Below are 60948 nucleotides of genomic sequence, written 5' to 3' on the forward strand. Positions count from 1 at the left end.
ATCATATGGTATTCGTCTTTCTCTATCTAACTTACTTCACATAACATAATAACCTCAAGGTCTATCTATGTAGTCATAATGCAGGATTTCATTCTTTTTTTATGGCTGAATAGAATTCTATTGTGTATATATATAATATGTATATATTTTGTATATATATAGATTGATAGATAGATAGATAGATATAGATAGACCACATCTTCTTTATCCATTCATCTGTTGATGGGTATTTAGGTTGTTTCCATATATTAGTTATTGTAAATAATGTTGCAATGAACATAGGGGTGCAGATATCTTTTTGAATTAGTGTTTTTGTATTCTTCAGATAAATACCCAAAAGTGGAATACCTGGGTCATATGGTAATACAATTCTTAATTTTGGGGGGAATCTTCATACTGTTTTCCAATGTGGTTGCACTAATTTACAGTCCCATCAATAGTGTACAAGGGTTCCCTTTTCTCCACATCCTTGCCAACATTTGTTATTTGTGGACTTTTTGATGATAGCCATTCTGATAGGTGTGAGGTAATACCTCATTGGGTTTTTATTTGCATTTCTCTAATAATTAGTGATGTTGAAAATATTTTCATTAGCCTGTTGGCCATTTGTATGGGGTTTTTTTGAAAAATGTCTACTGAGATCCTCTGCCCATTTTTTAAATTGGGTTGTTTGTTTTGTTCCTGAGTTGTATGAGTTCTTTAAATATTTTAGATATTAATGCCTTACCAGATATATGATTTGCAAATATCTTCTCACATTCAAACCTTTTCAATTTGAAGATGGTTTCCTTTGCTGTGCAGAAACATTTTAGTCTGATGTAGTCCCGTTTGTTTATTTTTGGTTTGGTTTTCCTTGTCTTTGGAGTCAGATCCACAAAAAACATCACTAAGACTAATGTCAATGATGTTACCACCTATGTTTTCTTCTAGGAATTTTATAGTTTTGGGTATTACATTCAAGTCTTTAATTCAATTGGAATTAACTTTTTATGTATGTGTAAGATAGTTGTCTAGTGTCATTCTTTTGCATGTGACAATCCAGTTTTCCCAACACCGTTTATCAAAGAGACTGTCCTTTCTCCATTGTATGTTCTTTGCTCCTTTGTCATAGATTAATTGTCCTATGTGTCAGCTACCATAGAGTCTTGATACTATAGCTTATAGTTTGAAGTTTGGGAGTGTGTTACCTCCAGCTTTGTTCTTCTTTCTCAAGATTGTTGTGGCTATTTGGGGTCTTCTTTTGTTCCATACAAATTTTAGAATTATTTGTTTAAGTAGTGTGAAATATGCCATTGGCATTTTGTTAGGGATTGCATTAAGTTTGTAGATTGCTTTGGACAGTATGAAATTTTAACAATATTAATTCTTCCAATCCATGAGCATGGTATATCTTTCCATTTGTTTATATCTTCCTCAATTTCTTTTATCAGTATTTTACAGTTTTCAGTATACAGGTCTTTCACCTCCTTGGTTAAGTTTATTCCTAGGTATTTTTTTATCCAATAGTAAATGGTATTTTTACTTTCTCTTTCTGATAGTTCTTTATTAGTGTAAGAAATGCCACTGATTTCTGTATATTAATTTTGTATCCTGCAACTTTACTGAATTCATTTATTAGTTCTAAAAGTTTTTCATGGAGAGGCCTTCTACATGAAATATCATGTTATCTGCAAATAGTGGCAGCTTTACTTTTTCCTTTCCTATTTGGATGACTTTATTTTTCTTGCATAACTGCTGTGGCTTGGACTTCTAATACTATGTGTTGAATTAAAATGGTGAGAGTGGGCATCCTTGTCTTGTTCCTGAAAACCTGTAAGCTTTCGCCATTGAATATGATGTTAGCTGTGGGGTCATCATATGTGGCTTTTATTATGTTGAGGTACAATCCCTCTATACCCACTTCACTGAGAGTTTTTTATAATAAATAGGTGTTGGATTTTGTCAATTTTTTCTATATCTATTGAAAAGATATACAACTTTTATCTATCATTTTGTTAATGTGGTGTATCATGTTTGTAGAGTTGTGGATGTTGAACCATTCTTGCATCCCTGGAATAAGTCCCACTTGATTGTGGTGTATGACTCTGTTAATGGATTGTTGGATTCAGTTTGCTAATTTTTTTTGAGGATTTTTACATGTTCATCAAGGATATTGGCCTGTAGTTTTCTTTTTGTCATGTCCTTGTCTGGTTTTTATCAGAGTAATGCTGACTTAAAACGAGTTTGGAAGGTTTCCATCCTCTTCAATTTTTTGGAAGAGTTTGAGAAGATAGATATTAAATCTTTTTTGAATGCCTTGTAGAATTTGCCACTGAAGCTATCTAGGTCTGGGCTTTTGTTTGTTGGCAGCTTTTTGATCTGTTCCAATATCATTATTAGTAATTAGTCTATCCAGATTTTCTATTTCTTCATGATTCAGTCTTGGAAGATTGTATGTTTTCAGAAATTTATCCATTTCTTCTAGGTCGTCCAATTTGTTGGCATATAATTGTTTGTACTAGTCTCTTATGATCCTTTGTATTTCTGTGGATTCAGTTGTAATTTCCCCTCTTTCATTTCTGATGTTATTTATTTGAGCCCTCTCTGTTTTTTCTTGTTAGTCTAGCTAATGGCTTGTCAATTTTGTTTATTTTTTCAAAGAACCAACTCTTAGTTTCATTGATCTTTTCTATTTTTTTAACCTCTTTGTCACTGATTTTTTTTCTCTGATTTTTTTTTTTTTTAAAGAAAGAAGGGAAGGGACAGGAGTCAGCATAGGTGAATTTTTTTTTTAATTTATTTTATTTATGGCTGTGTTGGGTCTTCATTTCTGTGCGAGGGCCCTCTCCAGTTGCGGCAAGTGGGGGCCACTCTTCATCGCGGTGCGTGGGCCTCTCACCATCGCGGCCTCTCTCGTTGCGGAGCACAGGCTCCAGATGTGCAGGCTCAGCAATTGTGGCTCACAGGCCCAGTCGCTCCACGGCATGTGGGATCTGCCCAGACCAGGGCTCGAACCCGTGTCCCCTGCATTGGCAGGCACACTCTCAACCACTACACCACCAGGGAAGCCCTCTCTGATCTTTATCATTTCCTTCCTTCTACTAATTTTGGGCTTTGAGTGTTTTTTCTAGTTCCTCTAGGTGTAAAGTTACATTGTTTATTGGGGATTTTTCTTCTTTCTTGAGGTATGCCTGTTTGCTATGAACTTTCCTCTCAGAACAACTTTTGTCTCATCCCATACATTTTGGTATATCATAATTCTCTTCTCATTTGCCTCTGAGTTCTCCTTTGGTTTCTTTGATGATCCATTGCTTATTCAGTAGCATGTTGTTTAATCTCCATGTTCTTGTGGGTTTCCCCAGTTTTTCCTTGTGATTGATTTCTAGTCATACCACTGTGGTTGGAGAAGATGTTTGATGTGACTTCAATCTTGAATTTATTGAGACTTGTTTTGTGACCTAACATGTGATCTATCCTGGAGAATGTTCCATGTGCACTTGGAAAGAATGTGTATTCTGCCATTTTTTTGGATGGAATATTCTACATATATCTGTTAAGTCCTTTTGGTTAATGTGATTGATCCACCATCTTTATTATACATTTCCCTTATTAAGTGAAATGTCAATTTTTTATGTTTTCTTATTATTAATTAGTGCTACTTCTTTTCAGCTTAAGGAAGTCCCTTTAATATTTCTTGTAGGGTCAGTTTGGTGTTGGTAAACTCCTTTAGCTTTTGCTTAGCTGGGAAACTCTCAGTCTCTCCTTGAATTCTGAATAATAACCTTGCTGGGTAGAAAACTATTGGTTAGAAGTTTTTTTTCCTTCCAGAACTTTGAATATGTCATGTTTCTCCCTTCTGGCCTGTAAGTTTTCTGCTGAAAAATCTGCTGTTGCTGTATGGGGTCTCCCTTGTATGTAATCGCTTGTTTTTCTCTTACTGCTTTTAGGTTTCTCTCTTTATGCTTAACTTTTACCGTTCCAATTATAATGTGTCTTGGTGTGTGTCTCTTTGGTTTCATCTTATTCAGAAGGCCAGAAGCCAGTAGGATGGCATATTCATCATGTAGAAGGAAAAAGATTACCAACTAACAACTCTATGTCAAGCAAACATATCCTTTAAAATTAAGTAGAAATTAAGATATTTCTATATAAATAAAACATGAGAGAATAATTGCTAGCAGGCATGCCTTACAAAAAGTACTAATGGAGGTCCTTCAGGCTAAAATAAAATACTTTTTTTTTCATGTATATTGAAAATATACATCAAAAAAATACAGAGCACTGGTAAAGGCAACTACATAAATAAATATAAAAGAGAGTATAGGTGTAATTTTGGTTTGTAACTTTTTCCTCCTATCTTATTTAAAAGATAACTGCATAAAGCAATAATTAGAAAGCTATGTTGCAGGGCTTACAATGTCTAAGATGTAATTTATATGACAATGATTCCACAAAGGAGAGCTATTTAACATCAAAGTTTTGGTATACTATTGAAAATTAAGTTGGTATTAATCCAAACTAGGTTGCTAGGTTGTTATAAATTAAGATGCTAATTGTAATCCCCAAGGCAACCACTAAGAAAATAACACCTATTAATATATGAAAATAACATATATATGGACAAGAGAGCTAAAATGGTGTACTAGAAAATGTCTAAGAAAAAATAAGGCAGTAATGGAGGAATAGATGAAGAGAAACAACTCGACTCATGTATAAAACAAAAAAAATGGGAGATGTAAATCTTGTCTTGTCATTAATTATATTAAATGGAAATAGATTAAACTCTCTAATAAAAAGGCAGAAATTGGAATAATAGATTTTGTAAAACATGATTTAACTATGCTGTCTACAGAAGACACACTTGAGATCCAAAGGCACAAGCACGTTGAAAGTTAAAAATTTGAAAAAGATATGTATCATGTGAACAGCACCAAAAAATATAGGGAATGCCTATACTAATATCAGACAAAACAGGTGTTAAGGCAAAAATTATTACTAGAGCTAAAGAAAGACATTTTGTAATGATAAAGTGTCAATCTATCAAGAAGATATAATTATAATCACATATGCACTTAACAATAGGGCTCTAAAATACATGCAGCAAAAACTGGCAGAATTGAGGGAAGAAATAAATAATTCAACAGTAATAGATGGAGGCTTCAATACCCCACTTTCAGCGATGGATAAAACAAGACAGAAGATCATTGAGAAAACTGAAGACTTGAGTAACACTATAAATCAACCAGGCCTAATAGCCATCTATAAAACACTCAAGCCAACAAAAGAAGAATATACATTCTTCTTAAGTATACATGGAGCATTCTCCAGGATAGACATGTTAGGCCATAAAACAAGTCTCAATACATTTAAAAGTACATAGGTCATAAAAAGTGTGTTCTCTAACCACATGAAACTAGAAATCAATAACAGAAAGAAATTTGGGAAATTCACTAACATGTGATAATTAAACAACACACTCCTAAATAACCAATAGATTAAAAAAAAGAAATCACAAGGGAAAATAGAGCATATTTTGAGATGAATGAAAATGAAAAAACAACATACCAAAATTTATGAGATATAGCAAAAGTGGTGCTTAGAGGGAAGTGTATAGCTATAATTACCTATTTTTGAAAAAAAGAAAGATGTCAAATCAATAAACTTTCATCATAAGGAAAAAGAAGAGCAACTAAATCCAAAGCTAGCAGAAGGAAGGAAATAATAAAGATGAGAGCAGAAATAAATGAAATAAAGACTAGGAAAATAATAAAGAAAATCAATGAACCAAAAGCTGGCTCTTTGAAAAGATCAATAAAAATTGCCAAACCTTTAGCTAGACTGACCAAGAAAAAAAGAGAAGAGTCTCAAATTACTAAAATCAAGAATAAAAGAGGTGACATTATTACTTACGTTATAGAATTAAAAATTACAAGGGGATATTATACAAGGGGAACAATTATATGCCAACAAATTAGGTACAATAGGTGAAATGGCTAGCGTCATAGAAAGACACAGCTACCAAAACTGATTCAAGAAGAAATAGAAATTTTAATAGATGTATAGTGAGTCAAGAGATTGAATTGGTAATAAGAAAACTTCCTACAAAAAAAGAAAACTTGTCACCAAAAAAACTTGTCACAAAGACTCAAATGGGTTAATTGATTAATTCTATCAAACCTTTAAAGAAGAATTAACACCAGCCCTTCACAAACTCTTCCAAAAAATAAAAAAGGAGGTAACACTTCTCAATTTGTTCTATGAGGTCAATATTACCTTGGTATCAAAATTAGACAAAGAAATCACAAGAAAAGTACACAACAATATCCCTCATGAATATAGATGCAAAAATTCTCAACACGATACCAGCAGACATAATCCAGCAACATATAAATAGAATCATACACTATGGCCAAGTGGAATCCAGGAATGCAAAGTTGGTACAACATATGAAAATCAAACAACATAATATACTCTACTAGTAGAACAAAAGGGAAAAAGCATATGATCATCTCAATAGACAAAACAGTCTTGAAAAAGAAAGATAAAGTTGGAGGGCTCACACTTCAAGATTGACTTTAAATCTTACTATTGATACAAAGCTACAGTAATCAAGACATTGTGGTACTGGCATAAAGACAGACATGTAGACCAATGGAATAGAAATGAGAGTACAGAAATAAACCCTTACACTGGTCAAAAGATTTTGACAACAGTACCAAGTCAATTCAACAGAGAAAGAATAGTCTTCAACAAAGGGTGTGGAACAACTGGATATTTATTTGGAAAGAATGAAGTTGTTGCCCTACATCACACTATATATAAAAATTAACTCAAAATATATCATTGATCTGAATGTAAGAGATAAAACTATAAAATTCTTGGAAGAAGGGCTTCCCTGGTGGCGCAGTGGTTGAGAATCTGTCTGCCAATGCAGGGGACACAGGTTCGAGCCCTGGTCTGGGAAGATCCCACATGCCACGGAGCAACTAGGCCCGTGAGCCACAATTACTGAGCCTGCGCGTCTGGAGCCAGTGCTCCGCAACAAGAGAGGCCGCAATAATGAGAGTCCCGTGCACCGCGATGAAGAGTGGCCCCCACTTGCCACAACTAGAGAAAGCCCTCGTACAGAAACGAAGACCCAACACAGCCATAAATAAATAAATAAATAAATAAATCCAAAGTTAAAAAAAAAAAAAAAACTACAAAATTTCCTCTGAGTATTGGCCATATATCATTTGTTTTGATAATTGACCTTCTTATAATTTATTTATAAATAATTTCGATTTACTTTCAAACCCAAGAACTTAGAAAGACATGTAAGACATTTTTCAAATGGAGAGATTTATATGTGTGTATGTGACAATCATTTCTGATAATATTTATTTTTATTGCATTGCACACAGAGAATGCAACCTGTATGATTTCATTCATTTTAGAATGTGTTGATATTTTCTCTGTGGCTCAACATATGTTCTAATTGTCTTTAATATTTTTTAAAATAATATGTGTTTTATATTTTTAATCTCATTCTTTTGTATAGCTTTATCAGTTTCTTCTTGCATTTTTATTGGTTTTATTTTTTATATTTTGATGTTGTTAGATGTTGAGGTTAGCAACTTCTTGGTGGAATGTACTTTTAATCATTATGAATCTCTTTTTCTTTTTAATACTTTTGGCCCTAAATTACATTTTGTCTCATATTAAGACTCTAATACTAGCTTATTTAAATTTAATTTTAAATTTTTGAATAGTGTTGTATTTACATATTCCAACCTTGAAAAGAAACAAAAGCATATTCAGAGAAGTTGCCTTTTCACTCTGGTTTTTCCAAGCCACAGAATTTTCCTCCCCAGACACAAGTGTTATCAGTATATTAAATATATATCTGGATTGGGAAGGGGCTGGAGAGACAGGCTTACATGCATAAGCTGCCATCTTGATTCGGTCTCTGAATATTATTCCAGTGGGGGGAATGCAGCTAGCATATGTTCTCTTGCATCAGTCTAGAGTTGCAAATTCTCACGTTAGACCCAAAGAGAATTTTTTGTGATCTATCCACTTTGGGCTTTGTGGTCTAGGGCAGCCCTTCCATATTCCTGACCCTAGACTGTTTTCTTCCTTGTGGGGAGGGAAGAAAAGGGTAGTAGGCATGTAAGTGTAATATAGGTTTGAGCCTTGAATTTACTCATCTTGAAGAAGTTTTCCAATTTTTATTCCTTGAAATGCCTATACATGACAGACCTTCTGACATTTCAAGACAATATGATTCAATCAATTAATTGATCAATCAGCCACCAGTTTTGACTGATGCTTATTTGTCTTAATGTGGATAACCATTAGAGACATAGCCAGTTCTTACCGCTGGGGAGCTTAAAATTTAGATGGGGCTAAAAATATTCATGAAACAAGTAACAACATGAAAAACAAAACCAAGTGTATGCCTTAGGATGAACCTGTTGGTCTTAGTGCTATTGGGATAGTTTATAGAATAGCTAGATAGCTAGCTAACTAGACAGACATATATATAAATATATAGTTATAGATATATTCTATATATAACATATAATATATAGTGTTATATAACCTATATATATATGTGTGTGTGTGTGTGTATGTGTGTGTGTGTGTGTGTGTATTTCACAGAACTCCAATATATCTCTTTTTTCCTTATATGAAACTCAAGTTTTCTTTTACCTGTATATATTTCAATATTTATTAATAGCTGGGAAGCATAAAAATATTTTAATGAAGAACATTTAAGTAATGGGATTAGCACTTTATATTCTATGTAGAACTACTATTTTTAAATGGAGCATTTATATCTTTAAATGGAGCAATGTTTCCTGCTGGCCATTCCTTACACGTAGCATTTGAAAAACAGCCCCCTGATGTTACTGGGAATCATACCCAAAGCATGATTTATGTTAACCGACCATGTACAGTCGCTTAATACTTTGCACCACAGATGGAGAATTAACACTTCTCTCTTTCATTTATCACTTTCTTAATCTCCCCCCTTCTTAATCTTGTTCTGTCTTTTCTTTCTCCCACGCCCTTTCCTTTCTTTCCCCACTATGCTTCTCCCGCCAGGTCTGATGAAGTCTTCCTAACAAGCACTCTGAACAGACCCTCCTCTGTGCGCCTCCCTCCTGAGAAGTTAGGTGGCTGTGTCAGTGCCTCTGATGCCTATTTTTACACTCGTGTTTGTCCGGAGTCTGACGTGGTTTATCACAGTCTCTCCAAAGACCCATTGTTCAGCACTTCAAGAAGAATGTTGTTATATTGACTGTTAGTGCGTCAGCCCGGCTCTCTCTGGAGGAGCTCTTGGATGAAATTAGATAATTTCCATTAGAAGACCGTGCATTATTAGTCCCTGGTGCCAAACTGGAGAATGAGCCAAGATGACTATTTCTGGCCAGGCTCACCTCAGGAAGGAACCTTCTCAGCTTTAATGGGATTTTGCTATTGTTGGTTGCCTTCTGTTTGACACCAGGCCAGCCCAGGGTTGGAAATTGTTTAGAAAGCTGCATGAAATATAATAGAACCCCAGCCATTTGTTGAGGCACATTCCTGCACAATGTTTATTTTGAAGAAGGGAAAAAAATATATTGTCCTTGGCAGACAACAATAAAAAAAAAAAAAAAAAAAAAGCAGTAACTTGAATCTCTGACCATATGCCTCTTGTTGCCAGTTGTGTTTAAAAACTCCCTGCTGGTATCAGAGAATTTCACACCGAAGTGATAAATCTCTTGTAATATTTATAAGCATCTTCACTACAGACCCAGGAAGATATTTCAAGTCATCAAGGCCTTCAAGGCTGAGGCTATATGAAATGGGTGGGTGCCGAGGAGGGAATGGGGACTGAAAGAATATTCCAGACTCACACTGGTCCCAGTCTGGGCCCAGATGTGGGCCCTCAAAAATCCCTCTGCCCTGCTGTCTAGTCAAAGCCTTTCACACCCAAGAGCTGTAGGAGCTGAGCCTTTGTAAGCTGATTGTGTTCTGAGCAGACAATCATTGAAGCAGTGGAGGATGGTAGGAATCAATGCCTCTTCAGTCTTGAGGACGTTGTAAAGATCAACCTTTGATCACAATGGTGGGGGAGGTTTGTTTGGTTTTATTTTTGTTTTTGTTCCATAAAACCTGGCTCACCATCAGAGCTGACTTTGGAGAAAAAGTTGTCCCTATTTTGGCAGAACTATGGCATGAACTAAGGATATTAAAATGTTGGACATTTTAAAATGAGATTGAAATCCCTACCTTACTTTCTTACAAATTTGCTCAGTGTCACAGGCTTGGCTTTCATGATTGTCCAATCCTTTTGGAGCTAAGTGTGTATGCGTGAAAATGATAAACAGAACAAAATAAAACCAAGGAAAAAAACCTAAGGTGGGGTCTCAATAGACAATCGTTGAAAAAGCAATCCAATTCCGTTTATAAGAGTTTTTTGGTTGAATTAAAATGCAGTTTCCCAAGACTGCTTAAAGATAAAATCTTCAAGTCTAGAAGCTGATTCCATCAAATGACATTTAGACGTCCTCAGACATGTTGCTTCCTTTCAATTATTTGGCCTTAGCCTTGACCTTTTGCTCTTTAGCTCATTTAATAAATAATATGTACAACTACCTCTTGACTGTCAACAATGGGACAGAGGGGAAGCAGAGCTAATTAGAAAATATTCACCAAAGCTAATCACCAAATCAACTTTTGACATAAATGTCCCCCCTTTCCCATGAAATCTTTCATCAGAAATGCTGACCCATTGCCAAAACTGACTGAAGGGTGGTAGATGGGCCCTGCACAAGGGGAAATGGAGACAAAGAATTTCAAAGTACATGCAACCCATAGACAGACTCTGCTCTGACCCCACCTAGATAATGGGGTCCTGATTTAACCAGAGGGAGGCCAGTGCACCCATGGACACCAGGAATGAGTTCCAAGTGACAGGCAGAATTCTAAGATGACCTCCAAATTCCACTCCTCAGGTGTACATGTCCTATATAATCCCCTCCCCTTGAGTGTGGACAGGACCTGTAAGTAGGGTGGGATATTGCTCTTGTGATTAGGGTACATTATATAGGAAAGATGAAGAGATTTTGCAGTTGTAATTGACATCTCAAATTGGTTAGTTTTGGTTAAACAAAAGGGAGATTATCTTGAGTGGATCTGACTTATTCAAGTGAAAGCCCTTATAAGGAGGTTGGGTTCTTCCTCAGGACATACTCTCTTACTGACCTCAAAGCAGCAAATAGCTCTGCTGTGAACTCCTGAGGAGAGGGCAGAGTCTAGGAGTTGAGGATTCCTACAGCTGCAGGGAACTGAATTCTCCCAACAATCTGAATGACCTTGGAAGTGGATCCTGAGCTCCGGATGAGAATGCAGCAGGCTAACAGTTTGATTGTAACCTTGTGAGACCCTGGGCAAAGGACCCAGCTAAGCTGTGTCCAAGCTCCTGACACACAGAAACTGTGAGATAGGAATGGTATTGTTTAAGCCACTAAATTTGTAGTAATTTGCTATGCAGCAATATATGACTAATACAAAAGCCCTGCAGACAACTTGACCAGTTTTGAAATGCTGGACGCTCTACCTGAAGTCTGCTATTGCTGCAGGCCTACCAGTGGCAGGTCATCTATGTGGACATACCTACAGGGGGCTGAAAGCTTTTCAGGATCCATTCCTGAGATCTCTCAATGCCTTCAGTTGGACATGACTGCCTTCCTGGAGTTCCTGAGGCCTTAAGGGACCATTCACTGGCCATTTCTTTTTATTGAGGTAGTATTGTGGATAGTGGGAAAAAATGATATATTTTGAGACCACACTAGCCTGGGTTTGAATGCCTCTTTTGACATTTATTAGCCATGTAACTGTTCAAGTCATTTAATCTCTTTGAGTCTCAAATTTGTAAAATGGGGACAATAATATAATTTCCAGAGTTTTCATGAGAAGTAAGTTAATTATCTATATGAAACACCTGGCCCAGAGATTGGACTCTAGCATGTGCTAATATGTCCATTTCCTACAATACTTAGCTTAAGCTCTATCAGAAAGCCAGCTTTGATTCTGCCTCTGCTGCCTGCTAGTAAGTTACTTAACTTTGCTCTGCTTCCATATTATCATGAGTAAAATGAAAATAACATTAGTCCATATTGTATACTGCTATTGTAAGGATTAAATAAAATAATCCAAGTAAAGCGCTTATCACCTGCATGGTACACAGTAATGTTAGTTTGTGTTTTCATTATCATTCCTCTCCCAATTACCAAACTGGAATGCATCACTTCCTTCTCCGTGGTCTCATGAGCTTTGACTGGACTTCTAAGATAGCACTTCTCATATTCTCAAATAAGCATATTATAAGAAGTTGTATGCATTTCTTTCCCTCCCAATCTACCTTTTGCTTTTTGACATTAATTTCTGCAAGCCACCCAAAGCCTTGCCTATTGCCTTCCACATAGTAGATGATCAAGAATATTGGCTTGACAGAATTTTCCATTGACTTGGACAGAGCCAATATCAGATAAGAGCTAATTACAGAACCCAAGCAATACTAGTGACCTTGTAGGATCATTGGGTCCTTCCCTCCTGGTAGAGCAAGTCAGCCAAGATCAATGTGTCTCTAGCCTTGGTTGAAAGATCCCTACATCAAGACTTGTCCATACCACTCATTAACCAATCATCTGAACATTAATTTTCTGGGAACACATGTATCTAGTAGATGCTATGGTGGTGCAAACCAAGAAGGAGAAGATAGATTCCTTCCCTCAGAAAACTTCATGATCTGACAGGGAACACTACTCCCCTAGACCAGGAACTCTTTCTCACTCTAACTAATATCCGCCCCTCCTTGCTGAAGTTCTGCTCACACCCTCTGCTCTGAACTCAGGAGATTCCCAAGGACAGCTGCTCCCCATCCTCAGCCACATGACCCTCACATAGTTAAAACCCATTACTGGGTCACCCCTCAGCTCTTGCCTCACTTAAGCTCTGCCTCTAAAGCAGGGATATTGATGACGACCTGCCTGGTAGGGCGACTGTGAGAAATAACTCATTAAAATCGCTGCAGGGTGCAATGAAAAGGCCAGAGAACAAGGCCAAGCAGCTTCCCCCAGCACTCCATTCATTTTCAAGGGAAAACAACTCTGGATCAGAGCTATAAAAAGAACACTGAAGATAAAGTGTACCTCTCTCCCCACCTCACTATTTGTCTTCAGTGAGGACCCAGGCACTTGCCAGGCCTCCTTTTCAGCCTTTATCTCAGCACATTTCTCATCTGTTCTTTTATTCATGCTGGGCCATTTTCATTGTCTCCTGCTCAGAAATGTGTGATAAGAATCTAGCTGAGTGGCATTAGGAAAATCCGCTGTTCAACAAAGGAACCTACCATTGTGCCCCAGGCACTTCAAAGCTCTCACAATATCTTATTTTTATTATTTGTTTTTTTTTTTTCAAAAGCTTGAACAATGTGTTTTGCATCCTAGATCGTCTGTGGGAAAATATATTTCTCATTAGTTGGATCCTGAGCTGCTGACGACTGAGAAAATGACGACATAGTAATTCATGCTAAGGTTTGTAAAAATACTTTAAATTCTTTTTTCTTCTAAATTGTGTACAGTAGCCCTGATTGGACCTCACTGAGGGCATCAGTAGAAACCAAGGGTCAGGATGTTGCAACTAGATTATTCCAGACTCAATGTTAGCACATTTTTGATTAATATTAATTCAGTACAACTGAGTATTATTGTAACTGTAAGGAGAGTGAAAGGAGCCTACACATTCTTATAGGAAGGGCCAGACGTGTCTACCAGAGGCTATAGTAAAGGATAGTAACAAAGGCCTGATAAACGGAATGGAAAATGAGCGTAAAGGTCAAGTGGATTTTAGACCCTCAGGCCTCACATTTCTACAGATCACGCTTAATGGTGCACAGGGCTAGTTTAACAGATCAAATTAATCAAAACAAAACTGATAATACGTTATGGACACCAGGAATTAGGAGGGAATACTCCAAATGACAAGGAAGTATAAATTGAGGGGAAATGATAAAGTAGCTTCTTGTGATCCATTCATAGAAACAGAATGAATAATGCAAACTCAGAAAAAAATGGTTATTCTGAAATTTTCTTCATCTCAGACACCACTCATAGCCTTCTCTAGTGGTATATGATTAAGACTCACTTTTCAGGTCACTTCCTGAACTGTAAAGTGAGGACAAGAAATGTTCCTATCTTATTCAAACTGTTTACCAAGCATCTAACAAGGTGCTTCATACACAGTCAGTATGTGTTGTATGAATGAATCAATGAATAAGAACATAAGTCTAAGAGGCATCTTGAAAGGACCCAGCATTTCTTCCATCAACTCCCTGTTTTGTTTTGGACACCAGTAGCAGATATTTAATCCTATTTCTCTGTCCATGTCATACCATCATCATCAGTCCTTGCAAGGCTCCCTTCTTATTTTAATTCTACTTTATTATTTCTTCCCTCTGTTCCTCCAGCCTGAATCCCATTTCTCTCTCCACCATAAGTACCCACACCAGAGTATCTAATTTATGTTCTTAGTTATGTGCATACTTGTAAATATCATGGCATTATTTTATATGTGTGTTTAATTTACACTTAGTATTTACGTGTATCTCATTAGATTTCTTACTTTTGCCATGGAATAGTATATTTTAAAGATCTAGTCATGCTGTTACATGTATATATATGTTTTTAATTCTGACTACTGCATTATAGTCCATTATTTTTGTATATGATCTTACACTTATCTATTCCCTTAGGAATGGACATATGATTGCCTTTACCTACCCACGATTTTAATTACTCTTACTAACAATCAATCCTTTCGCCATTTATTTTGTTGATAACTTATAATTTTAATATAATTTGAAACTTAAAGAAAAGTTGAAAGAATATGCACAGAACCGCCATTAGTCTACCCAAATTCACCAACTGATTACATTTTGTCCCATTTGCTTTCTCATTATCTATTTATCTTTATTTATAAGTGTAAATTTTTTAATCATTTAAGAGTAAGTTGGAGATATGATCAGGCTCCTTTATTCCTAAACATTTTGATTTTTATTTCCTAAAAAGCCAGACAGAAAATCAATAAGGAAACAGTGGTCTTAAATGACACAACGGACCAATTGGACTTAATAGATATTTACAGGTCATTCCATCCAAAAACAGCAGAATACACATTCTTTTCAAGTGCATATGGAACATTCTCAAGGATAGATCACGTGCTAGGCCACAAAACAATTCTCAACAAATTTAAGAGGATAGAAATGATAGCAAGCATTTTTTTTCTGACCACAGTAGTATGAAACTAGAAATTAATTACAGGAAGAAAAATGAGAAAAGCACAACACATGGAGACCAAACAACATGCTACTAAAAAACCAATGTGTTGGGCTTCCCTGGTGGCGCAGTGGTTGAGAATCTGCCTGCCAATGCAGGGGACATGGGTTCGAGCCCTGGTCTGGGAAGATCCCACATGCCGTGGAGCAACTGGGCCCGTGAGCCACAATTACCGAGCCTGCATGTCTGGAGCCTGTGCTCCGCAACAAGAGAGGCCGCGATGGTGAGAGGCCCGTGCACCGTGATGAAGAGTGGTCCCCACTTGCTGCAACTAGAGAAAGCCCTCGCACAGAAACGAAGACTCAACACAGTCATAAATAAATAAATAAAAGAACGTGAATTTCTTAAAAAAAAAAAACCAATGTGTCAATAAAGCAATCAAAGAGGATATCAGAAAATACCTCAAGACAAATGAAAAAGGAAACACAACACTCCAAAATCTATGGAAGACACCAAAAACAGTTCTAAGAGGAAAGTTTATAGTGATACAGGCCTACCTCAAGAAACAAGAAAAATCTCAAACAAAAAATCTAACCTACCATCTAAAGGAGTTAGAAAAAGAAGAACAAACAAAGTTCAGAGTTAGCAGAAGAAAGGAAATAAATAAATATCCGAGAGGAAATAAATACAATAGAGATAAAAAACAATATAAAAGATCAATGAAATCAAGAGCTTAGTTTTGGAAAAGCTAAACAAATTTGATAAATCTTTCACCGGGCTCACCAAGAAAAAAAGAGAGAGGTCTGAAATAAATAAGAAAAACACAGAAACACTGATTCAAAAAGATACATGTACCCCAATGTTCATAGCAGCACTATTTACAATAGCCATGGTATGGAAGCAACCTAAGTGTCCACAAACAGATAAATTAATAAAGAAGATGTGATATATATATATGTATGTGTGTATATATATATATATGTATGTGTGTGTATATATATATATATGTATATATATATATAGAATAGAATACTACTCAGCCGTAAAAATGAATGAAATCCTGCCATTTGCAACAATGCAAATGGACCTAGAGAGTATTATGCTTAGTGAAATAAGTCAGACAGAGAAAGACAAATACTCTATGTTATCACTTATATGTAGAATCTAAAAAATAGAACAAATATAAATAACAAAATGGAAACAGACTCACAGATATTAAGAACAAACTAGTAGTTACCAGTGGAGAGAGGGAAGCAGGGAGGGACAAGATAGGGATATGGGATTAAGAGATACAAACTACTTTGTATAAAATAAATAAGCAACTAGGATATATTGTACAGAACAGGGAAGTATATCCATTATTTTGTAATAACTTTAAATGGAGTATATTCTATATAAATATTGAATTACTAGGTTGTACACCTGAAACTAATATAGTATTGTAAATCAACTATACTTCAATTTAAAAAAACAGGAAACCTGGTTTCCATTATCTTCAATATATTTACTAATTTGCTAACCCAAACCACTTCAGTGAGCAATCTTTCTAACTAGTTTAATATTTATTTAGAATTCTTTTTAATATAAAATTTTCATGAGTGAAATGTACAAATCTTAAGTGTACAATTCAATGAGTAGTGAATACACCCATATAACCCATGCAATTATCAAGATATAATTTATTTCTATCACCCCAGGAAGTTCCCTCATCAACAACAACCTTCCCACCACTGGCAACCATTTTTTTTAGGTTTCTTTTTCACCATAGATTTTTGTTTATTCTTCCCTTCCTGATCTCATATAAATGGAATGATATAGCATCTACTCCTTTATGTTTGGCTTTTCTTGTTCAGCATATATGAGAGATTCCTCCATGCTACTGCTTGTGTTACTACTTCTTTCCTTTTTATTGTTCAGCAGTATCACATTGTATGAAGATAATACAATGATCTATCTATTCTTCTACTCATAGACATTTGATTTTTCCAGTTACTGTCTATTATAATTAAACGTGTTATGAACAGTCTTATAAAAGTCTTTTTGTGGACATATAAGTCATTTCATCAGTCTTTTAAAAGAACCAAGTTTTGGTTTTGTTAATCTTTTTTTTCTACTTTTTTCAATGTCATTGACTTTTTTCTTTTATTCTCTATTCTTTCCTTCCATTTACTATGGGTTTAATTTGCTTTTCTTTTTCTAGTTTCATAAAGTGGAAACTTAGGTTTTATATTAGGTCTTTTCCCAGTGTATATATTAAAACTACGTATATATTGTAATGTATATTATAAATTTAATTATAACATATTATATAATTGATAATAATTTATAAACTAATTATGGTGTGATACAAAATTACTCTGCAAGTTTATTCAAACATATTATATGGTCCCGCATATAATCTATCTTAATAAATGTTTCACATGCACTTGAAGAGAATGTGTAGTCCACAGATATTTGTTGTAATGTTCTATGTATGTCATTTAGATCAAAGTGTGTTGATAATATTTTTCAGATCTTTTGTATCCTTAATGGTTTTTTGTCTAGTTGTTCTATCAATTTCTGAGAAAGAGGTAAAAGTATCTCCAATTTTGATTGTAGGATTTTTTTTACTTCTCCCTTTAGTTTTACCAATTTTCATTCAATGTATCTTGTAGCTCTGTTATCACGCAACACATATCTAGGGTCATGATGTTTTCCTGATGGATTCACCATTTTATTATTATGAAATGTCTTTCTTATCTCTGACACTATGTCTTACCTTGAAGTCTATTTTTGCCTGTTATTAATATAGCCATTCAAACTTTCTTATACTTTTTGTTTGCCTTGTATATCATTGTCCACTCTTTTACTTTCAATCCATCTGTGTTCTTATATTTAAGGTACCTCTCTTGTAGACAGTAGATAGTTTTGGTCTTGCTTTTTTACCCACTCTAACAAAATCTTCCTATTAAATTTACCCATTTACATGTAGTTTAATTATTGATGTGTTGGATTCAGGTCTACCATTTGCTGTTTGCTTTCTATTTCTTCCATTTGTTTTTTATTTCTCTATGCTTTCTTTTATGCCTTCTTTTCAGTTAATTGAATATATTTTAGCATTCCATTCTTCTACTGACTTTTTAGCTTTACCTCTTTGCATTTTTTTTTGTTTTTGTTTTTGTTTAGTAGTTGTTTTAGGGCTTTTTAACTAGTCACTTAGAATTAATATTACATTAAATATATGAACATTGCAACAGCATAGTTCCATTCATTCACCACCCTCAACCTTTGTGTTATTGTCAATACATACATGTCAATATATTATAAACCCCCATATATGTTTTAAAGAAATTAAGAGAAAAAAGTATTTTCAATCCAACCACTGAGTTCTTTATTTCAACTATTACATTTTTCACATTCAGTATGTACATTTGACTCATATTCATAAGTTATTATTCCTGTTTCATGTTTCCAATATCCTCTATTAGGGTTTTGAAGATACTTATCAAGCTTTTTTCCATTCCTGTTCTTCCAGTTCATTAATTCTGCTTCCTCTGGCATATGTTGGCCAGTTCTGGCCTTTCTTTCCTGATGTTTGTGTTCCTTGGAGGTGTCAATTTTTCTTTTGAACTCATATCCACTGGAGACTCCAAAAGCCTGTATCTAGATTTTATGACTTCCAAGTGAGTTGGGAGAGGGAGAATACTTCAAGGCAATTCAGGGTGATGTTATAATTCCACTAAAATCACTATCTGTGCAAACCTGACCCTCAAGGAAATGCCCAGAACCTCCACCTCCCTGCTCCTTTTCAGAAGCTCTTTTTCTGTGTTAATCACCAAGCCCAAAGTATCAACAGGGATGCTTTGTGAAGAAATACTGAAAGGGGGCTATCTAGCCAACCCCAGGCAGGATCTAGGATCTCACTATGCTGCCTTTGAGATTCATGATTATTTTCCTGTCCTAAGGTCTGTGCAGCAGGCAGTGATTTATCCAAGTAAATATGAAGGAGGGGAAAGAACCCAACTGGAAAGCATGTTCCAGGCACAACCCCAGTGCCTTAAGGTTCTCAGAGGAACAAAACTAATAGAAGATAGATAGATAAATAGATATTATAAGGAAATGACTCTTGAAATTAGGAGGTTAACAAGTCCCAAAATCTGCAGTTGGCAAGATAAAGACCTAGGAGAGCTGATGTGTAGCTCTAGTCCAAGTCCGAAGGCCTGAGGACCTGGAGAGCCAATGGTCTAAGTTCCAGTCCAAAAGCTGGCAGGCTCAAGACCCAAAAAGAGCTAATGTTTCAGTTCAGGTCTGGAAAAGGCTGATGTCCCAGCTCAGCAGTCAGGCAGAAGGAATTCCCTCTTACTCACCCTTTTTGTTCTATTCAGGTCTTTGACAGGATGAGGTTCATCCGCATTGGGGAGGGTAATCTGCTACTCAGTCTACCAATTCAAACATTAATCTAATCGAGAGACATCCTCACAGATACATTCAGGATAATATTTGGCGAAATTTCTGGGTACTGCATGGCCCATCAAGTTGACACGTAAAATTAATCATCACACCCTGTCTGTCCCTACAGTTTCTCTCTTAGGTTCTGGCATCCATCAACTTGCTCTCACTTCTCCAATTTGGGCTCTGAATGGAAGCTGGCACCCTTTGCTAGTTTACCATCTTTTGTGGAATAGGAAGCTTCCAAAGTATTTAATCGTTACCTTATTTAGGAAACTCCAAATTGTGGGATTGCTCCAAGACATTTCTTTAAAAAGTGTGGAAGCCTCATTAGCAACTTTTAAAACACTTCTCTGATCTTAAAGAAATTTAAGAGGAAAACATGGGCTTGCTATTTACCAAGTTTTGTTTGATTGGTTGCAATTTTATTTGTATTTTGTTTTTAATAAATGAGTGCTAATGGTTAAAATTCAATATACTAGCCTTATAAGAAATATGACAGTCATGGGCCAAAATAAATCAACTATAGGAAGTGGAAATTCTGAATAAGACAATGAGATTCACTGCGTGATAAATATAGTCCATCAAGCAAGCTTTTAATCCCAGAGGAAAATGATTTTATAGACTAAACGTTCTTGACGGTGCCAGATTTCCCCTTCCTTGAGGAAGCATTTCCCAGCTCTTCATCCAAACACCCCTTGCTCACCCGTGCTCTTTTTCCTGATAGACATCTCGAAAGCCCCAGTTAGAGAATGCTGCAGGGTCAGTGGAAAGGTACAGGGATTCAGCCCACAAATACCAAAATCCAGATAAATATGCCAAGCATCCAAGTGTGCTAAAACCTTGAGAAGGGCTCTGGTGTGGTCCGTTTGTGATTTATGTTGCATCTCAATATGTTTGAGCCAGTCCCTTAGTTCTCAAGGAAGAGGGAAGGAGGTGAGAATTCCACTGCACCATTATTCATTCCTCTGTCCTGTGGAGAGCAGGGCGCTGGCCACTCTTGGAGAGGGAAGAAGGCGTAGTCTGGCTCACAGATTTCTTTATGTCTTTCTTCCTGCCAAGCTAGATGGTCTCAGAAGAGACTGTGAAAGCCAGAAGTCACACTAGAAATCCTCTGATCACCTCTCATTTTACAGGGGAGGGAAACTGAGTCCCAGATGCGGTCAGTAGTTTGCTCCAGATCTCACATTTGCAGAGGTAGACAAGAAACCATGTGATCTGACTCCTATATCAATGGCTTTCCCATGACACTGAGAGTTCACATTAATAATGATTTTTAAAATCTAACATCTAAGGGTCTCCTCTGTTCAATGGAGTTATGTTACTCATCTTGACGTTTTTTGAATGAATGATGACCTTGACTCTCAGAGATAATACTTTTGTTCTTATTGATTTCTATGGTTTTTGCTTCTTTATATTATTTTTTTCTTGACATGGGGAGGGTGGGTAAAGGGTAGAAGTAAATTAGCCTAATTTGGAACAATTAGCATTTGCGCTTTTTTTGGCAAAAGGGTTTCCAAAGCTGGGGTTGAGGGGGAGGATAGAAGTTGGGTACAGGGAGACCCTCCTTTGCTTTCACCACCCTGAATGACACACAATTAGTGGGCTGCTTACTCACTTGTCAGTCATTATGCTTTTCTGGAGTTGCTACGATGTGTCAGGTTCTGTTAGATGCTGGGGGTACAGAACTGAAGTATATGGTTCAGGTAGCAGGTAGGTAGGACGTCAGGAAGCTAGAAAGACACAGCCCAGCAAACCGTGAATTTCCAGCCAGTGTGTTCAGTGCCATGATGGAGATGAGCACAGGATCCACAGATAGGCTGTGGGAGGAGAGGAGAGGTAGACCCAGCTGGGCACGGATCACATCATGCTGGCATTCCTTATTTACGAATATGCTGCATCTCAGTTACCTGTTTTCCCTAGCTCCCTGTGTAGTACCAGCTCACGAGAGGTGACAGATAATTATCAAACGAATGAATGCATAGGTAAGTATTTCAGGTTTTGTAAATACCATGTAGAATGTATAAAGGATCCAATACTTTGCCTACACACACAGGTAGCAAATCAGCAGCCACAGGTTCAATCTGACCCAGACTTTTGTCTTTGGCCCATATCGTGATTTTTAAAAACTTTGTACTACGTTGGACTTTAAAATACTGATGTTGGACTTCTCTTCAAAGATCAGCAGAATATCTGTCAACACTGCACACTTATTCCAGAATACTGACTGGTTGGCGCTGGGTGGGACCTATATTTTCCTATTGAGCACAAGCCCTGAGGTGGCCGTGTCATACTGCGTGAGCCTGTGCACCTCACCCAGACATCTGCTCTCACGTGTGCTGCCGACTTGGCTCCTGGAAGCATTTGATTCTGGGTCTTGACATTCACAGGAGTGGAGAACGGTGTGGGGAATAGCAGGTATAACTGAGGGAACCAGGGAAGGATTTCTGGAGTTCTAGGGGTCCTCGGAAGTGCAGCATGTGAAGCTGGAGAGGGAGGCCGACCTGGGGGGAGGAGATCCTAAATACTAAAGGTGGGAGCTCTGGCTAGGTCATGGCTGAGGACGAGGTGGCCATGCCTCTAGTTTCCCTCCTGAGAAAGGAGATTTTCTTTTTTTTTTTTTTGAGAAATTAAAAAATACATTTATTTACTTATCTTATACATAGCATCAATAGTGTATATATGTCAATCCCAGACATATATACACTATTGATACTATGTATAAACAGATAACTAGTGAGAACATACTGTATAGCACAGGGAACTCTACTCAATGCTCTGTGGTGACCTAAATGGGAAGGAAATCCAAAAAAGAGGGGATGTATGTATACTTACAGATGATTCACTTTGCTATACAGTAGAAACTAACACAACATTGTAAAGCAATTATACTCCAATAAAAACTTTTTAAAAAAGAAAAGACAATGTAAAATAGAATTCTTTTGTGAACTGAATAAATTGCACATTTCTCCTGTAAAAAAAAATAAAAATAAAAAAATTTAAAAATACACTTATTAAGTCATTTAAAAAGCAGTAATAAGCCCATTATATGTTAACATGAAAAACATATTTTTACAAAATGATTATATTTCCTGAAACAAAAACTTTAGTGATAAGAGTGGCATTATTTTACATTTCTGCGAATATCTTTATGTTTAGCTTAATAGAAGACAGCTGGTGTTTGTTTCTGTATTCAGTCTATAGTGATACATTGTTTTGACTGAAGTATATGAAGAAAATAGACTCACACAGAGATGGAATCAGAAAACGGAGGAGTATTTTAATAGCCTTTTCAGATAATTATGGCTGTCCTTCTTTAATACTATACTCCAGACTTAACAAGTGGTAGGTTTTTTGGTATATATTTTTAATTTTTATTTTATATTGGAGTATAGTTGCTTAGCAATGTTGTGTTAGTTTCAGGTGTACAGCAAAGTCATTCAGTTTTACATATACATGTACCTATTCTTTTTCAAATTCTTTTCCCACTTTGGTTATTACAGAATGTTGAACAGAGTTCCCTGTGCTATATAGTAGGTCCTTGTTGGTTACCTATTTTAAATATAGTGAAAGGAGATTTTCAATCAGCGCTGGGTTTCCATACGGGGCTTGGAGCTGCTGAATGTAGTGCCCATTTGCTGAGGTTCTTTCAGGAGAAGTAGGGATTGCTAGAGTTCCAAGGAAACCTGAGTCCTGTGATTCACCACTGCATTTTGCACTGGAAGAAACTGAGGCCGAGAGAGGGGAAGTGCCTTGGCCAAAGTCATACAGCAAGGTCGGGAGCAAGGCAAACTCCTGTTCTATTTTACTTATTCCTTCACAGGAGAAATAAAGAAAAAGGGAAGGAGGGAGAAAAGGCGGGTGTGATGAGATACAAAAATATGAACCAGTGCTCTGCTTTCAGGGTAATCAGAACTTTGAATTCAAAGAGTTTCTTCTTTTCTTTCAAGAAAGAAATGTGTTTTTATAATCCTACTTCAATGGCTGGTGGGAAAAAAGTCCTTCGAGTCCCCAGGGACTGTTAAGAAAACCGCCATTAAATTCTAGTCTTCAGAGCTGTCTGAGTCATAATAACTGTAACAAACTGTGAGTGTGTGTTTTCTTAGGATTTCTCTTTTGGGCAGTCATGCGAGAGATAGGGAAGGGGCGGCAAAAAGGAATAGGCAAGTTTTACTAGCATAATAAGAAAAGGTACAAATTGGGATAATTTCATAATTAAGCGTAGCCTCTCTGGATCTGGTGAAGATCCACTTCGCTGTACAGTAGAAACTAACACTACATTGTCAAACAACTATACCCCACTAAAAATAAATAAATTAAAAGTACATAAATAAGCTGTCAAGACATACAAAAAAGAAACTATATTTGCAGAACTCCAGAGGAAAAAGGTGTTGGGAGAATGAGTAGGATTGGGTTTGCGGTTGGCGGGAGGAGGAGGAGGAGGTAGACTGTATGTGGCACATATGGCATCGTGTTCCTTCCCAGGGAGGAATATGTACATACGTAGGTTCCCTTTGCTGGGAAAGCTTTTCCCCGCATCCGACCCTAACCATCCCAACGCCCTTCAATGGGCTGAGGCAGTTATCCTTCAGGGCTCAGCTGAAATGTTCTCTTGGGACCCTGAACTTCCCCATTGTAATATTCATCACACTTGCAATTAATTATTTGTGTCATTAGTTGCTTTCTGCCAGGCTTTCCTGCAGCAGGGTAAGCTCCACTAATGACCACAGTGTCTGTGTCTGCTTTGCTCATGACTAACAGTGTAGAGCCCATAGTAGACACTCAATCAGTATTTAGTGAAAGGCTCTAGGACATCTTCCCTGCCTCTAATCCCTCATAATCTTTATGGAGACCGTCCAGAGGGCAGCTAAGCAGGAGAGAGGCTTTCAGTACAGCTGTTCCTGGCCTCCCCTCCCTCCCGATACTACCCTGGTACATCACATCTTCAAACTGCTTAAAGAGGCAGGCCTAGCAGACAGGGAGTTTGTTGGACTGGGTCTAAACAAGCAATGCAGAAATGACTTCTAAAGGCACTGACTGCCATGCAAGGAGTGAGCCCAGTGAGGGAACCCCCTCCCCGGTGCGGACATGTGTCTGAGCAGGAGAGAAAGGCCCCACCCACGAGTGAACTGAGAACCGAGTGATTTCAGATGTGACCCCGAAATGCCATCCCAAGGACTTGGTTCTCTGTTGAGCTGCTTCTCTCTTAAGTAACTCGACAGCCCAAGCTCTGGGCAAGTGTTGGGGGTTAGCTGATTTCACCAGGGTATCGATTCTCCTTAAAGATTCTCTAATGTAAAAGTAAACCATTTGCAAACTGAAGTGCTGCGAGTTCTCGGTAACAACTTTCTGTCCACTCAGCCCCAGAGCACGCTGGCTAACAACCCCCCAGGGAGGCAACTCTGCAGTTTGCAAAGTGCTTTTTACACACCTGCTATCAGATCCTCGCACACACATGAGGCATTATCAACATCGTATGATGTATGTGGTATTAATGTCCTCATACCTATTTTATGGCTGTTTCAACGAATGCCCACAAAGTTTAGGAAGCCTGCCCCTGGTCACCCAGCCAGCTCAAGCCAGAGCTGGGGCCTGGAAGGGCCGTTGTCCCGGCCACCTGCAGTTCCCTCTTGCCTGTCTTATAAGGCTGAGGTCTTTCCAAGGGAACCAGTTGATGTTGGAAACTGAAGTGTTGCCTTCCAGCAGGCCGGGGGACCTGGACGTTAGCCCTTGAGCGTGGGATCAAACCTGATCGTCTCCGGTTGTGATCAAGGAAAGGAAAACCTCTCCGTGGGCCAACAACATTGTTAGGAAGCTCGCCGACGGGGCCCCAGCATCTGGTGCCCTTGGTGTGTGGGGTACGGGGGCGTGCAGCTGGGCGTGTGGTCCTGGGCACGTTGCACTTGCAGAGGAGGGGGCAGGGGGCAGCGTGTGGGAACACAGCCCCGGGCTGGCTCAGGGTGGAAGGTCACTGCCGGGGCGGGGAGTAGGGGCCGGTGGGTACAGAGCAAGAAGGCAGGAGCCAGGCCTGGTTTTCAAAATCAGCCTCCAGCCTGTGGTCCCCAGAAGAGGAGACCTCAGTCCCGGCACAAAATAAAAGGGTGGGAGGAAGCAAATGAGCTTGCTTCTCTCCGTTGTTTATTTTTCCTCCCTCGTTTCCGCTGGTGCTCCTCCGGCCCCAATCCCCCTGGCCTCTGGTTTCCCGCCACTATCTGGTTAATAACCTCCCACATCAGCCTGCTCAGCCCCCCTCGGCTCCCCCTGCAATCTCTCCTCCAGGCTTTGCTGAGGCTGTATTTACCCACACACAGGATTTCCGTAGGTGATAGCCACAGGGCCTGCTGGCTCCGGCGCTGTCCCTCCTCCCCTCATGGGGGTCTATTTACAGCCGCGGAAGAATTCCAATCCCCCCCCCCCAAGAATGTGACCGTCCTTAGACATCTCACCTACGCCAACAGCTGAGCCAGCCTCTCGGTAAGATCACTCACCCTCACACCCGCCCCTCCCTGGTCTCCTCAAACGCAGAGACGAGAGATAAGGTACACAGGTGAGTTAGCCGAGGTGGCCCACTCGCCCACAGACCTCCAGGCCGAGGGTCGTGGGGCGGGACCTCCGGACGCCTCCCCATCTGGGCCCCCATCATATCACAGGCCTTGTCAATCCAGATCCCACAGAAAGGGGATGCGGCATCCCCGGCGGACATCCTCGTGAAACACGCACCCACCCCACTGCGTTTACGCATTCCAGGGCCGTTCACTCAACGCTCAAAGAAGTATCCGCCTCACAGGGTGATTTGGTTTTTGTTCAACTTTGTATGGATGGGTAATGCCCATTCGGAAAAGTGCGCCAGTCGGCAGCCCAATCAAGTTTCACAACGTGGACGTACTGAGGTCATCAGCACCCAGATCAGAAGGTTTCCCACCTCCAGAAGCCCCTTCCTATACCCCGACCCGGCCGCTGCCTACTGCCTCTCACCCCCAGCCCCCAGCAGCCAGCATCCCGACTTCCGACACCACACATCAGTTTTGCCTCATGGGTTTTACACTTAAGAAGCTGGATTCCAGAGATGCACAGACAAGACTTTTAATTTTTCTCCATCAACAAGATCTGGGAGGCAGGAGGCTTGTCGAGCCTGCTCTGGGTGTTCTATTTTATTTTCAACTGTCAGGATCCCTAATTCCCTGACACCACATAACTGTGAGGAATTTTAGGGAAGGAGTTATCTAAGTGAGAAACCCTGCAGTGGACAGCATGCCAAGTGTGGAGGAAAAGTGGAATGAGATAAATAAGATGAAGGCGTTGTGAAGAGATAGGGACCACATGAAGCTGAGGCCTCGGGGGGGTGGGGAGGGGGACCGCAAAAATGGCAGGAAACTGAAACACATGCTGACATTTTCACCAAAGGCAGAGAGAGAAAAGAGTTCCAACCGCTCCCAGCCGTCTTCAGCCCATCCTTGCCTCTTTTCCCTTTTTTCTCTATTTCTGGAGATGCTATTTTAAGCAAAGCCATACTCCCTACCTCTTTACTTTAAAAACCCGCTGAAAACAGAAGTATAACATAAGCCACATTTGTAATTTGTGTGTGTGTGTGTGTGTGTATGTGCGGTAAAATATACATGACAAAATTCACCATTAGTGACATTTAGTACATTTACAATACTGTGCAACCATCACCACTCTATGGATCCAGAACCTTGGTATCACCCCAAAAGGACACCTCATACTCATTAAGCAGTCGCTCTCCTTCCTCAGAACCATGTTCAGATGCCATCAAGAAGGTGGCAATGCCTTAACTATATGCGTGTTGTCCAGGCCTCCTCCAATCTTGTCAAAAGGAACGCATATCTTCTCTCTTTCATACAAGACCCACATATGTAATTTTAAATTTTCTGGTAGCCATGCTAAAAAGGTAAAAAGAAACAGGTGAAAGTAATTTTAGTAATTTATCTAATCCATTGTTATGGCTGAGTAGTATTCCATTGTATATCTGTACCACACCTTCTGTATCCATTCATCTGTCGATGGACATTTAGGTTGCTCCTGTTTGCAGCAACATGGACGGACCCAGAGATTATCATACTAAGTGAAGCAAGCCAGAAAGAGAAAGACAAATACCATATGATATCACTTATCTGTGGAATCTAAAATATGGCATAAAGGAACTTATCTACAGAACAGACCTGTGGTTGCCAAGGGGGTTGGGGGGTGGGGGAGGGATGGAGTGGGAGTTTGGGATTAGCAGATACAAACTATTATACACAGAATGGATAAACAACAAGGTCCTAATGTATAGCACAGGGAACTAGATTCAAATGCTGTAATAAACCATAATGGAAAAGAAGATGAAAAAGAATATAGACACATATATGTGTATAACTGAATCACTTTGCTGTACAGCAGAAATTAACACATTATAAAACAACTATACTTCAATAAAATAAATTTTAAAAAATAACTTCTTTAATCCAATATTTCCAAACTGTTATCATTTCAGCACATCATCATTATAAAAATGATTGCTGAGCTATCTTGCACTCTTTCATTTGCACTAAGTCTTTGAAATCAGGTGTGTATCTCTCACATACCATACATCTCCGTTGGACCAGCCACATTTCAGAAGCCCCACGTGGCTAATGGTTACTGTGTTAGGTGGTGTTGCTCTAAACAGTTTGTAGAATGCTATCAATATGCCAAGTCATCTTTTTAAGGGTGGTTATTAAATACTAAAACGTTTTGAGGCTACAGTTTTGTTTTGAATACAAATTTATTTTCTTCATTATGAAAAATAATATACTTGGAAACTGTGGAAAGAAAAATTACCCCTAAGCACCAGCACAAGCAAAACTATAATCACTTTTTGACACTCCGTATGTCATGACTTCTTTGTAGTTTTTTCTCATCGTTTTGTGCCCCATACAGCGATATTACCACCACTTTGAAGTGGAAACTGAAGGCCAGTACGACCATTTACTAGAGGCAACAATGCAGCTTTCCTCAGAGTCTTGAGGAGGTTTGTGAACTAGCTTGTGTCCAAGATTCCTTCCAACCCAAACATGCCAGGGTACTAGGAGGTCGTTCATCCCTTCCACCTAACAGACACACACAGACATACAGACACATATACACATACACACACACAGAGCCCAGGTCTTCCGTTCCACCCCATAGAACAGTCCGAAAAGAGTAAGAACACCTCTACTCAGCCTTGCTAACTCTCTGGGAAAACACAGAGCTCTAAACGGAAACACTTTTATTTAGCATTCATGCTCAGAAAGAAGAAAACCTAGCAGAAACCAGACTCAGTATCCAAGAATGTAAAAACATTTCTTTTTAGATTCCCAGCAGCTTCATGCCACAATGCCCCAAGCTGGAAAAAAAAAAAAAATGTGCCATTTCATATGTTTATAGCAACATCTGATTTAATATTATACAGTTTTGCTTAGTCACAAAGCAGAACAAATACTTTCAGATTTATTACATCCTTCCATTCAGAGACTCTATAATCATAGTTAATAATGCAGCCATTCCACAGCCCAAGAAAGAAGGTTTCTAATTTTGGGGACCAAAGATTCCTGAGAGGGAGGTTATTTTCAAGAAGGATTTAAGATTTTCAAGCTCTCAATGAAGCTTGAAATTCATCTTTTCCAGTTCACATGAAAAGAGTTTCCTCTGAATATTGGCTGGGAGGTAGAAAGAGAGGAAAACCAGTTGACAGAATCTCCCAGAGCTTTTAGAGAATGTGGCAATCACTCACCAGCATTCCTAATCCTTACCTTGTCTCGCACATGAAAACAAAATAAACACAAAGCAAACAAACAAACAAAAAAACCATGCCATTGACTCCCATGTTCTTTGCACTGTTAATGCTGTACTTTGGGCTTCCTTCTTACTCGTTGATTCATTAAAAGGCACAAATTGATTTTTAAAAGAAACAAATATTCTGACAAAGCATACTCTCTTATTATTCCCCCACGCATACATTCCCACGCAGGCATTTGTCACACGTCTGTACACAATTGTTCTGCCCCAAGCCTTGCCGGTTCCTGCCTAATTAATTCAGGATTAGTTACTGACCTGGAGAGTTAACCAGCTGTGCGAAGGTCCATCCAGGTTGTGTCTTCAGGGCTCGGCTCTCTTTCAGGGCACAGGTGGTCCTCCGTTGCATCCAGATGTGGGTGCTCTGCGGTCCTCTGAGGGCTGGGAGATGCGTGTTTGGATTAGCGTGAGCACATCGCCCAACGTGGGTGCGTCATGTTAAACCGCAATGCATTCTAGTGAGTTCCATTTCTCAAAGAGAGCCAGGATTTGTCCCTCCAGTATTTCTTTACACACCATTAAAGAGAATGCCAACGTTAAGGTAGGGTGAGAAGGTGTCAGTGAGAACTTAGCCTGCAGGGAATCAGTTAAGAGTTTAGAAGAGTCTGGGGCCTTTATAAAACTGAGGATTCCTAGGTCCCACCACAGACCTGCCACTGTGGGATATCAGGGGGTCAGATACAGGAATAGTCACTCTGAGCAAAATTCTTAGGTGATTCACATACACACTGCAGCCTACACACACCGGTCTTAAAGTTCTCTTCATTAAGTCATAAGCAAATACATCAAAACGAGACTGTAGGATGAAACCAGGTTCCAGTTGAAGATACTACCACTCTTTGAATGAATTCTTGCTAACAGATTTTTAGCAGCACGTTGCCAGAAATCAAAAGCCTTGAGTTCTGTTCTAGCCCATCACCTATAACGTGGGCAAGTTACTTAACCTTTTCAAACCTCCCTGACATTGAGTTATGCAACTAAGGGCAAGTGTGAAACAGCTAAGGGCAATACTGAAACAGCTTACAAAAGGCTTTCCCATCCATCCACCTCACTGGATTGTCAGGAGGATTAAATAGCGTGCAGTGGATGAACTCTCTCTGCAGACTTCATGGCACCTGACAAAGGCACAGCACTATTAAGAGTGTGGACATAGTTTCAGATGAAAAGTCCTTTTTTTTTTTTTTTTTTTGAGGTCAAATTATCTGTTTTATTACTGATAAAGGCTAGGCTGGAGGGTGTGGTTTAGGAATACAGAGGCAATGGAATTTCTTTTTTTTCTTTCTCTCAGTTTAAAATTTATCCACCAAGCCTCAGACAGCACTGGACAGTTACAGGTCTCTCCCGACTAGGGCAGGGGTTTTTCTGCCAAGCTCACCACTTGAACCAAGGAGACTTGAGTTCCAGCAGCTTGAAGGCAGGCAGATCCCAGGAAGGAAGAGGGTGGAGAAGCAGAGCTCAACTGCTACCCCCAAGTTTACCAATCATTTCTCTCCTGAGAAGGAGAATGAGAGGAAGTGGGAAGGGGCCAAGACTAACTAATGCCCCTTCGTTGGATGCACTGGGGATAAGTGTGATTATAATACTCAAGCAGCCTGAGGGAAGTTACAATCTCTGCCCCCAAATTACTCAACTTTTTGTACTTTGAACCCATTGTGCTCAATCATTATGCCTATGGTCAACCAGAAGGGGTACCACATCTTCAGAGAGGGAATCAACCTCCACCCCCAAACCAGCCACTGCTCCACTATAGATCTTCCTGGGCAGGCAGTGTGGATTTTTCTCCTATAAGTTTCTGAGTTGGGTCAGTGAAATACATTATGTTTTTCAAGGCCTTTCTATAGTCAAGAAGAAAAAGGTAGTTTCTCTTCAATTTTCCATCTCAAATTATTTCAAGCTACATTGAACAACATAGCCTATCAGAGGTTAGGCAGTAAAATCATGATATCATAATTGATGATATCATAAAAGTACCCCCAAAATGAAATGCCAACAATACGATGTTCTACACTTGAACTTAACCTTCTCAGTGTCAAATTACCAGGGAGTCCCAGGTCCAAAATTTAATCCCCTTACAAGATCCAAAGAAGTGAAAAGAAGAAATGAAAGCCTGAAGTTAAATTATTTCACTCTCAATCAAGATCAAGTTCAAAGACATTCCATTTCCATTTCTTTTTCTCTTTAGCCTCAGCAAGAAGAGTTCTTGATGTCCTGAGTGGGGTTGAGGCGCTGTCAGCAGCTATAGCCTGGGCTGGTTTTCCAGGAAGGGGTCTTAGAGTTTGGATTAATTCAGCTCCAAGCCTTTCATGTGCCTCACTTTTTTTTCTTTTTTATTATTATTTTTAAATTGTGGTAAAATACGCATAACTTAAAATTTACCCTCTTAACCATTTTTAAGTGTACAGTTCAGTAGTATTATTTTCACATTGTTGTGCAACCATCACTACCATCCATCCCCAGAACTCTTTTCATCTTGCAAAACTGAAACCCTGCACCCATTAAACAATAATTCCCATCCCCTCTCCCCCAGCCCCTGGCAACCACAATTCTTCTTTCTGTTTCTATGAATTTGACTACACTAGATACCTCGTATGCGTAGAATCATACGGTATGTGTCCTTTTGTGACTAGCTGATTTCACTTAGCATAATGTCCTTAAGGTTCATCCATGCTGTAGCATGTGTCAGAATTTTTTTCCTTTTTAAGGCTGACTAACATTCCATTGTACAGATATAGCACATTTGTTTACCCATTTGTCTGTCGATGGACACTTCGGTTGTCCTTTTGGCTGTTGGGAATAGTGCTGCTACGAACATGGGGGTAAGTGCCTCACTTTTTAAAAAGACCAAAATGTTTAGACCACACAGGAGATCATCATGGCACTGTCCTCACACCAATAAATTTAGAAAATAATCCAATCCCCTGTAGAAAAGTTTCAGGCAAAAAATCACATTTCCAAAGCCCAATATGTGCTTTTGCCAAAGGCTATAGCAGATTGAGAAGGGAAGATCCTTCTCAGAAGATTCCTCTAAGGGAAGAAGGGTAAATGGTTTTATCTGAAGTGCTCATCAATCATTGCTAGGTGACTGTAATCCACATGGAGTTTAATGATGGTACCATATTTACCGAATCTGGGGGAGATGAACTCACCCCTATAAACAGTCTGCACGCTCAGAGAGTAGCATGTGAGACATTACTGCCTGAAACACATTTTCATGGTTCAAAATAAAAGCATGATTAAAAAGGGTTTCTTAAAACAAGCATTTATTCTCTGCCTGAGAAGTTTGAAACGTGGATACTGCCAATAAAGGCCCACACTTCTGAACGTAGTGTAACGAAGAGGAAAAGTATTTGACCCGTCCTACAGCTCACGCCCAGAGCATTATCTGCCAACATATGGATTGCCAACTGGAATATGCAAAACATCAGACACTCATCTGTGGAAAAGGGCCTCCTCCCACAGGAAACAAGATGTTGGGGCAGGAGGATTAATATAATTAAAACTTTAAGACACAGTGTGATACAGGGAAATACAGTTGAGCAACACATGGTTGAGACTTGAAATCTGTATTTTCTTTCTTTTCAAAAGCCCTGGGAGCATAATGAGAGTACAGCTTTAAGAACTAAGATTCACCCCACCAGGCATTAATGGTGTCCAGAAACTATGTGAGCAATCTTACTTGACATCCCCAAGACGTTAATATCTGTCCAACGCCAAACTAGAGGGGGAAACATGTTAATTTTCTCAGCCTTCTGATAGCACTATACAAGATCTCTTAGCCCCACAAAAAGCTCCAAATATATTCTCTAGGACTTCAGCTGCCTTAAAATATAGGCTTGCATTTATCTTGGCCACATTAACGAGATCTGTTTGACCAATACATTTATATTTATGATGACTAAGGGCAGATTATGGTTGTTAAAATTTGTCCTTGGGACATGAAAACACTCCTCTGTCATTAATACATTCTGTAATATAAACTATGATGTCAGGTCAACGTAAAGGGTAAAAACGTTCCGAAAGTATGCACACATCATTTTTTAAAGCAATTGAGCCTAATGGAATAACAAAGGTCATCATAACAAACCATTACAGCCTTGGTCTTGGCAACTCTGGCCACAGAAGAATCTCCAAGAAACGATCATCATTCCTCCAATGTTATGGCATCCAGACGACAGGGATGGCTCTCAAATGAGTCATACGGGCTCAGATCCTCGGTAGCTATGTGAGCGCGGGACGATCAATTATTCATGTGTTTACAAAGAGCTTTCCTGGTTGATGTTAACCAGAGCTGCTTGCAAAGAAGAGCTCTCCAGCTGTCCTCGGCCGTCCTGGGCCTCCGACTAACAAGCTGCTTTAATTGCTGGCAAGTCATCTGGAAGGTGCCCCTCCCCTAGACCAAGTAAACGCCCCCCCCTTTGAGACTTTACTAGGTGTAAAAATATTAATCAGAAATAATTATGACAACAATACTTTATTTATAGTACTCCCAGCAAACGCCAAAGGGAGACATTGAACTTGGACTTGACTTAGATCCCACCAAGCTCCACAAAGACTGGATGGAGTCCGAACCGTTGAAGATACAGGTCAGAGACTAGTAGAGGGGCTAGAGAAGAGGATGAAGGGGAAGAATCAGGGGCTGTGGGCTTCATGAGGGAGACACAGGGAAGAACCGTCTAAGAGGGAGACACAGGGAAGAACCGTCTAAGATACTCAATGAAGGTAAAGGACAGGGAACCACCAGAGAGGCCTCCTCCACGTGGCAGGAGCCCTTTATCTTCTTCACGCTTCCCACGAACACACCTCTCCCGCTAAGCACGACCGCTCACCCCTGGCTGGTGCTCCCTCTAGAGATCAATGCAGGGCTTCCTAAAAGATGACCAGAAATAGACCTTTAGGGAGGGCAGTGTTAAACACAAATAGAATTCTTCACTGCAGGTCAGTCTAGAGCCTTCTACAGGCTGCTGGGCCTTTGGAGGAGGAGTGAGGCATGCAGGACTTCCCAAAGGTATTGGTCCATGGAACTCTTTTTTTAGGAGCATCCTTGCGGGCAAACTTTCAGAACACCCTGGACCAGTAAAACTGAGGGAAGGGCAGTGTTATGTTATCAACAGGTCTGAGAGCCACTCTGGCATCTTTGAGTGACTCTAACATAGCTGCTCTCGGCCACCACGGATTGCTTGCATTTGTCACACTCTCAGAGTTCTGGGGGCACCTGCCTGCGGTCACTGTTGGTGACAGCCTCATAGGTGGCTTTTCAAAGTCACGCTTAGCTAGTCAAGCTCGCCTGGCCTCTGCACACAGTTCTAGCAAACTGGCAGCTCTCCCCCAAGGGCATCTCCTCACCCCGTATCACTAAGGGCAGAAGGAGAGTGTTTCTCATTGCTGGACAACTGCCTAATTTCCATCAGCACCCCCTCCCCAACCGATTTCTTCCTGCCCTTGTGTGTAAGTTGCTGCTTCTCTCTCCCATTTGTGACGTTCTCACTTTTTCTGGGGAACAGCTGGGAAAGTGAGCCTTTAAGCAATCTGCCTAGGCTCTTTCCCACGTGGTTCTTTGCAAGATCTCCAGCTGTGGGTTTGTAACTCTCCGCTGTGACTGCAGCGAGACGTTGCCACCCAGAATGAAACACACAACGACGGTGGATGTTTTGGCCTGACCCTGAATGTCCATCGTCTGCAGCTATAAGGAGACCTTTCTGAGGGCCTGCGACGGTCTATATTCCTGACCCGATATTTCAAGTGGAATTGTGTGCAGAGGTTCAGTATCCAAAATAAACCAGACATCAGCCCTGCCTTTGGCATTAACCAACTCATTAAATATAAAATAAACACAAGTAAATGGCTTTTAAATCTCACTGACAGAAAGCTTGGCAACTACTCTTGAGATTCTAGAGGTCATTGGAACCTCTGTCTCTAAACTGGAATCTTCCTCACACTCTGAGTAGCAGAAGGAGACTTGAGACAAATGAGGGAGGTGTTAGGGTTAGAGTCTCCTTCCACTGGAGGAGTCCCCTGCAGTGCACAGAAGGACAGGGTCTGCGTGAGTGTGGCCTTGGAAACAGATTGAGCCCCTGGGGAAGTGGCTGTTACTATTGACAAGGGGTTAGAAGTTCAGGTCGAAGGCATTCAGCTTGCCACTGGTTATAAATATCTCGGGGTATCCACCAAACCAACCTTGAGTTTCTCATCAGTGCCTAACTGTTGGCTGCTCTCAGAGAACCGACGTTCACGTGGTCTCCTAAATCCTGTGTGCATTCTGCCATGGGTTCACGAGGTCCTATTAGTAATGCCACCTGCTGAACTCTTATTTTTGCCTTAATCTATCTGTAGCTTCAGCATAAAGTGGATCTGTTGGGGAAGGTGATGGGCCAAGGTTAACTGATTAATTATTCTAATTGCACTTCACGCCAAGTGTATGAAAAACAAATTGCAATAATTCACCAACCAGAATACATATGTGCACCTGTTACCTTGTAACTTTACCTCAGAGCTAGGCTTGGTTCCAATGATTACTAACCTCTTTTATAAAACCGAAGTGAAACATGCACAGCTTTTGGTAAAAAGCATGTTTACTTGACAGCCCTTCAAAGACGGGCGTTCGCCGGAGGATGCTTTGTGTATGTGTCAGGTGACAGGGCGATTGGTTTTGCCCATTCACATCGGTCAGCTTTCAAAGTGTGACTTCCTGCCAAGAAGTGAGTACGATCTGAAAGTAGTCAAAGTAACTTCTATTTATTTACAGTTTTGAAACACATTTTTCATGACTTAGCTTCCTAATACAGTCAAAGGGCAAAATGGCAACGAAAGATATACTTCATCAGATCTTAGAGTTATAGAATCTGATCAGGAGAAAAATCAGATATTGGTTTTTAAGTGAATTGGCATATGTTTTCTTTTTCACCTTTGAAAGGTTTTATTCAAAACCTAAAATAAAGTCGTTTATTTCAAATCACACAATCACGTTTCTTCTCATCCATGGACTTCAGAACCTTTTCCACCCTGATTTTGAGGAGGAGCAAGCAGTCTTGAGTTGATAGCACCAGCGAGATCCAGAAGGGCCCCGTGACAGCACAGCCATGCTTTTAGAACCAAATGCCCACAGCAGAGAAACAGAGAGTACCTGCAGGGTACCCCACTTTCTTTCAAAAAAATTTTCTAGGATAGAAAACTAAAACCCATCCACAAGTTTCCCTCTCTTCAACAGCTGCAAAGCTGAGAAAGGCTGACCTGTCATTCAATGCCACTAGGTGGCATCCTGTCCTTTTCAGACTATTTCTTTTTGCTCTTAAGACGGGCACCATCGTTTCCCTGGGCAACATCAAACAGCATCTCAACAACATCAAACAGCATCAAACAGCATCGAACAGACCACATAAGGCAAGGGTGCTTGCCCTACTTAGTGCTACTGTTCACTCTCATACACTGGGAAAAGTTTGGGCTCACCAGTGGGATATATTTGATGCTCTGTTTCAAGGCAAGGAAGTTTTTGTCTTGCTTTCCACATATTGCATATCAGAGTCTGACTGCAACGCTGCTCTCATGAGTTGATTTTCTACCCTGACATCTCTGCTGTCCTACAGCCCAGAGGTACTGCATGCTATGAAGATCCGTCAAATCCTCATGGACACTGTCTGAGAGACAACAGTGCCAGATCCAAGATGATCTATGGAAAATGAACATCCTAAGTGTTTCCTGAAGGTCAGGCTCCTTATGCCCTTTTAAAAGCTTGTCTAGGGCTTGAGGAGAAGAGTGAAGTGACAGTCCAGCCTTATTCGGAGAGCTATTTAATTTCCACTGCATGCCCCGGGCATGGGGTACTAAAAGATTCCAGAACATTCTTCTCACTCGCCTACTCTTACTCCTTCTCTTCTCTCCTCTTTCCCTAAAGAGTAGCAATGAGATGATGGAAGATAGCCCTCTGGGTAGGTGAATGGAGAAAGAGGAGAGAGAATTATTCCACAATCACAGTTAAACAAGCGATTTTTAGAATCCTGCCTTGTCATTTAAATGACTTACTGAAGTCCTATTAAGTTATCAAAACTCTCTTTCTTCACTTGGTGCACTGGGATGTTGGAAGCACTGAGATACAAGGACGAGTCCAAAAGACGAAAAACTTGGAGATCACAGATCGAAAGAAAATGCTGAGTTGTCAGGTCCAAAATGCTGTGCTTCAAGTGTTGGCATTTTTTAGGACATTTTTTAAAGACACCTGCTATTCCAGGACATATGATTCCTATTCCTGGCCGAGCAGGTACACAGGGTCTCCCACTTGGACGGTCCCTGGGTTTTCCAGAACAAAATACTGTCCGAAGAGAGGTGATTTTCCATATAACTTTCGTTCAGAAGGGTCACACAGGCGATAGCTGCAACAGGAGAAAGAACACAAGGAGTCACAGGCAACCAGAAGCAAGAGCTCAAACAGCAGGTGATTTCTTCTCGGCTGAAGAATCCGCCCCACACAAGGCCGCCGGGTTGCCCAGCTCCAGCGAGCACTGTTCCCACCCCGACTAATGTAACAGTGCCTCCTGAGGTTGTACAGTAAACTGCCCACCCAATGCACAAACTACCAAAGCAAACCAATGGCCATATTCCCACCTCTTTTCTCCTTGGAATGTTCCCTTTTTCAGCATTAAGAGGTTAGGGACTCGATATGCTCAGACATACTTTATCACTTCCCTTTTTCCTTGGCATCTCTCCATGTCCATCATCAGAACCACAGTCCTACCGGTCCATCAGGCTCAGAGCCCTGGAGTCATCCTTTATACCTTTTCCCTTACTTCCCACAGCTTGTCCAGAGCTGCCAGGTCCTGAGGTTCTTCCTGTACCACATCTTTTGAATTTGCTCACTTTTTCTCCCACTGTCACAATCTCCCTTCAAGCATCCTCAGATGACTATAATAACTTCCTTTTTTTTTTTTTTTGGCCACACCACACAGCATGTGGGATCTTAGTTCCCCGACCAGGGATCGAACCTGGGAAGTCCCTATAATAACTTCTTAACCAACCAATCTTCCTCATTCTCTCCTCCTCCACTTTCAATTCACTCTTAACACTACCCTATGTTACTTTCTTAATTTTGCTCTGGTCTTATCACTCCGAGGCTCAGAAACTTTCAATGGATCCCCAGTGCCTGAGGAATAACATTCCAAGTCTTCAGCCTGGCATGCAAGGCTCTTGACCCGGTCCCAGACAGCTTTTTCAAAACCTGTCACCCTCTGCCCTTTCTGTGCACCTCTGCAGTGCTCTGTTGGATTCCTCAATGTCCTTTCACCTTGCTTTGCATTTTCCTGGCTCAGTAGTTCCTCTGTGGGATCCCCTCCCTCCATTACCCAAGCATTAGAATTCTACCTTTTCTTCAAGGTCCAATTCAAATGCCACCTCTCCTAGGAAGGAAGCCCAGGATCTCCCAGCCAGGAGTGGTTTCCCCATCCTCAATTTTCTCTGCTTGCCCCTTGCCACTCACATGCCGTGTCCTGCTGTGTCAGGGCACGTGTCTATCTGTTCTACTGTACAAGACAGAGAGTCCGTAGAGAGCAGGAAATGTGACTAACTAACTCCCTTGTACTACTCACACCCAGTGCTGGGCACTGTATGTCACTGGTGACACACAATCATTTATTGAACAGATGAATGTGTTGGTGAGTAAAATCCTCTGTTAGAAGTAGTATCATATCTCTGTCGGGCAGAAAACGCAAGAATCCCCAGGAAAAGTGTACATGAGATGTGTGTGAATGACATGGCAAGATTTTTCCCTCACCCCACCTCCACCGGGAGAATGTTTTCCTTCTGTTTCTCATTTAAGCTAACTCCAATTTTTTTTTTAACATCTTTATTGGAGTATAATTGCTTTACGATGGTGTGTTAGTTTCTGCTTTATAACAAAGGCTAACTCCAATTTTACATCACTTTTATATTTCAAACATTTTGATGGCAAGCATTTTTTTTTTCATTCTACTGTGCTTTGAGAAAAAAAAAAACTGTTGCAACAAATCAGTCCTACTTTTGTTCTTCAGATCAGAAGTGGCTAATGAGAAAATGGAGAGGGTCAAATCTAGAGCTTCTTTCTGGAGACCCTCAGCTCCTCCCCAACTGCAGGCACCATGTCGGTTTTGGTCATTGCTGTATGCCCACAGCCTGGTACAGCACCTGGTACGTTGTAGCCACTCCAAAGAAGGCTGGATGAACAAATGGAGAAATCAACAAATGCATGAGAACCATGAGCCGCTGATCCAGCCGGTGTTGTAGCCAGGTCTCTGCCATGACCTTGGACCCTGGGAAGCTGGCACCTGTCCTAGCCTGCCTCTCCTCTGTCAGCATGCAATACCAAGGACGTCTGGGGATCTGTGTCTGTTGGAGGGTGACTCCTTCAGGATCCGGGCAGATCGGCTACTTTTATGGCTTGGGATTTCTCCTTGCTGCCAGCTCGGTAGCCTGAGGCTCTGATTATCTCAGGGAGGGAACCCAGAGTTGGAGTTCTGTGCGTCATACACTGACAGTTTATGAAGAACGTCACACAGATGATCTCTTAATCCTTACAACAAGTCTATGTGGGAATGCGTATCGTCCCCACTTTACAGGGGGGCTTCTCAGAGGAGTGACGGACTTGCCCAAGATCACAGATCTAAGTGGTCAGGCTGGGGCCGGAACTGAGGTCTGGCTCACTCCAGAGTCAGGATTTTTCCCACCAGGGATGTGATCCCTGGTCCTCCTTATACCTCCTGAGTACACGCGCAGGCCTGAGAAGAGCTGAGGGGGTAATATTTATTCTCCTACGCGAACGTTCGGCCACGCGCCGGTTTCCCCTGCCCCTTCCCATCAGCCACGCAGGCACACACTTAACTCCCCCCCCCCAGGTAACTTAGGAGCGGAGGACCCACAGAAGCCGTCGCCCCTCCCAGCCCAGGACCTTAATCTGCTGGGGGGGGGGGCAGGGACAAACGCAGGTGACAGTCGCAGGGGCGAGGCGACCGGCTTGTCCTGCCAGCCGCCCCCAGCTCCGTCCCACCTGCGCTCCTGCTGACACCGTCCCTGCAGGGCTCGGGGGAGACTCTACAAACGAGATCAACGGCGACCCCTTGTGGGGCTGAGACGGTATTGTCAGCGGTCTGTGAATTCACGGGCACACCCAGCCTTGCTCAAGAGACGGAAAATACAGCATTACCTCATACACGGATCTCCTATGATTTTTTTTCTCCAAATATATATATTTTGTTGTTGATGACGATGGGATTAATAAATTGCAAAGCCATTTAAAAGCGCCTTTCTTAGTGCATTTTCCCTTTCAATAAATATGAAGCAAACAACGACAGATTCTAATGGGAGACACAAGACGTTTTGTTTACCTTAAACAGAGGTCTCCATCCTTAAGGGTGCGGTGTGAGTGGAAACTGTTACCTATAAAGTGTTGTGCACCGGTGAGGGCTGCTTGGTTTACTCATTTACCGGTCAATGCCCAGACCCTGACTTGCAGGCAGGGTCTCTGATCACCGCTGGGTCCCCACCGAGGGGCACAGGCCACTTCTGGGACCTCCCAACCTGCTATGTATACGGCCAGATCAGGAATAAAACAGCACCGTGAAGACACCACGGAGAGGAGGAGCCAAAGGCTGAGCAGGTGGGGCTGCGTTGCATTTAATGCAGCCTCAGAAAATGGAAAGAAGTGTCTCCAGGATTTTCCTTCTATCAGAAGGTGTCAAGTTCATAAGCTGAGATTATCAATAACCATAGCCTACATGGTCGTTATGTATTTTATCATGTATTAAAAAAACAGTATTTATTGCTTTATTCTGATCAAGGGGGAGTGTGAACCAGGAGATGTATTATTAGCCCAGTTTTTACAAATAAAGAAACTGAAGCATCAAGAACGTAGCTGACTTGCCAATGTCACACAGTTACTGGGAGGTGATAGAGCCAGATTGGCTGGGGGGCGGTTGTCTCCTTCCACGGGATCACTACCACCAAATCCTTCTGTCTTTAGCTCAGCACAGCACAGCCTAACACAAGCGGAGAGCGGCGAACGCCCTTATTGTCCAAGTATTCCTGCATCCAACAAAACTAGTGCATCCACAGAACAAATGAGCTTTATTCTTTCTAGTGAAAGCAACAGCGATAAGAGCCCCACCACGCCTGTGGGATCAGTGTGGGAGCCACTCTCCCTTCAGAAAGAAAAGAATAATTCCCTCTTCATATTTTCAAGTCAGCAGACCAGCCTCCACCGTGCCGCGGGCTGTGAGTATTTCCCAGACAAAGACTCCGCTGGGCCTGAGGCCCACAGCCATTCAGCAGTGGTCTCCCTGCTGAGAACTTGCATTCCCAAAGCAGCACAGCCCTGGGCACGGGGGACCCAGGAAGAGGGAAGGCAGTGAGGCTCCCAGCATCCTGCCGGAGAGCTGGAGAGCAGAGAGGATTCTCCTGACACCACTTTGCTTAGCTTCCGTGATTTATGTCAGGCAGCCGGGGCCTTTCTCTTCCCGATTTATGGCCGTCTGTCCTGGGGAGAACATAAATTACTGCATCTATGGCAATTTAAATCTCAGTAAGATACAGGAGAAGACACCTAGGCTGGGACCCATCTCCTGGGGTATTAGGAGAAATTAGGTTGGGATGGTTCCTGAGAGCCTGCAGGAGACCAGGAGGGCTGTACTGCCCCCAGAGACCCTGCCTGCCTGCCCTGGCTCTGCGTTGGGCTCAATTATCCTCCTTCTATAAACACAGGCTCCCGATGGGCTGGGGGGAGGCACTGAAGATTCAGAGGACTGGCCCAAACACAGGCACTTTGTGAATCCAGAGGGAAAGGTGCCAGACTCCAAGCACAGTGTTGGGAAGAGAGAAAGAACAAGATGTAAAAAAAAAAAAAAAGGATGACAGAGACTTGGTGGTCCAGTGGTTAAGGTTCCGTGCTCCCAATGCAGGGGTCCAGGTTCCATCCCTGGCCAGGGAACTACATCCCACAAGCCACAACTAAAAAGATCCCGCATGTGGCAATGAAGATCCCACGTGCCACAACTAAAGCCTGGCACAGCCAAGTAAATCAAATAAGTAAACATTAAAAAAAAAAAAAAAAAAAAAGGATGACAGTCAATTCCCCAAATCACCTGTCTGGTTTGCACACAGAACCATCGAGGTCTGTCCACCAGGGCCTGAGCCAGAGGGGGGCCTGCGGATCACCTGGTAGAACCAGGGCTCCCAACACCCACGACAGAACGCTTTCCCGGGTCCACCCTGCCTTCGTCCTCCGTGTAGCTCCTCTGCGGGCACAGGAAAGTGGGAAGACCAAATTCTGATTTGTTCTCGTGGTGAGTGAGCCAGAACATTCCGAGGAATCGCTAGTCTATCGCTGCCGGTTCTCAGAACCACTCCTCTCTGGAACGTCCCACCACATCTACTAAACTCCTCCCCAACATTTTATTGTGACCATCCTCAAACAGGCAGACAAGTTCAAAGAATTTTAAAGAGACCATCCAATTACCAACCATTCGGACCCTACATATAACATTTTACTATATTTCCTTTATCACGTATTTATCCATCCATCAGTCCATCCTAACTTTTTTCCATTTCCAAGTAAGTTGCAGACTTCAGTAAATTTCACCTCTAAACAGTTCAGCTGGCAAATCATTTCCTAGGGTTAAAATTTCTTAACTTTGTGGCGAGGGGATAAAATTTATGCGGAGTGAAATTTACAAATCTTAAGTGTTCCATCGTATTAACTTTTTACAGAAAATTAATGTTGTTCTGGGTGTTGAGATATACACAACATCCCTCAAAATGATGGGATTCGCCTTAAGCTGGTCTGTAGCCCCCTCTTTGAATATTCCCACAAATCCACAACCCATGGTGGGGACTCTTGTAAAAAGCAGCCATTTGCCCTTCACATCAAGAATTCCTCTCTGTACCACGCCTCCCAACCTCCCTCCAACCCACCTTGTTTGAGCCTGCTCCTGACCTCCCTTCTCTCTGCCATGTGGCCTGGCCCCTGGAAGGCCAGCTGTTTACCTCGCTGTAGTCTGGCCTTGATGCACAACGCTGGTCTCCATGGACCACAGGTGCCGGCTTCATGCCTGGGGGCAACATGCTGTTTGGGACAGAGCCCCTTGCCCCAGGCTTCAGCCTGCCAGGGAGGGGGCCAGATTAGTAGCTTCTGGGACAGCAGGATTAGCAGAGAGGGGTGGATGCTGATCCAGGGAGATTAGATTGTTGGTCCAAAGAGGGCCATGAGCTTGATGAGAGATGGAATGAAAGAGACTCCCATTCCAGGGGAACAAGTTTGGTCACACAAGCCCAAGCATAACCAGCCCTTAATGTGCTCTTTCATGAGGGCTTTGATGTCAGATGACCAAACTTCCACTGCATTCTTTCCTCAAGTCTTCCAGGATTTTGCCTAAAGCAGGGGCCACCATCTTCCCTGCCTTCCCCCTCCCACATGCAAGTATACCCGAGGACGCATGTCAGGGTCAAAGCCGAGGGTCTCAGGGGCTGCAGAGATGAGACCTGACACCCCACCTGTGATCCTGCATTCAACATGGAAAGGACCAGTGAGAACGAGCATTTCAGAGTTTCAGCACTATCCTGGCCGTTGATTTGGCAGGTAACAGCACAGAAGTGTGTGAATCATGAATTGTTGTTTTAGCAAAAGAACTGCAGGTTGATTATAGAAAGTTTAGAGGCTACATACCAGAATATATATTTTCTCCATAATTTCATTACCAAAAGAGCCATGAATGTTTCGGTTTACAGCCTGCCAGGCTTTTAGCTACTCAGGCACATTTATATATTTTAAAAAGGAAAATCAAATAAACAAAAAAGTCAATATTTTATATGCTAATTTGTAATCAGCTTTTTAAAATGAATCTTATCTTAAATATCATTCCATGCAATTTAAACTTATTGTATGTCATTGTCTTTCATTAAAAAATTGTTATGGGACTTCCCTGGCAGTCCAGTGGTTAAGACTCTGCGCTTCCACCGCAGGGGCCTCCGGTTCGATCCCTGGTCAGGGAACTAAGATCCCGCGTGCCATTCGGCACGGCCAAAAAAAAAAAATTATTATGAAAATTTTAACATAAACATAAAAGTAGAGGGCTTCCCTGGTGGCGCAGTGGTTGAGAATCTGCCTGCCAATGCAGGGGACACGGGTTCGAGCCCTGGTCTGGGAAGATCCCACATGCCGCGGAGCAACTAGGCCCGTGAGCCACAACTACTGAGCCTGCGCGTCTGGAGCGTGTGCTCCGCAACAAGAGAGGCCGCGATAGTGAGAGGCCCGCGCACCGCGATGAAGAGTGGCCCCCGCTTGCCGCAACTAGAGAAAACCCTCGCACAGAAACGAAGACCCAACACAGCCAAAAATAAATAATAAATAAATAATAATACATTTTAAAAAAAAATTAAAAAAAAAAACATAAAAGTAGAAAAAATGGTGCAATGAATTCCCACATAATTATCACCCAGATTCTATTTATCAAGATTTGACACATTTTTCCAAGTGTTCTTTTGCTAAAATAATAGACACCCCAGATATCACATCACTTCACTCCTATATACTTCAACATGCTTCTCTTAAAACAAATGGGCATTTCTTATAGCACCAGGAAGCCGCTATCACACCTAATGAATTTGTGATGTCACCAAATACTCAGTTCATAATAAAGTTTGCCAAAACATCTAAACCATGTTTTGTTGTTGCATTGTAATTGGTGTGTTCGGATCATGAATTCTAAATAAAAAATAAAATTAGTTGTGCAAGCAGGCATTCTGGGGACCAAAGCACCCAGGAATGTTTCCCAAATTATCCAGTCACCAGGATCCCCTTCCACTTCAAGAATACACCTGCGTGGTGTTCCCCTGCTTCCTCACAGAGATATTAAATCGCTTAGTCTTACCTCTTCAGGGTCTCTAGAGGCTCCTTCCTGCTCATGACGCCCGTGTCCGGGTCCACTGTGGTTAAAATGCACCTGGACACACACACACAGGGCATCATACACGGGGCAAAGCAGACGATCTTCACCCTCCCCTCCGTCTCCTGGGCAGCAGTGCATGCACCTCACCTGGAGCAAGCCATCACCCTTTTCAGTTCCACATCGCCAATAAGAAGCTCATTCCATGAGTCCTGGGGACAAAGCACGTAACTCATGTGAGCACTTTGGATCCCCAGCCCTGACCCACCCGTGTAGGGACTTCGCGTGATTCAACAGCTGATGAAGCCACTTCCATCAAAGATGGCCAACTGCACATCACGCCTCCCTGTTCCCTCCCTCTGCCTTTGATTTGTTGGTTCTTTCCCCTGAAATGAAATGCTCCCTCTCCTCTCACTTGTAAAGCTGGAATTGAAACTCATCTCCTTCAGGAAGTCTCCCTGACTGACCCCACTTGACTGGAGGTGGTGTGGAATGCCAGGGTTGGGCTGCTGGAGGGAGCGGGTGAAAGAGAGGAGAGGGTATGGAGAGGGGGGTTTACCCTAGGTTGTATCAGATCCCTTCGTGCTGGCCTACGGTGGATGAATTTCCTTAATCATTGTGTCTGTTTACCTTGTAGCTCTCCTGGCCAGATAGGAACAAATCCAGAGCAGGCCAGTAGCTTTACTTCCCTTTGCATCTCCACGGGAGCATTCACAAAGCTCTCCAGCCCAGGAACCTCTTGGGGCGTTTGTCTACGGCCTGGGTCACTGGTGCTTACTTTTCAGGACAAATCAAATCAATGGACTGTGTCCCTCAAATCCAGAAGGGGAGATAGAACATACGCACGTGAAAAGTGAATGGTCAGTATTCCTTTTAAAAGTTTCAGAAAAGTTGAGAAAAAGCTTTACAAGACAGCACGCTGGGTGCTGGTTGAACTCTGCAGACAAGTATGGTGCCGGTGGCCTAGAAGAAGAGATTTTTAGGCTGCTCTGGGCAGGGGAGGTTTTAAGGTAAAGGTAGGATCTGAATTGAGTCTTCCAGGGTGGAGACTTTGAGAGGCCCAAAAGAAGGGTGAGGGGACTCCAGGCAATAACAAGAAGGAAGGACATTTGATTGTGGTCCTGACCTTCTTACCCTCACAGAGAAGGTGCCTGAGAGCCAAAGACAGGAATCCATGAGTTAAAACAAACCTGCCCAGTCCTTTGTTGATCACAAGCCAGAGAGAAAGTTCCAGGCTCAGAATTTTAACTCTGACAGTGTGTATTACTCTTGATATGTGTATTGCAGGGTTTTGTTTTTGTTTTTTTAATCATAAAATGAGTCTCTTCACTGCGTGTTTCACAAGAGTCCAAAAAGCTGGGCACCTCGGATAAGAGCAACCCAGACTGCTCTGTGTACATTTCTCCACCAGGAGGCACTGTGGTCACAAAAAAACATAAAAGATCCGAAAGGAGAGAAATGAAGGTTCTGGTTAGGGAATTAATTTATTATTAATTAAAGAAATATTTACAGAGCCCCTTTTATGGGCAATAAAAACTGTTGGGGATTGAGTCACAGATAAATAAGTTTAAAATTCCGCCATCAGGAAAGTATCTATTTGGCAAACTGGCGGAAAAGGAGAAAACTATTTCCGTGTTGAAGGCACACTATGGGCCCAGAACCGTATTAAACGTTAGAGAAGGGCCCATGAAAATCTTCCTACAGAACATGTTATCTTGAGGTGATAAGAAATTGAAACAGGAGAAGCTGGATATGGAGACTCACAGACACAGCACAGTGTGGCTTTGGAGAAAAGAAGCAGCTCTTACAGGTCTGGCAATCAGAGCAGACCTCTCAGGGGAGGTGGCTTTTCATCTGGGCTTTTAAAGAAGGCCAGGAGTTTCTAAGTGGGGCAAGAGGCAAGACTTGGGGTGAGCAGGAGATAAGAGAATATATTAGGTTCTCAGTCCAGTCTGTAGCTTGGAGCTTTTACTGGAAGTAAAGGCTGGGAAAGCAAAGTGTGGCAAGATGATGGAGGGACCAGAATGGTAGAGTGGGCAGTTTGGGACTTTTGAGAACTGGGGAGCCACTGAAGGCTTTTGAGCAAGGCAGCAATACTGACTGTCACAAACTTTTAGAGTAGAAGAGATCACTCTGGTGCTCTGAGAGGCTCGGCTGTGACAACATCCAGGACCACTCAGTGGTCCAGACTTGAGACAACAAAGGTGATCTAGCTGGAGGCTGAGAAGAGAAAGGGAGAAGATGGGGCCGGGGATGAGGGGAACATGGGAGAAGAAGGAGTCAGGGGTGACTTATAAGCTCTAAGCCAGGGTGAAAGAAGGAATATAGTAGCCAGGATAGAAACTGTGAAGTCAAGAGACAGAGTTTGGGGAGGTGGGGGTATGGGGTGGGGAGCTTATAAGGACAAGTTTGCTAGGTCCACAGAACATATGAAAACTCCCAGCAGACAGTCAGAAATGTGAGCCCACACTGCAAGGGGGAATCCACAGTTGGACACTTGGGAAGGACCCACCTAAGGGTGACAGATGGTGAAGCTGCAGGAGAGGGTGTCATCACCAAGGGAAGGTAGAGAAAGAGAAGGGTCAAGGCCAGAAATTTTGGAAGCCCCTACCTGAGTGAGGAGTACAAGGAGAAACAGCAAAGGCACAAGAGCAGTGCAGCCAGGGAGAGAAAGTTCCAGAAGTAGTACCTATTGGTCCAACGGGAGGGCAATGATGACCAGGAAAAGGTCTCTGAATGAGGGAGGGGAGAAGGGCAGCCTCGGGCTGAAGTGAAGGTTTGAGAAGTGAGGGTGAGGAGAGCAGATGATGGGTCTGAAGGGATGCAGAGAAGGACCACGACCATGAGAGGCAGGTCCTGAAATGAGGAGGGGGTTCACTTCCCAGAAGCCTCCGTGCGGGACAGTCTCAGCTTCTGGACAGTCTGCTTCGCCCACTGCACCTCGCACCACCTGCCCTAATTGTCTCCAGATCCCCGCCGCAGGCAGATGTGCACAATGCAAATTGGTTTCTGTCACTCTCTTGCCTAAAATCCTTTCCAGACCCTTCCTCCGAAGGGGATACCCCTTGACACCAAGGACCTTGGCTCTCAACCCCCCTCCCTGAGCGCCGATGCTGTAAAAGACAGCAGTTATCTCCGTGCCAGCGCAGCCCTGCTCCTGTGCCCCCTCCCTCAGTGCTTCTTCTTCCTTCTGCGTCACCTGGCCAACCTCGGCTCATTCATTCACTTAGCAAAGAATTCATGCTGGGTGTTTTTCTAGGAGCTGGGAGAACAACAATGGTCAAGTCCTGTCCTCAGAAAGCATGTGTAGGGGAAACAGACGACAAATCTCCCAGTAAACACGGTGTGTCCGGTGGGGATGTGTGCTGGGGGGGACTAGGGCATGCAGGCCAAGCAGGGTATAGGGTGATCAGGGAAGGCCTCACTGAAGGGGAGGGAAGACCTCAACAGGGAAGTGAAAGAGGTAAGGGAGTGAACCACACAGATACCTGAGGGAAGGCATGCCAGACAGAAGCACCAGCAAGAGCAAAGGCCCTGGGGGAGGAAGGAGCAGAGACAAAGAAGGGAAGAGTGACAGGACATAAAGCTCTGGAACTAGGAGGGTGTGGCATCACATAGGACCTTGATAGCAATTATAAGGATCCCATTTTTCACTTGAAGAGAGATGGAGAACACAGAGAGAGCTTTGAGTAGAAGGAGGACGTGATGTGAGTTACATTTACAGGATGACTTTGACCTTAGCTGTGAGGAGAATAGACCTTGTATGGTGGTGGGGGTCAATCAAGGATAGACCAGTGAAGAGAGGCTATTGCAACAAACCACACGAGAGAGGGTGGTGACTTGGCCCAGAGAGGAAGTGGAGGAGCATGGCAAGAGGCCAGAGCCACCAAGATTTGTTGATTATTTGTACGTGGGAGGTGAAGGAAGAGAAGAACACAGAGTGGTTCCCACTTTGGGACTTGAGCAGCCAGAAGTCAGAGCTGCCATACACTGAGATGTGCAAGGCTGAGCAGAGCAGACTTGGGAGTGGAAATTCAGCCCTCGGTGTTGGACATCCTGAATCTGAGATGAGATACCCCAGTGGAAATACAGAGAAGGCAGAAGGAGAGTTCTGGTGTAAAGATGTTAGTCAAGGGGTCCCCAGTGTGGAGAAGGTTTTGGAAAACACAGACCAGGGCATGAGTAGAGACAGAGATTGCTACCGACTGAGGGTCTGTGTCCTCCCAACCTTCATATGTTGAAACCTAATCCCCAGTGTGTTGGTATTTGGAGAAGGGGGCATTTGGGAGGTGATGAGGTCATGGGGGTGGTACCCTTGTGAATGGAATTAGTGTCCTTATAAAAGGGACTCCAGGGGACTTCCCTGGCAATGGTTAACACTTTGCCTTGCAATGCAGGGGGTGTGGGTTCGACCCCTGGTCAGGGAGCTAAGATCCCACATGCCTCGCAGCCAAAAAACCAAAGCATAAAACAGAAGCAGGGCTTCCCTGGTGGCGCAGTGGTTGAGAGTCTGCCTGCTAATGCAGGGGACACGGGTTCGAGCCCTGGCCTGGGAAGATCCCACATGCCGCGGAGCGGCTGGGCCCGTGAGCCACAACTGCTGAGCCTGCGCGTCTGGAGCCTGTGCTCCGTGGCGAGAGAGGCCGCGGCGGTGAGAGGCCCGCGCATCGCGATGAAGAGTGGCCCCCGCTTGCCACAACTGGAGAAAGCCCTCGCACAGAAACGAAGACCCAACACAGCCAAAATCAATCAATCAATCAATCAATCAAAAAAAAAAAACATACGCATCTGATTCAAGATCCTCATTAAAAAAAAAAAAAAAAAAAAACAGAAGCAATATTGTAACAAATTCAATAAAGACTTTAAAAATGGTCCACATCAAAAAAAAATCTTTAAAAAAAAAAGGGGACTCCAGGCAGCTCCCTTGTCCCTTCCACCACATGAGGTCACAGAGTGAAGACAGCCGTCTATGAACCAGGAAGCAAGTCCTCACCAGACACCTGCACGAATCTGCAGGTGCCTTGATCTTGGACTTTCCAGCCTCCAGAACTGTGAGAAATAAATTTCCATTCTTTATGAGCCTGAGCCCATACTGCCCAGTCGCCCCCCTCTCCTGTCTGTGTTAAAAAAGTTGGGTGGCTGGTCACCTACCACGCTCGGCTCACGACCTTCCTGGCCTGTCTTACGCGGTTGTAACTACCTGTTCACATTCTAATCACCTGGACAGTCAGCTCCTTCGGAGAAGCAACTGTTTCTTCAATCCTGGTTTTCCTACAGGTCTATTCACAGTGCAAAGTACACAGGGGCACTAACCCATTGTGTGAGGCGTGAAACATTATTCCAGAAACTGAGGCCAGCTCCGCTGCAGCGTTGTATTAACATCCAACTTAAAATATGAAAGAATCCCAATTAGGGAACACTCAGAATCAGACAGAAAGCCTTCTACGACAAGAGTCAGTTCAAAGAAACCTCCTAAATCTGAGGTCCTACTCTGGGCCATCCCCTCTTAACTTATCCCATCTTCATCTGCCCATCTCAGACCGTGGGGTAGGAAATGTCTTCCACGTGAACCGTGATACAAAGACCAAAGCCAGGAAGGGAGGAAGCTTAAAGGGGGCCACAGTCAGGGAGGGACCGATGGCCCGAACCAAGCTTCTTTACTTTGATTATAGCAATGAAACCACTGCCCACCTCTCTGGGCACTTTCTAGATCTTGGAGCTTTTGGGGGAGGCGTCAGCTGAAATTACTCACATTTTATAAACGCAAGAAGCAGAGGTCTCAGAAAGTTCCAGGACTTATCCAGGGTCAGACGGCCACTTATTGAAGCAGGGGGATTCAGATCCAGATGTCCTGACCCAACGCCCGGCCCCTAGAATGCTCAGAGCTCCTGTGGGCTGTGGTACAGTCTGGGTTCTTGCCGTGGGGTAGCCCTTGGCTGAGCCATCTCGCTCAGGTTGAAGGTGGCACTGGAAGAGTTTTAGGGAAGTGCCATCTCAGCTTGGGGACAGTGTCCCTCCACCACCCACCCACAGCAGCCCTGCTGTAAATGACTGTCTTCCCAAGGGAGCTCTCGACTACACAGGAAGGCCACCTTCCACATCCTGCTCTGTGGCCCACACAGATCATGTATTCTATGCTAAGTACACTGGGCTCAAAATTAACCTGCCTCCTTGGAATTCTCCTTAGAAGTCTCAGACCCTGAACTGCCCCTTGACGCCAGCATCTCTGCCTCATTTATATTTGTATCCTCCACACAGAAGTCTGTACTGGTCAGATGCTCAAGAAATTGAAAACTTGAATCATTGCATAATACAGAGCCAATACATAATGCATCCTTCTGAATAATCTAATCCAACATCAAAGACTCTCATACCTTAAAAAAAAAAAAAAAAGTTAAATCCAAGGAAAGGGGCAAGAAAGGTATAGCGTTACCTCTGCATAGACACCACACCCTGAAATTATGATATTGGGCCGGAAGTTAGTTGCCTTAACTTTCTTCTCTAGCCTGGAGTTGAGATCTGCCAGCGATGCCTCAGAAAGGATCAAGAAGGGGCTGGCGTCTGAGTACGGGATCTGATGAGAAAATAGGAGCTGTTATAGCGTGAGGCACACAGAGGCATTTCTCAGAGGTCACATGGGTCTGATTCCTGGAACCTTCCACCCCTCCCCCGCCCCACCTCCCCACACAATCTTTCTAAGTATTTCTCTAGTTCTATTTACAGAAAAGTCACAGCGATTCAGAAGCTTTAAATAGCCTTGCAGATACCAGGAATTACATGATGGAGTGAAGAGAACACGGTCTCAGAATCTCAGAGCTGTCCCTTTCTCATCCTCCAAACTCTCACACATTTATTTTGTTAAGGTTTGATGGCCTCATTTTGTGTGATAAAAAATATTCACTGATTCCATAGATACTTATTTTTCACGCAACCTGCAAATCAATGTTCAGCATGGCCGTGGCAATGGCGCTACATAGCCTTGTATGTTTTACTCTCATGATGAATTCTTACAGCCTGATTTCTTTAAGGGTCAGTCTGGTCATTTTAAATCTGTGGATCTCCATACCCACACTCATCGGCCCAACTGTGAGCTGCCACACCATTGCAATCACAGTGTAAAAAGGTTGGACTCCACATGCAATTACAGAATGGAGTGGGAAAGATACTGGCCTAGAACAGTTTTGAAGCTGCGTTGGCACCAGAAGGTTTCTGTAAATAGGAATTTTTGCTCTCAGGCAAAAATGCAAGAATCCCCTAAATCAAGAAACACAGATGGTGCTCCTAGTGGAAGGACCTTACTTTTTGCAATTGCTTGTGACAAAAGTAATGGCAAAGTGACAGAGCCGAGCTCAGCAGACATGCCGCCCTGCTCTCCCCCTTCCAAGGGAGCCTGTCTTCTATAGGAAGCACCAAAGGCCAAAGCCCAGGAACGCTCCTCTGACCTGGTCTGTGGGTCGAAACAGGTCTTCTATCTGGTGAGAATTTCTCGGTTGCATGTGAGGTTCGAAGTGCACCAGGCGGTACGGCTGCGTCTTCAGGAAGTTTGTTATCCACTGGGCCGCGGCCTCACCGCAGTCCCTGCCCTCGATCTCCAGGCCCTGCACTCTGCAGGGGTTAGGGGCAAAGAACAGGCATTTGAAGATCTGGACACCCTACCATGTCCTACACATATCCAAAAGGCTGCACCAGGCTATGATGTCGCTGTAAGTCCTTCATTATCAGGAGACGTCATTTTAGCGTGGCCCTGCCTCTGAACCACGTGGAAGCCCAAAATGAAGACGCAGTTTCAAGCCTTGTTCCCCGCCCCCGCTTTTTTTTTTGAAGTATAGTTGATTTACAATATTGTGTTAGTTTCGGGTATATAGCATAGCGATTCAGTATTTTTGCAGATTATATTCCATTACAAGTTATTATAAGATATTGGATATAATTCCCTCTGCTATACAGTAAATCCTGTTTCTTATCTACTTGATAAACATAACAGATTTCTGTATGCTAATATTGTATCCTGCAACCTTGCTGAATTCATTTATTAGTTCTAATAGTTTGCGGGTTGTCAAAGGAAACCTGAGTCCCAACGGCTCTTGGTATCTTTACCCTAATCTAAGCTTTCTGATTCTGCAGTTTCCAAACACGACCTTGTGTAGTCTTTGGGGCATGGACCAAAAGCCCGTATGGGACCATGAAAAAAAGTTTCCACATAATTCCAAGTGCACCAGTAACTCAATTAAAAAAATTTTAACCACAAGGAAGTATGGGTATATATCCAACTGTAACAGGGGCCAGGCATGCTCAGCGGGCCGGGCCAGCAGGTTTGAGTAGCTGCCCGCGGTCAGCCCAACGCCACGTCCCGTCCCTGCCACTCCTTCCCCAGGAGCCAGCCGGCGGGCCGTGGAGGGCCTGAGGCCCTGGAGCTGCTGGCAGTGAGGGCTGCAGGTGCCACACTGGTGAAATAGGGACAGAGCAGGCGCGCAGCTGTTAGCACCCGGCCTCGGGGATGGGGGTGACACTGAGCGGTCCTGGGGCAGGGGGTGTGATGGGAGGCGGATTGCTCCTTTTCCCCGGAGCCCTCCAAGCCCTAGAGCCTCCGGCAGGTGGGCGAGCTGAGGGCACCGGGGACAGGCTGAGGGCTCCAGCGCTCCCGCCACGGCCCCCCACCGTCAGGGCCAGGCTTGGACCTAATGGTCGCAGCCGTCTCCATGGAGCCCTCAGCAACTGGACTATATGCACACTGCCATTAAGGTAAAAGCTTCTACCGGCTTCAGACTCTCCCGTTCGCGTTTCTGATTGGTATTTGCTAACGTTTGTTTTGGTGGAGGTTTGTAGGAACGTCATGACCTGACCGTGACCTGACCTCAAGAACAAAGGATGTGACCCCGAGAAGTTTGCAACAACTAACCACGCCCTCCCTCACCTTTCCTAGAAAGGGGCTTTGCTGAAAGCTTTCAGGGAGTTCAGGGCTTTTTAAGGCATGAGCCACCCGTCTCCTTGCATGGCCCTGCAGTAAAGCTTTCTCTGCTCCAAACTCCGACGTTTTGGTATTGCTTGGCCTCACTGTGCATCGGGCACACAGACATGCGTTTGGTAACATAACCGCGGCAGACAAACAGGAACCAGAATACGGAGAAACATGAAATACAAACTGCAATAGGCATATTAAAAAGTTTGCCTCAGGGCTTCCCTGGTGGCGCAGTGGTTGAGAATCTGCCTGCCAATGCAGAGGACACTGGTTCGAGCCCTGGTCCGGGAAGATCCCACATGCCGCAGAGCAACTAGGCCCGTGAGCCACAACTACTGAGCCTGCGCGTCTGGAGCTTGTGCTCCGCAACAAGAGAGGCCGCGATAGTGAGAGGCCTGCGCACCGCGATGAAGAGTGGCCCCCACTTGCCGCAACTAGAGAAAGCCCTCGCACAGAAACGAAGACCCAACACAGCCATAAATAAATAAATAAAAATAAACACAAAAAAGTTTAAAAATAAATGAAAAATAAAAATAAAAAAATTAAAAATAAATAAATAAATACTCTCTTAAAAAAAAAAAGTTTGCCTCAGACAATGATGGATGCAAATTAAATCAATAAGAAATTACCGTTTTTAAACACAAAAACGGCAAAATATTTTTGAACATAATGGTCAGAATGAGATGAGACAGATATGCTTATAAACTGCTGGTGAATATATAGCTGGTATAACCATTCTGCAAAGCAATTGAGCAACATATATCAAAAGTCTATAGGAGCCATACTCCTATCGCTGGCAAAACCACTGCTAAAATTTTTTCCCTAAGGAAATAATAAGAGATATGAACAGAGATTTATGCCAAGTTATCCATCACATTCTTCTTCATACCTGGAAAAAACTGAAAACAATCCAAATGTATAAACATGGGATGTGCTAAAATGCATTCGAGGATACCCATGGAATGAAACATTACGCCAACATGAAAATGGTATTTTTGAAGATTTTTTAACAATCTGAAAAAAATACTCAACGTACACTTAAGTATATAAGCCATATTCAAGACTGTTCTTTGGTACTATTTCAATTGGGTTTCTAAAGTATTAGCCATAGAGACAGAAAGAAAATATGTCAAAATATGAATTATAGTTATCTCAGATGGGTTTCGTTTTTTTCCCTTTTTTGGTATTTTCCAATTTCTCAACAATGAATATGTACTACTTTTATAATCAGAAAAACCATCAAATTAAAATGAAAACATATTATTATGTTTAAAATTCTGATATTACAGAAATCATATTAGTTCTGCATTTTACGAACTTTTGGGGGTCTTCAGACATTTTTCAAGTAACTACATTTTTTGATGTGATGTTATTTTCTATGATAGGCTGTGGACTAATTAAGCATTCACATGGCATTTTCATTCAAAATGCAGAAACTGTAACAAGAATATAATTAGACCATATTTTAACTTTCCCGAAATAAGATTAAAAAAATGAACTCTAGACATGACTTCTTAAAAGCAGAGCTAGTTTCCTGGAATAATTGCTCCCTTGAGGGCCTTCTGATGTTGAGGAAGGACACTCTGTACAGAGCAGTCTCCTGGCTGAATCTCCACTCTCACTATTACAGGGACCCCTGGGCATCTGCAGGTCAGAACACTCTTCTGGTTGCAGCTCTTCTTTTCTATTTTGGAACTTCCTTTCATTAAACTAAATATCACGGGTCATATAGCCATTTGCAACTCCCGCCATACCTCAGTCTTCGAAGATTCCCAGTCTCTCCAGGCAACATAGAGATTGATCCTAGGGTAATACATTGATCTAACCTCACCTCTTCCAGGACCCTCTCCCCACTCACTCCAACCCCATTTTTGTCCTTTATCCTCTAGTGGTGTTATTTTTCTCTTGTTGACATGTCAATATGCCTTTGATCCCATAGTTTTCTACATAAGTCTTTTATGTTTCTCTGCCCCACGTCAACACACATTTCTGAAGCTGCTCCCCTTTTCCACCTTCTTTTAGATCATCACGATGTTGAGGACTTGACCCTACATAGGGTACATTTGCAATCAATGGTTAATTATTGACAATGTTTCTCCGGATTTCCGCCACATTTCCCATTTTCCCAAAACTGCAGGAATAAATACTCACGCAAGGATTAAGAGCTATCCTTTCCTTACCTGCACTTGTGCACTGCATTTATTGTGGGTGTCTTGATGGGCAGTCGCAGGTCCTTCGTGTAGGCTGCACTGAGGGTCAGGGTGTCACCCTCACAGGTCAGGGAAATCAGGACCAGGCGGGGTTCCTGTCGAGCAGTAACCATATTCCCCTCCTTGTTGATCACAAGCCAAAACCTGCCATTTTCAAAACACAAGGTATGCATGGCCCACCATGACAGGCAGCCAGTCTCTGGGGGAGTTTCAGTGATGCACTGTCATCTTTGATTTCCTTGCTGTAAGCCTGGTGTGTGTGAGTTTGTGTGCGTGTGTGTATGTGTGTGTGTGTCAGTCTGTCTGCCTGTCCACCAGCTCATCAGCCCAGCAAGACTGAATCTGTCAGTTAATTTCAAAGTGTTTAATAATCACTCATGCATCGGACAAAATATCTGCAGAACATTTTGAGCTCCTTGATGGCACAGAAATCAAAGAAGTTAATTATACGTCCATCTCAATTGCCAGAAAGTCTGCTCACTTTCATAAACATGCCCTAAGGAGATGATAGGAATCTATCTCAGAGAAAGACAAGGAAGCATGTTGCCTGGCACAAGGAGGCATTCCTGCTGGTGGAAATAACAAGATGTTGCTGTATTGTTCTCAGAGGGTGGAGTCAAGCTGAACAGCCAACAATGCCGCTTACACTTTGCCAAATCCACCCCCAACTTTAAAAAAAAATTAACATTTCAGTATTCAGAGCTGTGACTTTTGCAATTTGCCAAAAGGCCTATTGTTAATATGGACAATATTATTTGGCCCAGTACTCAAGGTCTAGAGGTACTTCCCAAAACAAAGATAAATGGAGAAATAAAAGCAATAGAAAGAACTGTTTCCAGTAAAAAAAAAATGATGGGTTTGTAGAGGGGACCTTTCAGCTACTGAGGAAGCTTAACATTGCCATTTTGGTCATTTCCATTCACACTGAATGGAATGATTACAATGATAGAAGTGAGCTTGTGCTTTGGGAATTCAGAGACATAAGAAAAAAATATGGCAGATACTTTAGATCATCACCTCCGGCAGGTCATCGTGGTTGAGTTGTTCAGCTATGCTAGAAAAATAAAGTTAGTGTAAGCCTTTTCCAGAAGGAACACCCTCTGATCAACCCTTCATCCTGGATACAGACAGAGCTCTGCCCTGTCCCAAATCCTTGGTACTAGCACGTGAATATTCTTTCTGGTAATCCTTCCTAGTAATAATGGTAGTCTGATATTTCTAAAATACAAATCTGATCATGTCACCCCCTTCTGCAAACCGCATCCCACCACCGCCGCCCTGTGGTTCCTGCTTTCAGAATAAAACTCAAACTCTTCAGCAAGGCAGGCAAGGCCCTTCATCACCCGGCTACCCTCCCAGCCAGTCTCACCACCTGTGCCCTCACACATGCCAGCCTTTCTTTTTCTTTTTAATTTTTTTATTGCGGTAAGATATACACAACATAAAATACTTGGCATACTCTTAGGTACACACCCAGAAGAACTGAAAGCAGGGACTCAAACAGATACTTGGGCGCCAATATTCACAGCAGCCTTATTCACGATGCCGAAAAGTAGAAACAACCCAAATTTCCAACAACAGAGAATGGACGTGAAAAAAATATGACTTTAACCATTTTTAAGTGCACAATTCAGGGGCATTAAATACTTTCATAGTGTTGTGCAACCATCACCACTATGTATTTCCAAAATGTTTTCGTCATCACAAACAGAAACTCTGAACCCATGAAGCAATAAATACCCATTCCATTCCCCTCTCTCCCCAGCCCCTGGCAACCTCTAATCCGCTTTCTATCTCTATGAATTTGCCTGTTCTAGGTATTTCACATAATTGGAACTATATAATGTTTGTCCTTTTGTGTCTGGCTTATTTCACTTAACATAATGTTTTCAAGATTTGTCTGTGCTGTAGCATGTATTAGAACTTCTTTTTGTGGGTGAATAATATTCCAAAGTGTGTATATACCAAATTTTCAATTCCAGCTATGAAGTCCTTCCTGACCACCCCAGTTTCTCATGCTCCTTCCTCTGTGCTCCCTGGCACTTGTCACATTGAGTCAATTACCACCTCGGACTGCAAGCCTTTGTTCGCTTCTCTCCATCACACTTTTTGATAGTATGCTGACAAAAAACAGCTCACGGTTCCACTGTGTCACGAATTGCCCTCAGTCTGGGGAACTGGAAGGGGGAAAAGTTACAGCTCTCAATCAGTCCTGTGTGTTACCTACAGAAACTGAGGGCTGGTCTGGGAGGGAGTCTGAAGTGCAGCCTTACACTGAGGCCAAGCCCAGACCCAGAATAGGACAAAGCTGCTTGCTCTGGGCCTTTGAGATCTTCGCAGAACCCCAGGAATTCACACAGGTCGAGACTACCCAGGTAGGGCATGAATAAAACCCCTATTTACAAAGCACCAGTGTGCTAAAGAAAACAAGAGTCCCGATGCCACTGCTGTGTGGCTCTGAACCTCAGTTTCTTTATCCATAAAAGGGTGCAAGAGAGAATTAGGGAAAATAAAGTATGCAATAGCACTTTTTAAGCTGCAAGAATCTTAAACTTTAATCGTGATTACGATTATGTGCTCCACCTTGGTGAGCTCTTTGAGGGTTTGGATCCGTGGCTCCAAGTTTCCCCAAGTTCTCAAGAGACAGTAAGAATAAACTGGCGGGGACCAATCCTGTGAAGCTCGCCCCTTCCGCTAGACGGAATTGAGTCAGTTTGCTTGCGCACCGGCTGACACCTGGGGACCAATGCCGCACCTCCTCTGGGGCGCAAGCCATAGCCGGAAGGCAGATCGGAACCCTGGGTCTGCTGTTGGGAGGTGACGGCCCCCTTTTCTCTTCTTCCTTGCCTCTCTCCCGACCCCCGCCAGCTCCCACTTTCTTTGTAAGGGAAGGACTCCGCAGGCCTCCCCCGCTCCCGGGCTCAGCCCTACCTGTCCCGCAAGTGACCGCTGCGCAGCCCCAGGGCCGTGCACTCAGCCGCCTTCACCGACACCCCCTTGCAGGACTTGACGGGGTAGATCCAGAGCTCTGCCACGGTGCCCACCTGCTGCAGCCGCCGGCGCCGCCCGGGCCGCGCGCGACGCCAGGCCACGGCCCCCAGCGCCACCGCGGCCAGTCCCAGCGCGGCGACCCCGAGCCAGCGGGGCCGGGGCTGCGGCGCGGGGAGGCCCAGGCGGGCCAGCGCGGACGAGCCGGCGGCGCCCATGACCCAGCGATCGCGGGCGCGCCGGGGACTCCAGCGGGGCCCACCCGGGACGCCCAGCAAGCCAGGGAGGAGCGCGGCCGCCGCCGGGGGCTGCGGGCGGAGGCGCCGCCCTTAACCGGGTGTCCGAGGGGAGGGCGGTTCCCGAATCTCCTTCCGGCCGGAGTATCGCGTGCTGCTCCCGAGGGCTGGCCCCTGGGGCGCTGCGGGTGGGAGGTGGTGGCTCGGCTTCTATGCGGTCTACTGCCCGCCGCCGCCTCCACTTCCGCCGCCTGCTGGCTACTAGGCGACGTGCCCTCCCCCATGATCGCTACAAGTGACCAGTTTATTTATTTACGTATTTGTGGCGTTGACTTAAAAAAATGCACAAGGTGAAAGTTGCAAGTTAAGTTTTATTTGGAGCAAAATGAGGACTGCAGCCCAGGAGACAGCGGTTCAGATAACTCTGGAAACTGCTCAGAGGAGGCGAGGGGGCACCCAAGGATACATAGGAGTTTGGCAACAAAGGGCAGGTAGTGTGGAACGTCAAAAGATTATTGTTAATTAAAGAAAACCAGTTATCTCAAATTAAGGAATTTACCCCTTTTCTACGTATGGGCAGATGCAGGAGACTGGGCTCACTGAAATCATTCCTTTGATATGCACCTCAGCTATCTGGGCCAGGATCCTGTATTTTTACATCCTGAGTTTCCTCAGGGCTCCCCGCAGGGAGTGACTGCAGTCTGATGGCTGCTAGATGGCAGGGATCCTCTTCAGCCCTGAGTTTCCTCAGGGCTCACAGGTTCACGTTGGAGAGTTGCAATAGTTGATGACTGTGACATCCTTTGTTTATTGATATGGCAGGAAATATGCCATTTATAAATATTCCATACCATTTATAAATATTCCATTTATCAGTGGGTTGTTTATTTAACCTAAAATAAACAAAAAAAAATTCGCAGGACAAAATATAATTTTGAAATTAGAAATCAGGCAGCGGGCAGATCCGTCTCCTGGAGCTAGGAGCGGGCAGGTACCATGTGGCCTTCACAGTGTCCAGCTGCCTTAGAAAACCCTAAAGATTCCACACAGAAAAAAAAAAAAAAAAACTGTTATAATTAATAAATGAATTCAGTTAAGTTGCAGGTCACGAACTCAATATACAAAAATCAG

General features: G+C 42.6%; 1 protein-coding gene and 1 pseudogene across 4 annotated transcripts; both read right to left on the minus strand.

Annotated features, from left to right (window-relative positions):
* Positions 1-27340: 27340 nt before the first annotated feature.
* MTARC1 (mitochondrial amidoxime reducing component 1) lies at positions 27341-59961 on the minus strand. 4 transcript variants are annotated; one of them, XM_007172056.2, is made up of 8 exons: positions 59525-59961; positions 56564-56737; positions 52867-53029; positions 51858-51998; positions 45575-45636; positions 45410-45481; positions 29790-29912; positions 27341-27616 (listed from the first exon to the last, which is right to left on the minus strand). In XM_007172056.2, exons 1-7 carry the CDS (start codon positions 59797-59799, stop codon positions 29798-29800), a joined length of 1002 nt encoding a protein of 333 aa, XP_007172118.2. In that variant the 5' UTR covers positions 59800-59961; the 3' UTR covers positions 27341-27616; positions 29790-29797. The 4 variants fall into 4 exon arrangements, with proteins under 4 accessions (XP_007172118.2, XP_007172119.2, XP_028019761.2 ...); XM_007172057.3 differs by lacking the exon at positions 27341-27616 and adding an exon at positions 28995-29082; XM_028163960.2 differs by lacking the exons at positions 27341-27616; positions 29790-29912 and adding an exon at positions 36248-37894 and having other exon boundaries at positions 59525-59953.
* LOC114236460 (U6atac minor spliceosomal RNA) lies at positions 27464-27581 on the minus strand (annotated as a pseudogene).
* Positions 59962-60948: the final 987 nt, after the last annotated feature.

The sequence above is a fragment of the Balaenoptera acutorostrata genome, chromosome 1 (assembly GCF_949987535.1).
Source record: "Balaenoptera acutorostrata chromosome 1, mBalAcu1.1, whole genome shotgun sequence".
Classification (NCBI taxonomy): Eukaryota; Metazoa; Chordata; class Mammalia; order Artiodactyla; family Balaenopteridae; genus Balaenoptera; species Balaenoptera acutorostrata.

What these genes read in the sequence shown, in the direction of transcription:
- MTARC1 (XM_028163960.2), bottom strand. Translation starts at nt 59,799, where the DNA reads ATGGGCGCCGCCGGCTCGTCCGCGCTGGCCCGCCTGGGCCTCCCCGCG. An exon ending in GGTGTGGTGTCTATGCAGAG is followed by an intron (nt 45,637 to 51,857) that starts GTAACGCTATAC and finishes CTTTGTCCCCAG; the next exon opens with GACTCATGGAATGAGCTTCT. An exon ending in CCTCTAGAGACCCTGAAGAG is followed by an intron (nt 37,895 to 45,409) that starts GTAAGACTAAGC and finishes CTCCTGTTGCAG; the next exon opens with CTATCGCCTGTGTGACCCTT.